The sequence below is a fragment of the Spermophilus citellus genome, assembly GCF_964194105.1.
Source record: "Spermophilus citellus genome assembly, chromosome: 10".
NCBI classification, from domain to species: Eukaryota; Metazoa; Chordata; class Mammalia; order Rodentia; family Sciuridae; genus Spermophilus; species Spermophilus citellus.
In genome coordinates this window covers 94,139,851-94,202,278 of record NC_138197.1, presented here as the reverse complement: position 1 = coordinate 94,202,278, position 62,428 = coordinate 94,139,851, and the positions used below count along the sequence as shown (strand labels likewise).

Below are 62,428 nucleotides of genomic sequence, written 5' to 3'. Positions count from 1 at the left end.
GCGGGGCGAAGGTACCGCAGACACATTTGGGGGGGCGACAGTTGGCATGCAAGGGGCTAAAGATGAGGGCTGATGACCATCTTTCCGCTTGGAAGGGAAAGACGACTGTTAGAGGCCCTGGTGGAGGCGCCTGTTGCCGGGCAACCTGCAGACGCTGGCCTGCTGTGTTGCCTCTCCAGGCACTGTGTTGCCACTCCAGCCAGTGCTGTTTGACACCGCTGCCTGAATGGGTTCTGGGGGAATCTCCCTAGTTTATGCCTTTTCCAGTCCTCCTGGTCTGGACCTGGGCTTTACTGAACTTGTTAGGTCAAGTCAGGCTGGCTGTTCCCTGTGGCCCTATCTTCTTCATGATTCCCAGATGGAACGGGATGAGGAATTTCTTATGTGTCACTGCAGGTGCTCTGAAGTATAATTTAACTGTGGGAAGAGGGCAGTGATGTTGGGGAAAGGAAGATTGCTGTACTTTGTTTCACATTAACAATGACCTCAGGTTCAATTTCAGATACCAGCGTCAGTTATCACCTGGGATCCAAGAAAGACTTAGTTCTACCCTCCTGGAGCCGAAATACTGAATTGCATTGACGAATCTCTTCCTTCTCTCCTGGAGTAGATCAGTTTTTTCTTTGCTTTCTATTGTGTTCTGATTTTGCATATGCAACTTAATAGCCACCAATAACCAAGAGAGAAATGATGATAATTGGAATTGGAAATAATCGTTGTTAAAAGTGAGGGAAGTGGGAGATGAGTTCAATTCTTTTGGGCTGCATCAAAGACACTAGTCAACAACACTATTACATGCTAGCAAAAACATAACTTGTAGCAATTTGAGTGGGAACCAAAGCCATTCAAAAGTACTCTTCCCTCTTCCTGCCAACTCCCATTCAATCCCCACCCATCTGCCTCAGTATGCATTCCAAAGATGGATTCCCAGCCATTTGTTTGAAATGCTGATTCTTGGGTCCCCAAGTTTAGGTTTTTGGTGTTCTGTAGTCCCAGCAGCAAAATTCCTCTCTGATGCAACTAGTATCTGTATGTACCAGCATAGTTTAGTACTGTGAAGAAGTCTGAAACCTTCTTACGAATTCAGGCTCTGCAATAACTGGCAAACAATTTGGCAAAGTAAGATTCACTTTTCCAGGTATCAGTTTGCTCAGTTTGAAAATCAGAAGGTTAGGCTGTTTTACCTTTGAAGCCCTGGTCAAATCTTAAGAGTCTCCAAACAGGGTGTTGGTGACCTGACCACTTTAATTTTGTAGATGCCAGTGTTCCATGTGTGAAGGCACTGCCTTTTGAACACTCTTAACTGTATCTGAATTAATTATTTTTAAGTTATGTAACTCTGAATTAACTTGTATCTGAATTGACTGAATTAACTTATTCAACAAATACTAAGTTCTTACTATTTTCTAGGCTTTCTGCTAGGTCCTGAGATAAGGTTAAATAAAACCAGTAGTAGTCCTTGCCTTTATGAGGCTTACAATTTGATATTGAGTAATAATTGATATGAATAATAGCTTCTGTTCAATGCTTTAAACACCTTATCCAGTTGCTTGAAGACAGGATTTATATGTTGGCATTATGATTGTCATAACTGGGTTCAGAGAAGTGCAACTAACCTAAGAATATCTTTAAAGTATGCACAGGTATTTGGTGGTGCACTAACTTATTTATTAACTAAGTAGATATTTGTTAGGTGCCTAAGTTATACTAAGGACAAGAGATATCAAACTTTGTGGTCGTGACAGTTTATTAGAGAAATGAAATAAGCTAATTACAATGAAGAGTAATGACTGTGGTTTCTGGGAAAGCACAGGGACTAGGAGAAACAGGATATTTGAAGGTTTAAATTTTGCCAGTTTTATTACTATGCAAATGAATTGTAGCGATTTAAGATGACCAATAGTGATTTGAACTGGCTGTGATAATTATTAAGGTACAAAGTTGAGAGGCTGGGAGAAAAATAAGAAAATATGTGGAGAAAATCGCTTAGCTGACTGCTCAGTGTAGTCTCAACTTGGATTTGTTAGCTGGTAATCATCATAGCAAATAGGATAACTTTTGTGATGCTATTAAACAAACTACCTGTGGGGGTGGGGAGCACCCACACAACACAAACAAATAACAACTTTAAAAAGTTGTTTCTTCTTGAAAGATAATTCTGAAAAGAAAGCCATTTGCAGGATTATAGGAGAAAATACTCCTATAATCAGATGATTTGTGATATTTTTAGAATATGTGCACTCTTGGTTGATCAATTTTGAATTTATTCTTTTTTTTTTCTCTAGGAATTTAACCCATGGGTGTTTTACCACTCAGTTACATCCCTAGTGCCCCCCTCCCATTTCTTTTTTATTTTGTTTTAATTTTTTAGAGCACGTCTCACTAAGTTGCTTAGGAATTCTCTAAGTTGCTGAAACTAACCTTGAACTTATGATCCTCCTGCTTCAGTCTTCTGAGCCACTGGGATTGCAGGCATGAGCCAAGATGCCCGGCTTGAATTTACTTTTTTTTTTAAATTTTTATTTGTTTTAACTAGTTATACATGACAGTAGAATGCATTTATGTACTTTGATATATCATACATAGATGGGATGTAATTTCTCATTTTTCTGAGTGTACATGTTGTAGAATCACATTGGTCATGGAGTCATATATATACATAAAGTAATAATGTCTGTTTTGTTCTACTATCCTTCCTATCCCCACATCCCTTCCCCTCCCCTCCCTTCACTTCCCTCTACCTAATCTAAGGTAACTCTATTCTATAGTGTTACCCACCCCCTTATTGTGAATTAGCATCTTCATATTAGAGAAAATATTTGGTCTTTGTTGTTTTGGGATTGGCTTATTTTGCTTAGCATGATATTCTCCAACTCCATCCATTTACTGGTAAATGCCATAATTTCATTCTTCTTTAAAGCTGAGTAATATTCCATTGAATATATATACCACATTTTCTTTATCCATTCATCTATTGTACTCTTAAGAGTAGAATTGCAGGGGGATTGTGGCTCAGTGGTAGTGTGCTCACCTAGCATGTGCAAGGTGCTGGGTTTGATCCTCAGCACTGCATAAAAATAAATAAAGGTATTGTGTCCAACTACAACTAAAAAAAAAGTAAAATTTCAAGCTTAAGGCAACAGTTTTTTAGGAGTGAAAGAAAACCACACAGATGAGTTAGAAAGGAACTGAGATTTTAGATAAGAAAAATGTAGTGGGCCTGAAATAAAATTACAATTTTAATAATAACCATAGTTTTCATCTAATGTTACTTTATTCCATCAAAATGAGAAAGATGCTAATGAGTAAGTTGTAAATTTATTTTATACATTAGGAACATTGGCTTAGAAATTAAGTTCTTACCCAAGCTTAAATTATGTGAAAGTAGCAAAAATCAGGATTTTAATACAATTTATCTAACTCAAGCTGGCACTATGCCATACTACCTTTCTTAAAAAAAAAAAACAAATAAAATAGTTTGCTATAAAAATAAATCCAAGTTTAATGATAAAAAAGTATGAATGAATTCTTAAATTAAACTGGTAATATAAAGGTGAATTATAAACTAAAATACAAACAATTTTGTTGTCAGATATATTAATCTGATTTTATTTTGTATGTATTTGAAAGTTGATTATTTTCAATGGTCTTTTGAAAACATAGTTACCACATAGTTACTAATTGGATCATTCATTCTATTTGATTCTTTGTATTAAGTAAAGAATACTGTTTGCTAAAAATATTTTCACCAGCCTACTCTGACACAAGGAAAATCCACCAAGCTTTGGGAAATGGGTAAATGACTGAATAAACATATGTCTCATTGTGTGGATAAGAGAGATATAGCAGTATGCTATTACTACTGTAAAAAAAATTATCACAGACTAGTCGCTCAAAGCAACATAAATGTATTCTTTTACACATCTTAAGGTCAGAGTACAAAATGAGCCTAAAGGATCTAAAACCACTGTGGTCAACAGAGCTGTTTCCTTTTGGAGGCTTCAGGGGACAAACCATTCTTAGTCTCTTCTGCCTTCTGGAAGCTGTCTGTGACCTCTCCCTCCATCCTAAAGCTAGTTCCAGAGCCAGCCGTAGAGCATTGTGGCTCCTCTCTGACCTATGCTTCCATCCTTACATTTCTGTTCACTGTAATCTCCCCCCCCCCCCACAAAAGGACACGAAGGGGGTCACATTGAGCTCACCAGATAGTAGAAGAAAATCTCTCCATCTCAAAATTCTTAATCAAATCTGAAAAGTCCTTCTGGCCATGTAAGGTACAGATTTAGAGTCCAGACATTTCAATGGGGATCTCTTTGGGAGCAGACTACCACGGGGTATAATGTAATTGCCCTATACAAATATGATTCTGATGAAAGAAGTAAAAGTGATTGACCATATGATTTCTTTCTATGAAGTATTATTATGTAAGTTGTATGACTTATTTAAAACTAGATAGGCATTATCATTTTACATTTGTTTTGCCTTTTTGAAAGTACCAGGATACTGCATGAAAAATACGGGAACTTGAATGGATTTGGAGGTAAAAGGAGTGGCTACTTCTCCTAGGAGCCAATCTCAGCTACTCTTGAGAAGAAAGAAGCCACTACAAGTATGTAAATAATCTAGTTTTCCTCTTTCATGATGACTCACTAAATAATTTTATGAGTCCTTTCTTCATGCTTTGATGACTAATTATATTCACAAATATTTAGATTAATGTTTCCTAGATTTGGACAATGGAACCACCAAAATTGAAGTTAATTATTACTAGAAAACTCACTGAGTTAGTTTTTTTTTAAAAAAAAATCATGCTTATCATTTTATTGTTGTTATTTAAAAATTATCCATGTGTCTATAAAAAGTCTAAAAGAAAGAAGCAATAGTAGAGAGAACATATCAATATTTCCTTCATGAGTATGTGCCCTATTACATTTTGATGGATTTATGTATAATTGGTACACTATTGCAAACTGCCAATATAATTTTATGTTACTTTTAAAATGCATTTTCTATATTATCAAAAACTCTAAAAATGTGTTTAGTGGTTATATAATATATAGTATAATTTATATTCAGAGGAAGTTTTAGAAGATCATAAACCAAACTTTTTAAAATATACACTAGGTTTATTTAAAATAGAATCTCTGTGACTACATTCTTTTGAATTTTATTTTTTTATTTATAATGTGTTTAGTGCAATGCGAGGTGCTAAAGACCCAACAATAAATGAGATGTAATAAATGATCCTGTAGTTAATCTTAAGATTTATGATTCCGAGTGTTAAATTCAACTAAAGAAATAGCTACAAAAGTATAAAGGCAGAAAGAAGAGGGGTTTGGCAAAGGTAGAGAAGGTTTCAGTGAAGAATGACATCTGTATGCGCTAGAATTAGCGTTTGATTTGCAAAAAAGGTGGAGAAGGGAAGCAGGGTCGTGATGATTGCATCCTCAAAAGGATAGAAGTACAAATATTCAACTTGCGATTTTTATATTTAAACCAAAATTAAAATTTTTTCTAGAATATTACATTTTCTATTAGCAATGCAGGAAGAGAATCCAGGCTTTTATTATTAGGACCTTTATTCTTCTCAGCCTTCACGCTATCACTGTTGTAGATTTCATCAATTAATTAAGTGAAATCTTAAAGTTACTTTGTCCCTGCATCTACATAGAATTGGATAAATGGCACATTTAATTTAAAGGTATATGAAAGTGATACACATCTCTTTGCTATTTTTATTATAGATACTGAATAACTACTGATTATCATTGACCATAATAAAAGTCTGAATAACATATAAATCAAACCGTGAACCTTAGAGGTGGGCACTATTATTTGCCTGCTGCTTTTAGATATGCAAGGTTTCTAGAGATTAAGCGACTTGCTAGTACTTTGAACTCTAGTTCTGACTAACCCTTATATGAATGGGTGAATGCTTTGGAGTTCTTAAGGTTTACTATTTTACAGTTTAAAATTTCAAGTCATTGATAATTTGGGTCGAAGCCCTTCTCACTAGTTAAAATATCAAGCATAGTATTACAGCCTTTTCCACTGATTACTTGGTTATCAGATTATGGAAACTTCAGGTTTTTTTTCCCCCCTGGTTAATTATTAGGAAGATCTCAATGTTTAAATTCTGAAAATAATAGCTTCTGTAATTACCTTTTTCTGTAAAAATAAAACCTGCCTTATGTCTTACTATATCTAGTGGTAGAGTTAGGGGACATGTTTATGCTTATCTTGAACTATTGGTTTTTTTTTTTAATTAATCCCAGATTGTTCTTACAGTTTATTAGTCAGGTGTCAATATAGTTGAAGCCTAATTACTAGGTGCTATTTCTGGAGTGTTTTAAGAAGAATAGTATTTAAAAAATGAGAACATATAAGCTCTTTAAAAAAATCTGATACTTATTAGTACAAATATCATCATTACAAACACTAACAACAGATAAATAGATAGAGATAAGAACATGAAAAGTTGTTCAGATCCCAGGTTAGGCAAGGGGATTTAAGTTAACACGATACCTTTATGCCTCTATTAAATGTTTATTTTTTTCATTTAAATGATCCTTTTAGAATTTTGCCATTTCCACATCTTAAATATTAGAATAGTATTTGAAACAATGTCATATTAAAGTTGATATTGAGTTAAATTTGTATCTCTTACTCTGATGGTAAATTATAGTCATAAAGCTCAGTCTTGAATGTAACAGCCCATGCTTCTATCAATATTATAAAAAACACCCGGTTAGATAACATTTGAGCAGTAACTTGGTTTTGGTGGAAGTGGTTTTCTCCCTTTTCTTTTCATCTGGCTATCTCCTCATTCTTCAGAACTCCCTTTAAGGGTTTGCTTTCTGGTTTGCAAAATTTTCCTTAATTCCCTAGAGTAGGATGGGTACACTTGCTACACAGTTGCTCTGTCATAGACTTATTTTTCTTGTTATTGTTTGAGTGATGTCTTCTCTGACAGACAGACAGTGCTATATATTGTTTTATCTATGCTTCATAGACAGCAAGGAAGGACTTAATAAGTATTTTTATATAGAGTTTATTGAAAGAAATTATAATTAGTTTTGCATTGATGCATTGCTTGTCATTTAAAACATAAAGGGTATATGCATACTGATTCTAATTTTTATTTTTAAATTAAAGCAAGGATGGGTTTCCAGATCATGGGCAACTCCGAATCCCTACCCACCTATGTAAGTAATATTTCTTTACATTTGAATTGGTTAATGGGCAAATATTTGTGATGCCTTGCCAAGTTAAGAATGAAAGAAAAATTATGTGTGTACCTATGTTTGGGAACTACAGAAAAACCTATTTGTATATGGAAGTTGTTGGAGACCAGCTCCAACAGGGGGTCTCAGGAGAGAGGAGTCAGTGAAAGGGGGGTGGAGAAACAACAGACACCAAAGTGAAGGTGTTGATCCCAATCTTTACTTGTGAAATTGATCATATATACTTTTCATTTTGGCAGGCTCACAGTACTTTGTGGTTACAAAACAGGAATCATTATTCAAAGAAACAAAATATTACCTAGCTACAATTAGAATAGAAGAATGTATCTTGGCTTAGGCATAAGCAAGCATTTGTACTTTCAGTTCGAGTTTTGCTTTGAGCTGTTTCTGCTTAGTTAACTTTTAATAATAGTTAGAAATGTCCCAAACTATTGGCCTATACCTTGACTATTCTTTTTTTTTTTTTTAAAGAGAGAGTGAGAGAGGAGAGAGAGTGAGAGAATTTCTAATATTTATTTTTTAGTTCTCGGCGGACACAACATCTTTGTTGGTATGTGGTGCTGAGGATCGAACCCGGGCCGCACGCATGCCAGGCGAGCGCGCTACCGCTTGAGCCACATCCCCAGCCCCGACTATTCTTTCTTGACTTATTGACTGGAACCGGTGCCATGGTTACAGCAAGTGGTTGACTTGTTATTAATTTTAATCAAACACGAGTAAGAGCACAAATCATTGTGCACAGGAACAAGAACAAGTTGCCCAGTACTAAGCACTAATCTGTCTTCTTAACATTAATTTTTCTTCTCTAGATTTTAATTTAATTTCTCAAAAACTTCCTTGACAGGAATACAGGGAGTTTTTCATTAGACATTAACAATTTACGCTCCACAGCTGAATCATTGCATTTAGAGCAAACAGATCTATTCTTTAGAAGTAGTTGCATTAATTGGGAAAGTCATGTTTTTTCCTTCATACTTAATGGTCATATGAGAAGTTGCAACTATACTTATTAAAGGAATACAAAAACAAACTAGCCCATTCCCAGAAACATACTGCGCTCCTCCAGAGGATGGACACCTTGCACCATCCACCTCAGTAGGGCCTTGCCATTGCCTGAGTCAGGGGAGGGACGCAGCAGGAAGTTTTAAAAATTATTATGCCAAAATCATCTTGTGATAGAATGGTAGGATTATGAGTAAAACTTCTTTTGTTTTATTGTCTTTAATATTATTTTCATATTTTCCTGAAAAAGGTAAAATATTTATTAAGAAAATTCATTTTTATTATGCTATTTTAAATTTTCAGTTTATTTTTAATTGAGATGTAAGATCATAAAAGTTAAATATATGACTCCATAAATAACAAATAACTCACTAAATGAATTTGTGAAAGAAATATATAACATTTTTATTTTTATAATTGGTATAGTCAAATTTAACTTAATGGTAAATATACCCATGCTCTAATCTTATTTTGAGGTATATTACAACTTAAACAAACTTATTAAAATTTGAGTTTTGGTTTAGAATACATTAATTTATGTTTTGTATTTTACATTTAAAATGAGCCAATATCTATAATTTCATGTGGTTCTACTTAGTAGATATCTGTCTGCTTATCTGGACATAAAGAATTATGTCCAGATACAAGGTATTGAGTACTAAGATACAAGGTACTGAGTATGTGGGAAGCAGTAGTCAATTATATGCTGGTAAATATTTAACAACTGGTGTTCCAAAAGTGTATTACAAGTTTACTATAATTTTTTTTTACTTTTTTATTATAAATAAATTTAAGTATATTTTAAGTTTATTATAACTTAGTGATAAGAGGTATACGTAGCAAGGAGTTTACAAATGCTAGTAAAACATATAACTCTTTATTGTAGTGTCCAGTTAGCCAATTGTTGGTCACAGAATACTTTCTTTGTTTTTTATTGAACTCTATCTGTAGCCAACCTGTCTTCACTATGATGAACCATTGTAGTTCCATGTGAACTAAAGTGATTTTTCAAGCTATTTTTCTTTACTGTAAAGTGATATGTATGAGTTATTTCCTGGTAAAATCAATAATATTGAATACAGAAATAATTTTTTGTTATTCACTATTTGACAGCTGTGGACATGATGCACTCTTAGTTTCATCTGCATTATTAACATTTTCTCCACCATACCTTCAAGTCTCAGAAATCAACAAAGTAATAAATCAAGCCCTGAGTCATAGCATTTGCCTATTTCATCATGACTGATTCAGACTGTCCACGTCAAATCAGTAAATGCAAAGTTGTAAAGTTGGGCACAATTATATCACAGTAGAGATACAAGAAGTACAGAGAGCCTCTGGAGTGTATAGTCCAGTGAAATCATTAGGAACTTATGAACTTTGAGTATTTATTACCTTTGTTCTTAATATAATTTATTTAATCACAAATTTATATAATTTTATTTTTAATATTGACTGCATTTAACCATCGGCTGAAAAATCCCTGAACAGTTAACAAAAGATAATCACAATCTGGTGGGAGCCAGAATACCATTAGCTTCAGTGCAGCTTTATATGTGATCTAACATATGTGATTTGCATTTATCAAAGTTTCATTTGAAAATGTTATAAGATGGATACTTATTTTTTTTCAGGGTCCCACCACTTGATTTGGGAAGCCTTGTGAGCTCTGATGATGAGGTAATTTTTACTTCTTATTTAACATAATAAACACTTGACCACTATATTACACATAGCATATACTAAAATACAATTAAATTTTATTTTTTAGGATGATTTTTCATATGTTCCACTTAATATGGTGCATAATTATTTTAACCGACCAAAGTCATCTGCTCTTGGTTGGCTCTCACCAGGTCAAATACCATATGCTCAGCATCATCTAAATGAACTGGTTAGTATATATTTGCTTATTACTAATTTTAAAAATTATACTATGCATTATTAGCACCATATTTGATCCGGAAATTTTTGTTTGAAAATCTCAAACAATAATGATGGTAAAATACTTTAGTTTGTTTTATATTTTTTTCACACATTGGAATGATATTTTAAAATTTTCTTTTGTAAAATTGGTAAAATATAGCTATATTCTAATACATCAGGCTACTAGAATACTATGGAGTACATAAATAACTATACTTAATCCAATGTGTCTCCTTGGGGCATGTTTACATTTTAAACAATATCTAGTGAATGCAGGTTCTGACTAGTATTATTCTATGAATAGTACTTACCTTTCTGTCTTTGCATATCTCCATCATATAGCTGGTTCTATTCATGCTCTTCTCAGTCTCATTTTTGAAAACTGCATAAGTATCCTAATTTGTATGTTGTTACAGATTTTGTCCTTAAGTTTTGCCTCAACCTTTTTTTTTTCCTGGGTTAAATTGGGATGTCCTTAATAATTTTCAAGGAATGGACTGGTTTATATTTTCCTTTTGAAATGTCTATGCCTCTCTGGATCAATATGTATGCCCCTGTACTTGCTTAAAACTTCTTTGTGGTTCCTCTTATCCACTGGTTCCTCTTATCAATTATCTCTCATTCCCATGAAAATGTAGCATGGAATCAAATAATATTAGAAGGCAGAATATCTCAATATTTCAGAAATGGCAATCAGTGCTTCTCAGCATTCGTGATCTCCAATTCCTATAACTATTTTGGAAGACATGATTGACAATGGAAAACAAAAAAAGTGTCTACCTAAAACTTGTCAGAAGAAGGAAAAGTTTCTTTTTCTTCTCTCAAATTCTTTTGAAACCGGGATTGACCTTCAGCTGTGAAATCAAGTATAAGATTATTGGTATTCAAATACTCATTCTGAGCAGTTCTGTTGACTCTTATTGGTCAGCGATGCCATACAAGCTCAAGGTTTTTAAATATCATCTCTGTTTAGACCATTTCTTAAACATAAAGGGTGAGGTAAATGGTAAACCTGTTAATATCAATAAGGAAATTTAGTTATAGTAATTTATTTTTTTCTGAGAACAACAGACTTTTTCTTTTTACCTCTAGGAACAGGACATAATACCTGAAAATTTGCCATCACCAACAGGCAAATACAAGCTAAAATATCAACCATATAAAACTGAAATGAAAGAGGGATATACACAATATAGTCAGAGAAGTTCAGAAAAGACAAAATCAAATATCACACATCAACAGCCTTCAAGAAACAAGATTGATGAAAAGGTAATAAGTGAGAGTTCTTAAGATTTAAAATTTAAAGCAAATAATTCATGGGTTATAGAAATCTCTTTCTAACAATAGCCAACATTTGTCTCAGTAGGCTAGGCCAATATTATTGTAATTATTTTACCTATATTAGCTAGCTTTTTCTACACAACATAATGGGTTATTATCCCATTTTCTGAATGCAGAAATTCTAGCCTTATCTAGACTTATCTTTTCTGTTAGAAGCTTTTTACTTGCTTTGAGAATGGAGTAAGAATATGTATGTGCATATATATATATTCTGTGGGAGTATAGTCTTTAAGTTTTAAAGTTGAAACCTCAGAATATATAGGGACCTATTTTATTCTAAAACTGCCTTTATTTCCTGACTGACTTTTGCCTCATTTTTAGATTTTTTTAACCTTACAAATTGCTGAAATTGTTATGCTTTCGTTAATATTTATTAGGTAAAAATTAGCATTTATGGATATAAGAGCAAATTAAAGGTGATAAGCTTAATGGTATTTCATAAACATTCAGGAATTCAATATTTTTGGGAAGGCTTGAAAGAAGTTTATGGTACTACAGGCCAAAAATAAAAGAATATTTGGATATGATTTTTAATTTAGTTAACCTTCTATAAGAATTATGTATTTTTGGAGAAGTTTAATGGTTTTACTTGCTTATTTTCCATAGGTTAAAAAAATGGAAATTTATAAGTAGGTGTGGCATTGCAACTATTTTTTAAAAATCCATGTATGAACTATCTAGGACTAAATAAATCATGTTTAGGTGAAAGAATAACAAAATTAATGAAATTATTTGGTTGCCTTTTATCATAAAACAAATTTCCAGACCTAAACATATGCAAACATTATCAGTTGATGTCTATAATATTATTATAGGATAGTCTCACAACCTTTACCAAGCAGCCATGTATTATTTGCAAAGTGTAATATTAAGATCACTGTAAATATGCTGGGACTGTAGGTTTCTGTAAGCACATGCTCTATTGAGTGGCAGAAAAATAGCTCAAAATATTTTTAAAGTAAAACTTTAATTTCTTGGAACACAAGTTCAGATAAGGACACTTGTTTACTTTTTGTTTAAGAGAGGAACAAATATTATTTGCAAATCTCTCTATATGACTGATAAATGTTTATCTAGAATGGATATTTTACAGAAGCCAATCTAAGTGTATTTTCTGCTTAGATAAGATGTTGTTTGACTTCTTTGATTTTTTTTAAAACATATATTAAAAGGGTGAAAGTATTTAACACATTTTTGGTGTTTTTGCAAAAGAGCTTTTATAAACAAAAGGTCTTTTAAAATGTGTAGTACTGTGATTATCAAGACTATTATATAAATGAGTTATTGATAAATTCTACTACAATTACATGAGTTAACATTATAATGTTTGGAAATAGAAGTCCTTGATTTTAGAAATGGGATCCCCTCTTTTTAGAGCAGAAAGAAACATGTAAATTGATTTTCTTTATTGAGGAAGAAAAGTTAAGGTTAGATGTATTTAGGATCCAGGGCATTAACAGAAGGTTAAAGTAGGTACTGACTTATCAGGCTGATACACAAGTTGACAAATCATCAGTTGGAACTTGATTGTAATGCCAAATTTCCTTTGTTGAGTTTTATTAATTACCACTTAGTATAAAATAGTGGTGAATTTCTAGTTACCCAATTTTTTTGCTACTGAAAATGTACTCTCATGTGTGCATGTATACATTATCCGAAATATTGAAACATCTTTAAATAAAATATGGAAATTATTAAATTTCAGCTTTAAGAAAACCATATTAATTCATTAATTGTATTTATTAATCAGGTTAGATATATCTTTTTCATCAGCTTTTTAAAAGACAAATGCCTTTTGGTTAATGTATTGTTTTTTTCTTTAATGTATTGTTCATTAATGTATTGTTTTTTTCTTTCCAAAATAATTATTGAATTTTTTGAATGTTTTAACTATATGCAAGAAACTGTTCTGGGAATAGGGGAATAAACCAAACAAAAATTTCTGCTGTTATAGAACTTATTTCCTAATGTGAAGAGATAGTAAGAAGAAAACATAATCAATCAATGCATTCCATAACCAACCAGCCCATTTTTGCATCACAGATGGTCATAATATGAAGAGAAGAGAATAGGGAGAGCCAGGCTGTAGGTATGGGGTAGTAATTTGTTTAGGGTCAGCAGGGGAGACCTTTTCCATAAGATAGCATTTTAGCTCTCACCTGAGAGATGGAAGCCAACCAGTCAGTAGAAACTCATGTTATGAGGTAGGAGTAGCTTAGATGGTTTAAGAAATCTTGAGGAGCAAAATGTGGTCAGAGGAGGAAGGAGAGCTGGGAGAGTTGGGAGGAAACTGGGCAGAGAGTTAAAGGAAGCCTGGGAGCCAGATCACAGTAGCTCCAAAGACCCTGTAAGGACTTTGCCCTTTCACCCTGAGGCAGAAAGCTGCTTAGTTCTGTTGAGAAAGGGTTTAATTGAGAATATGGCAACCTTGGAAACAGGAAGACCTTTGGGAGACTGTTACAGTAATCCAGGCAGGATATAAAGATGATGACTTGGATCTGGGCGGTGGTAGTAACAGAATTGGATAACAGGTGGTCTCATGACTTCAGATTCTGGCTAAGGTGGGGTTAAGAAGATTGGCTACAGATGGGTTGTAGGCTTGAGAGGGAAGAGCAAGAATAGCTGTGCATGAATGAATATGCAGGACACTATGCTAATTAAAATAAGCCAGGAGCAGAAAGACAAGGACTTTATGTGCTTGCTTATGTGTGGTTGCCAGGGAGATGGGGAGATGTTGGTCAAAAGGTACAAAGTTTCACTTATATGATAAATTCTGGGGAACTATTGTAATGTGGTAACTATAGTTATTAATATTGTATTTTTAAATTTTCAATTTGATTGAAATTTTCAGTGTTTTCACATTTGTGTCCATAACTATTTGTGATGATGGATGCATTAATTAATTAGTTTGATTGTGGTAATTATTACACATGTATATGTATAGCAAATCATCACATCATATACCTTGAATGTACACAATTTTATCAATTAAATGATTTAAAATTTAAAAATTCCTCTGAGCCTTTTGGTCTAAGCAGTTGACCTTCAGTAGAGTCGAGGAAAGACTATATGGAAGTGTGGTTTGGGGAGGTTAAATTTGATGTATCAAGTAGAAATATCACTCACTGCTTTCCTTTTGTAAATTGTTGAAAAAATTTTTTTAACACAATGCAGAGCTTTGCTTATGCTTAAATGTATCTACTAAATTACTTTGTTTATTTTGTCTAATGCTAAGCATCTTTTTGGTGCCCATTTAAATAAATCATTATTTAGGGAAAAGAATTATATTGGCAGTTAAATAAATAAGACTATTCAGTATTCTCATACATTGACTTCCCAGTAGTAAATGCTTTTCTGGCACCAGAGATACAGCAATAAAATTGACAAAAGTTCCTGACCTCATGGAGCTTATAATAGAAGACACAGGCAATAAATTATGAACACATATGTAATAAAATTTCATGTAGTCACCAAAGGTCATGAAGAAAGAGCAGAGTATGAAGTTGAAGTGTGATCTTTGGAAGATCTAAAGTAAGAATAATCCATAGGATAAAAATTCTTGAAGTTTGTTAAGTTTTTGACAAGTTGCTATCATAATGAAACTTTTTTTTTTAGTTAAGGCATTGTAAGTACATCTCATATTCAGAGAAAAATTTGTCGTTCCGTCTTTTTGACAATCCGAAAGAATTCTTTACCTTAGAGAATACCACCATATTTTAGTATTTTGGTTCTGAATTTAATTTATTAATTTCACAATAACTCAACATGGACAGTAATAGTTAAAATACTTCTCTTATTTAATGTTTAGTTTGTCAGGTAATTTTTTTGGGGGGGTGGCTGGGTACCAGGGATCGAACTCAGCAGCACTCTACCATTGAACCACATCTCCGGCCCCATTTTGTATTTTATTTAGAGACAGGGTCTCATTGTGTTGCTTAGAGCCCTGCTATTGCTGAGGCTGGCTTTGAACTTGTGATCCTCCTGCCTCAGCCTCCTGAGATTCTGGGATTACAGGTGTGTGCCAGTGCACTTGGCTAGTCAGGTACTCTTTATAAGAATTGGGCATGTACCATCTCATTTAATCTTTTTGGTCAAGTAGTTACTATTGTTCCTATTTTATCTGAGTAAACCAAGGCACAAAGATAAAGTAGAAGAGCTGGATTCAAAGAGAGGCAATCAGATTGTCATAGTTTGTACTATAAAACTCCTATAAAAAAGTAATCTCTGAGGTATTTATTCATTATCTAGTTGCTTATTTTGTAAAAATACAAATATTCAAAATATGTGTATAATGGTCCATTTATTGCTTCGTTATACAGTGTATACAGGGTGAAGAAAACAGTTTGGATGACCTCACAACTCTGGATAGGAAAGCCCTCTTGCAGAGTGACTATGTGCACAACTCTCAACATGTACAGCACAACGCAAGGAAATCAGATGCGGTTAGGCTTCAGCATTCTCTTGTATGATAAGTCATTAGGATCATTACCCTCCAAGAGTTTACAGACTTAGAAGAATTGCAACAATTGAATTTGGACTGAGATGAATATTCATTGATGTATAAATTGAGTTGTTATTTTTATAAATGATTAACTTATGTTTGGTATATTTTCTGTGGAAAGTGTCTTGCATTTTATTTACAAAAATTTAGTTTATATTGTTCAAAATATTAATTGGCCACTTTTTATGTTAGTGGGCTTATTTGGTATCACATCCTCCCTTCAAATAGATGCCTAGTTATTGTTTTGAAATTTATAGGCTACTATCATTACAGAGATTGTGCCAGTTGTGGAAAAAGCCAGGAATTAAAGATGTTTTCTTTAATAAAATTGAAGCAAAACGCCAGACTTTCAATATTAACTTTCGAGTATGTATTTTTAACAGTTAAATAGATTGATAGGTGGTGCTTAGACCAGTTCTGGTATACACAGGTAAGTATAATATTTCTATAGTATCCCATGGTAAGGGGACCAAACTGCTTGAAGGTGGAGTGTGCTCATCCCCTAGATCCCCAAGTGATTAGTATCTTAGACATCCTGAAAAGGTAATGCAATACGAGATGGGAAAGCTCTGGCTTAGATAACCCAAATAATAATAAAGCAACATGGATTTAGCTAGTTACATTTTACATTATCATTAAAAATATATATACACACACACAACATATATATGCAATATATATATATATCTGTGTATATACATGCATATATATATATTCACAATACATATATATACACATATGTGTATGTATGCACAATATATATACACATACAATTGTATAGATAAACTATTGTGTGTGTATATATATGTGTGTATGTGTATATACTTTTTTTAAACTTGAGTTGCAGTCATCTAGAATCAATATATTATGAATTGATAATGATGTGTAATTAATCTCTGGATCAGTCAGGTTAATAGTCTGTGGATGTCTCAAATTTATTGCAGTTCTTCCATTAAAATCACATGCATGTAGTTTTCTATGCTTATTATTATTTAAATATTTATGCTTAGTAGTATTACTTGGTTCATCATAAAAATAACAAAATTATGAGGCAAAATAGTGTCCCCAATAAGGTTTATTTTCTGAAGTTGTATTTGAGATAGATATCACCTATACTTAGGGCCCATTGGGTATTTATTATTCTTGGTATAACCCAAAGTCATCCGGGAGGTAGTATATTTCTTTTCTTTGTATTGACATTATTAGTGGTGATGTATATAAATTGACCATCAAGTAATTTGAGTTGCTTTTTTGCGGTAGTACTTGTTTATCTGTTTTGTTTCTCCATGGCAATGTGGATATGAGTAGGCTTTTCAGACATTTGAAATGATCACCAATGTGTTTTAAAGATGGAGGTACAAACTTCTTTAGCTACTTAGAGGAACAATGAGTAGTGACACTATGGTTTTTATGCCCCTCTCCTGGTGCTGTTGTCATTTTTCAGTGTTGTCAGCTCTTTTGCATTCCTGTGACTTCTGTTTCTAATCTGCTTTATGCTTTCACAGACCTTTAAATCAATGTGACTGAGGGTGGTTCCAATCTTCCCTACAAAGTAAAAACCACCATGAACTTTAGCACTGAAGGTGGCCCTTTGCATGGGCTCTAGGGTAGTCATTAATCTTCGTCTTTGTCTAGGTTTGGGGTTTTTCATCTACATTCTGGCTGGAGTGGATCTCTTCTGTATATAATTTCAATGTGTTTTACTGTCTGCTTTTTGAATCATCCTCAAGTATTATAAAATACTCTTTGCTTTAGCTGTGGGTTATATAATTTTCTTTTTTAATTGCCATTTTAAATTTACTATTAAATAAAAAATCATTATGGTGTGTTATGAACTTAGAGAATAGCATAAGAAACAGTCATGTATTAAAAGATATAAAAGCTATTTTGGGTATTTTTGGATATGTAAACTATACATCTTAAATTTCTACCAAAAAACACTAAATTCAATTATAGGCTAATGTTTATATAATAGTGGCCACTTTTTCCAGGTTTCATAGAAATTTTCACTTTTTATTTTTATGATATTCTTTTACTTGATATTTTGTGTTAGTTTTAAATTGAATACCTTCCCTAAAGTTGCAAAGCCTCTGTCTTAAACAACATTATCTTAGTTGATTTTTTTTATTAGAGTCATTAATAGAGATATGGTAACTACATTCTAAGAATAGGACATGTGTTGTTTTGACCTCTTAATTTTTAACTTCTTTTGGTTTTCCCCTAAAGAAATATTTTAGTGTTTATAGTTGTGTGATCTCTAATTGGAATTGAATGATTGCAAATCTTCCAATTTGATATGATCTAAAAAGTAGTAAAAATGGTTTTAGATGAGTTGGAAAAATAAAAAATAGTATGAAGACAGTTTAATAAAACCAGTAATTAAGGAAAATTGATTAGATATTATTAAGGTATTATATACTGTTTTAGTCAGCTTTTGCCTCACTGTGATCAAAATACCTGACATGAATAACTTAGAGGAGGAAAAGTTTATTTAGGGCTCATGGTTTCAGAGCTCCAAGGAGGAAAGCTGCTTAGCTCATGGCAGCGTTAGGAAGCAGAGAGAGGGGCAGAGGGTGGAAAAGGGGCTACAGGGAAGAAGAAGCACCCTTCCAGGGCACAGGCCCAGTAACCCACCTCCTCTACACACATACACCTGTCTGTAGCTACCACCCAGTCATTCAAACTAGGATGGACTGACTAGGTTTCAGCTCTCACAATTCAATCATGTTACCTTTGAACATTTCTCCATTAGCATAGAAACATTTGGGGGGACACCTCATATTGAAACCATAAGATAGACATAGAAAAGATTACCTTCCTTTTAAAGATGGGAATTCTTTTGTTATGTATTAGATTTTTTTAAACTGGGAATTAAACCCAGGAGTGCTTTACCACTGAGCTATATCCGTAGCACTTTTTATTTTTTATTTTGAGATAGGGTCTTGCTCAGTTGCTTAGGGTCTTGCTGAGTTGCTGAGGCTGGCCTTGAACTTGCAATCCTCCTGTTTTAGCCTCTTCAGTTGCTGAGATTACAGGCATGCACAGCCGTGTCTGTTTCAATTTTAGATTTTTGATGTAAAGTTGAATGATTCTATTTCAGTTTCAGCCTCTTCAACTGTGAATAATTTTAGACTGCACTCTTTTTGTTTCTGTATTGGTATTCTTGTAGCAGGTTAAGCTACATTTGGTAGGACATGTCTTATTGGGAGTAATAAGGAGGGAGGGGCATGTCATAGCCTTCTTACCCTTTATTCTGACTCCATAGCTTATTGGAAATGTCTGATGATTTGTATTGAAATTTAAGTGCTTTGCTTTTTAGAAAATGGTAAATTAAGATTAATTAAAGCTTAAGTACGTTAATGATGGAGAACAATCTGTATTTAAGAGCAACATTAGAAATGTTTAATTTTTTTAGGATTTTGGTATTAATTGTTCTGCTTTATGGACAATAAAAATGTTTTTATTTTTATCTTCTCAGGAAATTGTGGCTGCAGAGAAGAAGAAACAGACCGTCACAGAGCAAATGATGATCGACCACTTATCTAGGTGAGAGTTAGTAACTGGTAATAGAAATCCATTCCAAAAGTTTTCATTGAATTTCTTTTTCATGCATGATACACATGTCCCTGGCCACTCAAGGCATGGCTGACTTAGAGGTTCCCAAGCTCTCTCTTCACTGCACTCTTAGTGTCTTAGTAGTTTTTTCAGAGCACCCTTAGACCAATAGAAATACATAATAGTTCTATTTATTAAGAACTTTTATCTAAATGACTTAATAAGTATCTATTTCCTAACAACTTTGTGGCCACATGAAAAAATGATGCTGATAAATTAGAAGAAAATATAATTATTTCATTCTTAAATTGTCACAGTTGCTTACTAATGGGTTATTTGTATATTTTAAGTACTGAACAATCTCTTAAATCTTAGAATCATTTAGGATCACTTTCTATTCTACATTGATTTTCCCATATTTGCTTTCTACAACCATATTTGGTTGTAGAAAACTCTTGTAAAGATGTAACATCATTGAAGAAAGAATAACACAATCCTGTGTTGAAGCTGTCAGCTACTTTCAGCTAGTAGTTTATATGATATGCAAAAGATGGCGAATGCCTGTTTCCCTTAAAAATTAATATCCCACAGTTACCCTATGCAGTTTGAGAACTGTGAGAGTAACCTTCAAGAATTTAAAAACTCCTTAGAAAACTATATAAAATTCTATTACATGCAGTGCTAAATAGTATGACAGCTTGTAAATATGGTAAGATTTTAGAAGAGGCTGGACTAATGCAGGAACTCTTCAAGGAAAAAGTAAGACTTAAGATCAACCTGAAAAAGTTGTTTATTTAGGAAGCAGAAAGAATGATAATCCTACAAGCATATTTTTCAGTAAGTTCTTTGAGACAATTATTTTTATAGTCTATCTATCATCCCATGGACTTGACTTATGTTTTACTTCTGCTACCTTATTCTCTTCATAAGGTAAGTAGGGTAAGTAGTCACATCCGTATTGCTAGACAAATGGTGGTTTCTCAGTTCTCCTTTACTTGCCCCATCAGCAACACTGGCTCCGTTGAAGTTTACTTCTTTTTGAAACACTTTTTTCTCTTCTCTACTTGACTTTCTGCTCACCATACTTGACTATTCCCCACCCCCCCCCCTCTGCTTTCCACTCCTCATTGTTTTCTGGTTCTTCTTCCTCTCCCCAGTCTTTAAATACGGCACTGCCTAGGACGTTTTCTGTATTTGCCTCTTAGTGATTTCATCCAGTATCATGCCCTTAAAAACATTCTGTATCCTGATGCATCTCTAATTTAAGATTTCAATTTAACAATTTTATTTTCCAATCTGGGTTCTTCTGCATAACCCAGTCCTCTTTAATTTTCCTCTGTGGAAACTCCATTCTTGAAATTATTTAGGCCTAAATCCTGGTGTTTCCTTTAACTCATCTCTTTCATTCAAATTCTATATCTAGTCTGTCAGCAGACATTTTTCAGTTCCACCATTAAAATAAATTTATTCCTTCTTTGGCCACCATCCTTGTTTCAACCATCACCTTCTATCTCCTGGATTATTTCATTTATTTGTTAACTGCTCTTATTGTATCTGCATTTACCTCTTGTAGGTTTATTCTCAACCCAGCAGCTAGAATGAAATTGTTAAATAAGACAGATCAAACCATCCAGTAATTAAACCATCCCCAATAATAATAAAATTACAATGCTTATATGTTAGTATAAGTAATTTTTAGGAGCTTAAAAAAACAGCATTTGGGGCTGGGGATGTGGCTCAAGCGGTAGCGTGCTCGCCTGGCATGCGTGGGGCACTGAGTTCGATCCTCAGCACCACATAAAAATAAAATAAAGATGTTGTGTCCACCAAAAACTAAAAATAAATATTTAAAAACTCTCTCTCTCTCTCTCTCTCTCTCTCTCTCTCTTAAAAAAACAGCATTTAATTTTTGCTAATGTATCTTTAGATTTGCTGTCCAGACTTGGCTTAGATGGATGGATTTTATTTATTCCTCTGACTAGTTATATATGAACAAAATAAATGATCACATCATTCTGAGCTTAGGTTGTAAGAAACCTCATATATTTCAATTTGCCCTCTTGTGCATCTACCATATATGAGAGCAGAACAATACTTGGATAGCCAACTAGTCTCAAGTAAAAGATTCCTCTATAAATGCAGAGGGGCTATTTAGCTTGGACCATTGTAGATTGGCAGATTTTGTAGATCATTGTAGATCATCCACACTTGCATGAATTAGTTCATTTAAGATCAGCAAAGCCATCCAACTATATATAATATATAACCAAAGGAGGTCAAGTGGCTAAGCTCAAAGTCAAGGGGAGAGGAAGTACATTTCATTTATAATAAAGCCATGGCAAGGATGTGAATCAGGAGTGCTGAAAAATTGGAGCCAGTAATATAGTGTTCAATCCCACCATTGATCTGCTTACTGTTAGAATTTGGAGTCCTGCTCCTCTCATCCGTCTACTCCAGCCTTCTGGCTTGCTCTCTGCTCTGGAACATATCAGGTTCTACTCCTGTTTCAGGTACTTTGCATATATTTTCCCCTCTGCTTAGAATGCATTTTCCCCATAAATTCATATTGCTGCTTGCTCACTTTACCTTTATTTAGAAGTCACCTTATTGAGACCTACCTTGGCTACCAAATAAGAAGTTATAACTCCCTTACTCAAAACTCTATAGCCTCTTACTACTTTGTTTTTCCTTCCATGGGAATTATCAATATGTAAGTTATCTTTTACTTTACTTATTCATCATGTTAATTGTCTGTGTGCTCCATAAAGCAGGTAAGTCTCTTTGGAAGTTTTGTTCATTTTTGCTGTATTTCTATTCCCTAGTGGAGTATCTGTACACTAAGTACTTGCTGAATGGGCAAATGAACGAATGAACTGGAAAAAAGGACTAATTAAGTCAGCAGAACTGAATTTAGTGTTTAGCTATGTGACTAAAATTACTTTTTGAGCCTTCATATTTTCCTTCTGTATGTCTTGATTTTAGCTTCTTCCAAAAGAACATTTAAGATTTCTATAACTCTAACATTCTTTATGTGTCTATTTAACGTAGAACTGATATCGTGACAGTGTGAGAACAGAATAGGTGCCATTTTTTGGTAAATTCCAGCCTTCTTCACCAGGAAAATTTTTTTTAAAAAGTATCTTTATATTCAGCTTAAAATTGTTTAGCTCATAATTTGGCACACAAATAGGGAGTACCTACAATAGGGTAGAAATTCTTAAAGCTTTTCCTGAATATTTAAGCAATAGAAGAAACTGAAAAAATTCGTAAATTCTTCTATCTCTGACTTGCTGTTTATCTTTGTATTTTTTGAAGACTCATGATACCTTTTTCAAAAAGGCTTATGTATTTATTCTTTTAAACAGTTCATCATCAATTTATTCTTACTTGGGGTTTTGTCAGGGAAATAGGAAAAAACCAGAGAGGGCAATAAGGTTGTTAAGGATTATATAAATTTATATTTTGATAAATCATGCTGGGTAAAGACAGAAGTAAGGATAGATTGCCTTTCTGCTATTAAAATACTACTACCAATAATGACAAACCAAAACTATTATATGACTCCCATATTCCTTACATTATTAAATGAAACTCCTTTCACATTGTAAGATTATGGTAGATTTTTCTACTTAATGATGTTAAAGCCAGTTAATCTCTTAGATCTTCCAGTATTTCTCAAATCCATTATACTGCATCTATTTTTAATGCCACCTTGCTATCTTTTTTCCTAGCCTATTGCAGTGTTACCTAATAGCCTGTCATGACTCTGTGTTTGTTCATATTTCATATTTGGCAGAACATATAATAAAATGGGAACAGGGAGGCATAAGCTCAGTGAGTGAGCACTTCACTAACACTAGATGATAGACACTCCTCTAAATAATATGTATTAACTAATTTATTTAATCTTCATAATAGTTATTTGAGAGAGGTACTATTATTATTATTATCATTATTATTATTATTGGTACTGAGGATTGAACTAGGTATTTAACCACTGAGCTACTTCTCCAGCCCTTTTTATTTTTTATTTTGAGACAGGTCTCACTAAGTTGCTTAGAATTTTGCTAAGTTGCTGGGGCTGGCTTTGAGCCTGTGATCCTGCTGCCTCAGCCTCTCTAACTACTGGGATAATAGGAGTGTGTCACCATGCTCAGCTCATTATTGTTTCTTTTATGAGTGAAGAAACTGTACCCTAGAGTCGAAAGACTAGATAAGGCCACACGCCTAATTTCTGGAAGAGGCAAAGGCTGAACCCAGGCATTCCAGCCCCAGAGTGTGTGTTCTTATCCCTGCCCTCTGTGAAGCTGCTCAGGTGTGCAGTGCTGCTCTACTCCTGCGGCCTTGTATTTGTTCTTGCTCTTCTCTTGATATCCTGACTCCCTTCCTCTGAACAGCTACTTCTACTAACCTTTTCAGAGATAGTGCGGGCATCTCTTCTTTGAGGGCTTTGGTGGAATCTTTCTTATATATTCTTTTCCAGGATTTAAGTCATCTTCTGTTTGCCCGTTGAATTTCTATTATAGTACTCATTGCTTTATTTACTTCTTATTGCATTTTTATTCTTATTATATTCTTTACCAGTGTTTTTCTCTATCTTATCAGAAACCAGTGTAGTATCTATTTGTTTAAAGAGTAGTAAAAGAAAGACATGAAGCACTTAGCATCCTTCAAAATTTCAATTTATTTTTAGACAATAATTATGGAATAAGAGATAGAAATATTCAATTTTTATGGCCAATATTTTTAATAATTAAATTTACTCATTTCTGGAAAAATGTTATTCTAATAGTGATTTAAATTTCATTTAGTGTTTGATCTTTTCCAGCTGCTTAAAAATATATGAATGCTAGAGTAATGCATTATCACCTTAATTATTAGACTTCATATTTTCCTGTGTAGGGCTGTCATCAGTGATCCAGAGCAAAATGTAACCACTGAGAAACAAGAAACTACTCATCCTCTTCGACTTAGGAAAAGAACACTACATGAAACAAAGTAAGATTTTAATTATATGAAATGAGGTTGCACCATGTTATCAATGAATTATTAAAATATATCTCTCTGGGTAACATAAAAGGCTTTATTTGTTTTTGCTTTTTTATTATATAAAGATAAGTAAAATTTTTGGAGTCCAGATCACAGTTCTGCCACTGTAAGATGTTGGAAACCATACCTTATTATAACCCTTTTGCCCTATAATTTTTAAATTATAATTTAGGGGAAAATTTACGTAACCTTTAGGAATAATATGTGAAAATACATAACAGAGTAGCTCAGACATCTGTATCTGTGCAATATATCCGGTCCAAATATCACTGATAAAATTAATATCAGTTCTAATTATTTTTTAATTTTACTTTGTGTGTTATAAAAACCCTTAGGTTGGTGTGTTAATCAGCTTTTCTGTTATAGTAACAAAGTAATAATGAACTTAATCAGGAAAAAAAAGCATATTTTGACTCATAGTTTCAGCTGATAGTGCTTGGCTCTGTGGCAGCACAGTACTTTACAGCAGGAGTGTGGCATAGGAGACTGTACAGGTTGTGGCAACTGAGAAACAGAAAGGTGGAGTCGGGTAGTGAAAAGGGCCAGGGTCCAGTAGGGTTCTTCAAGGACACACTCCTAATGACCTAACTTCCTCTATCTAGGATATCCCTCTTAAATATTCTACCACCTCACAATAGCACCATGAGCTGGGGACTGTACCTTTAGCATATGGTCTTCTATGGTACCTTTCAGATCCAAAGTATCACAACTGAAATGGACCAATATAGTTCACTGCACTTAAATTCCTTAGCAACTTCACTGACAGTTGTCTTGTAGACTCAGTTTTAATAGACAGAAAATCTGTCAGGATCTACAATAGCTGTTTTGTATTTCAGACTGCTATCTTTGTACTTTCCTATTACTTTTATCTTTTTTTCTCGTTTTAATTTTCTGGAAGCCTTTGCTTCCATATATTTAAATATTTCAAAGTATCATATATTATTCTCTTTGAACTTAAGTAAAAAATTGCAACAAATTTAGTATGTTGAAATAACAGATTTATTCTTTTACAGTTCTGGAAGTGAATAGTCTAAAATTAAGGTGTTGGCAGGATTGGATTAAGTTTCAGGGGGCAATCCATTTCCTTGTACTGTGCAGTTTTTCAAGGTTACCTTAATACCTTGACTTATGGCCCTGTCCTCCATCTTCAAAGCCATTAATGATTGGTCAGAGTTTTCTTATGCTACCTCACTTTGACACTCTTCTTTTGTGGACACATCTCTCTCTTTGCTTCCCTCTTATAAAGATTAGCATAATTACATTGAACATGCTTGGGTGAACCTGGTAAATTCCATATCTTAAGAGCCTCACAGGCCTTATCTTTTATTGGTGGTGGGGACTACTGGGGATTAAACTCAGGGGCACTTGACCACTGAGACACATCCCCAGCCCTATTTTATATTTATTTAGAGACAAGGTTTCACTGAGTTGCTTAGCACTTCACTTTTTGCTGAGGCTGGCTTTGAACTCGAGATCTCTTGTCTCAGCCTCCTGAGCTGCTGGGATTATAAGCAACCTTTTATTATGTAAAGTATTTGCATGTTCTAAGCATTAGGATATAAATATCCTTGGGGGCTATCTACCATACATCTAAACTTACCCTTTAAATTAAACTTTTATTGAAATAAAACACACTTTACAAAGTGCACAAATTTTAATTGTACAGCACAAGGATTATGCAAACCAAAATACTCATGTGCCAAATTCCTAGACCAGAAACAAAGCATGATCAGGACCCTATAAACCCTCTCATGCTGCTCTCCAGTTACTGTTCACTTTCTTTCTCATGCCAGGTGAACCTTTGTATCCTAACATCATAGATTAGAATTGCTTGGTTATGAGCTTTATATAAGTGAAAATACAAAATTTGAACTCTGTGTCTACCTTCTTTTATTTCCCCTAATATCAGTCATTGATTGATTATTCAGCATGACGTTTTGAGTATGTGTGTGTGTATGTGTGTGTGTGTGTGTGTGTGTGTATATGTATGTATGTATATATATATATATATATATTTTTTTTTTTACCTGCCTTCTTTTATTCAGCATTGTATTATCCATATTGCTATTAATAGTTTTCCCCATTGCTGTTATACAGTATTTTGTTATACAAATATGCCACTATTTATTCATAGATGTTGATAAATATTTGGCTATGAATAGTGCAGCCATGAACTTATTTGTGCATGCCTTTTAGTGAACATATGTACTCATTGATGCCGAATAAATACTTAGAATTACTGGACCATTTAGTATGCACATGTTAGCTTTAAAAGATACTTGTAAATAGTTTTTCAAGCTAATTGATGCAATTTACATTAGATGCAATTTACATTGTTGTTACAGTACATTTTTTGGGGTACTGGGGATCTAACCCCAGGGGTGCTTAACCACTGAGCCACATCCCTAGGCCTTATACATTTTTTTCCTTCCTTCCCTCCCTCCCTCCCTCCCTCCCTCCCTCCTTCCTTCCTTCCTTCCTTCCTTCCTTCCTTCCTTTCTCTCTCTCTCTCTCTCTCTGAGGGCCGTACAAAATTACTGAGGCTGGCTTTGAACTTGCGATCCTCCTGCCTAAGCCTCCTGCTGGGATTACAGGTGTACACTACCACACCCTGCTCTAGTTGTAGCAAATTTTTTCAGTGCTTGGTATTGTCCATCTTTTTCATTTTAGTTCTTCTTATATATGTGCACTGGTGATTTTAATTTGCATTTCATGGGAGGCTAATAAAGTTGAGTATTTTTTCATACATACATTGACCATCCTGATATTCTCATATGAATTTTAACCAATTTACCAATCTTTTCATATATATGTGTGTATATGTATACATGGATATATGTGTTTATATATGTGTGCTTATATGTACATATATATGTGTGTGTGTGTGTGTGTGTGTGTATATATATATATATAAATTTGTGTCTTTAAGAAATATATGCCTACCATAAAGTCACTTTCATTCTTATAATGTCACTGTGTCATATGTGACATTGGATAAATGGTTTCTAAGCCTTTTATTCTATCTCATCTATTGTTTCCCTGTACCTATCTTAATTGGTATTCTTTATATTAAAGTAAATACCTAAATCTTGCTTAAAGCTAATCCAGTTCCATGAAAAATCTTATAGGTGCAATGATTAGATTTATTGAATTTATATATTTCATCCTTTCTTTCCTTCTTTCAGGAGAAAAGAACTCTGCATAAATTTAGAAACAGGGATTGGTATGTGAGGGCAGCCTCTTCTCTCCCCTTTTTCTTGGGAACAGCTGTCTGCAGAAGCACACATTTTGCCTTAGACATTAAATTTTTACAGGATCCACCTTTAATGGAAATAAGCGGGTTAGTCTTTTTCATTGTAGAGTTAAGGACTTAGCTTATTATTGTTGCATACCTAAGACAAGGTTTCCAACAGCTTTATAAAATTCATATTTGGTGTTCTATATGCATGGTCTTCTTTCATTATTGTTTCAGAACTTGGATAGAGAAAAGTGTTTGTGCTTCTTCTTGGGCACCTAAAACCCAACATTGCACTTTGCTTTTAATAGTTTCAGTGTATTTACTTCTTTTATCTTTTGAAGGAGACTCTAGGCTCCTTGATGCTGTTACTACAACCTATTGCCATTAAAGAGAGTTCTGTTCACTGCTGAGAAGCCCTGTAATACAATGATTAAGAGCAATCTTTTTTTCTTGCTCTGCCATTTACTAATCATATGGCCTTGGGCAATTTACTTAACCTATTTCTGACTCTGTAAATTTGTTTTTTAAATGGGGACAATAGTACTTACCACACAGAGTTATTGCAAACATTAAATAAACTAATGCACATTAAAATGACTTCCCATTGACTGGTTTCTAGGAAGTCCTCAATAAAATAAACGGTGGCTGTTATTGCTGTTATTTTCTCAGCGCTTAGAATTGTTCCTGACATGTAGTGAGCATTCAATAGATACATTAACGACAGTGGATTAAACTGAATTGGGAGGACTAAGCTTGCCTGTCTCCTCTATGTGTTCACACATTCTCATTTGATCTGTAGGCTGTTGTTTTCTATCTCCTGCTTCCTTTTTTGTAGAGACCTAGAAGTATAGAGGAACAGCTTTTCATGATCTCACACACACAATTTATGTTATTGCTATTTCATTATACCTGTAGTTTTATTGAAAAAATATTAAATTATTTGGGAAGAGTACTAATGATACATCATTGAAATCTTCAAATCTCTTAAGAAAAAGGATATTAGTTATAGTGTGCCAAAGTGTGTGCATTTGAAATTTGTTTCATATTTTTAAACAGTTTTAGGGCTGGCATACTTTATGAGATCATTTAGTTCTATCTGAAGACTATAAGGATTAAGTAACCAATAGACTTAGTTCAAGACTTGAACTTCATCCAGCACTCTTTCCCACTGTGTTATTTTGGAAAGGAATACTTTCAGCTTCCCATAACTGAAAACCTGACTGATAATGGCTAAATGAGTCAAGATTTATTTTTCTTATATATTGACTTCTTGGAGGCAGTTTTTGGTTGGTTTCGACTACTGGCTCAGTGATGTTGTGACCTTGGACTGACTTTCCTAGATCTTACTGGCCCTTCTGACATGGATGCTTGATGGCTCTCGTGGCTCCTGGCACTAATACCCTTTCATGTTCACAAGCAGGATCTCTTTTCAGGCTACTGTCTCATCCAAAAAAAAAAAAAAAAGAAACTCTCCCTAGAAGCTCATCGGCAAAACTAGGTTTCTTAGTCACCCCTACATTGCAGAGGCTAAGTCTCACCCCAGACCCACGCGGGCAGTGGAATTTGGGTTTCCTCTGTGTGTAACAGGCTTGCTGCGAAATAAATCAAAGAGAAAATGGTGAATAAACTACAGGACACAGGAAGTAATTTTAGAAAGGATGGGGAGAAAACTCAGCTCTCCGATCTTAGGGATCAAGCTTCCACCCTGGAAAGAGAGCGAAAGAGCCCGTGCATGCTTTACTTATATGGGGGAAGCATCAAAGGTTTTCCATGGAATATTCTTGGCCAAATAAGATAGGAGGTGTTCTGTCCAGTTTCCAGTAGATTACACCCCACTCTGGACCTATGAGAGTGGTCTCAGTAGCCAAACAAAGACAGAGGTCACGTGCCTTGTGCAATCCATTGAGTGGGAGGAGCCACAAAATAGTTTGCAAGGCCAAACCTAAGTCTCCCTGGCTCAAGGCTGAGTGAAGACGCGCACATCAGCTCAAATAATTCACAGGTGGCCTCCACAGCTAAGCAAGCAAATTCTCTGGTCCAAGGGAAGCGGAGGAGAGGAAAGTTAGAAATTTTCAGGTGGTCCAGTGCCAGTCAAAAATGTGTCCTCTCTATTCAGTATTCACTTCTATAGCACTTTGATACCATGGATTCTAATATAAAAGTCATTTGTGTGTTACATACTACATTGGTGATTTCTTCTGTGCTGGTACATTAGCCATCTGAAAGAATTTCCTATCTTTATCTAATATATGATGCTCCAAACCATTACCATAATCTTTCTGTATATTTATCATGTATTTTAAATATAGTACTTTAAAAAATTATTGACAAAATATATTTTTTAACAGGATAAGAACCCACTCTACATTAACTGAAAATGTGCTTTCTCATAAAGTACAATTTGATGGTAGGATCATATCGAGGTAATTGTGATTATATTAACTTTTTAATTCTATGATTATAAAGGTATATTCTCTTTTCACCTAGAAACAATAATGAGATTATACAAATTTGTACTATTTAAGTGAAAAACCATGAATTTAGAAAATACATTTTTTAGGTTATAGCTATTAATCTGCTATAGAAAATATAGGAAATATGAAGTTCTAAGAAAAATATCTTAATTAAAAGTTATTTAAAAAGTAATTTAAGGGCTGGGGTTTGGTGCAGTGGTAGAGCACTTGCCTAGCATGAATGAGGCACTGGGTTTGATTCTCAGCACTGCATATAAATAAATAAAATAAAGGTCTATTGATGACTAAAAAGTAATTTAAAATATCATTTAAAAAGAAACTTAGAAGTGAATTTATAATACATATATTATTACCAGATGGTTCTATATTACTTGTCTTAATGTAGAACCTTCTAGTAATAGAAGGTTTATGTAATTTTAATGGCTTTAGTTAACAGTAGGTTATTGACGGAGCAAATGACAAAGAAGATGATTTTTTGGATCTGTAATCTCAGTCTTATAAAATTCCATTAATACATAATTCTGCTTGATTTTTTGTGTATATTTCTGGCAAAATGTGCATTTTAAAATTATAATACTTTTCAGTGATTTTAAGCCTGTCCATGAAAATAAAAGATAATAAATGCATGTCTTTGAGTGTCATCTTGCAAATTCAGCTTTTTATAAGATGTTTTACTTTGTTAAACATCTGTGTTGAATTAGCAATCTACAGCATGACATATCCATACTCATATCTGCATAAGGAAAGTATTTTTTTCTTCAGTCACATTTAACTTGCAAGCTGTGGGGTGGAAACCTATAGCTTCCCATAACCTTCCCTTATTGCCCAAAACTCAGTTTTATATTATCCCCTCTTGAGATGCACAGTTTTAGTTTATAATTAATTTAAAAATCATTCTGTTTGAAAACCTTGCTGTCATTCTCTTCCAGAAATGGACATGAAGCCTGCCGAGAACTGATTGGGTTCTTTTTCACTCATGACCAGTCTCTCACAATGTATGAGTATCGGCAATTTGGGAAAAACAGGTATGTCATCAAACATTGTTAGAATTCTCAAGACAATTATTTCTGGGAGAAACTGCATAACTTTACTTCTTTTTTTTTTCATCTAACTTCTAGAACAAATGTGCTTCCTTTTATTCAAAAAAAAATTTATAGTCATCAGAGTGGACGAAGAAAAGGAAAACCATACCAACTTGGTGATTTTTATATTGTAAGTTACCAGTATTGTGTGCAAGTGTTTAATACCAGATGTTGGATTATGTGGAGTCCCTCTGGGAGCAGAGGAGCAGAGCTTCTAGTCTTGAGGTTTTTCTCCTTTCCTTTTTATTGAGCAGGGACATTTGCGTGAATGGATTGATGTTTCCTCAGAGGGTTCTGCTTCTCAGGCCCAAATCTCAGTGGCCTGAATCTAAGCATAGCATTTATTTACCATAATCCCAACCATTCTACAATGTAGTTTTATTCAGGAGAGCTTGTCTTTTAGTACTTTTAAAATCTATACAGGGTTATATCCTTGGATAAGTGGCACCTCAATAATATAAGCAGTAATGCTTCAGCTAGAGCCGTGTTCTCTGGTGGTGCATGGTTTCCTCTGTAGAGGTGCACTGGCCTCTGGACCTGTCATATCATTGGTAACCTGTTCTTCTTTTGAGTTTCACTTCTTGAAAACCTTCTGGCACCGGTGAAATGGAAGGGTTTCTTTCTTTTGGATCACAGATGCTATAGTTTATGTAGTACTTTGAAATGTTATTTATTATTTATTGAAGTGTTGGGGATTGAACCTAGAACCTTGCCTAATATCAAATTCACACATTATATAATGAATAAAATAAAGCGCTGTCCATAGTAATCATTCATGTGATAAATATATATGCTTATGCTAAACACTGGATATAGACCAGTGAATAACTTAGATCTGTTCCCTGCTTTTGTGTCACTTATTATCTAATGAGAAACAAAGTCAGAAGGAGGGATAATATGGGGCCAGAGAGGAGGACTGATGACCCAGGTTTTGAGGCCAAAGAATATTTCCTGGAGAAAGTGTCCTCTAACCTTAACTAGGAGTTACTTCAGCTGGGATGGGAACATACCCATATGGAAAGGCTTCTAGGTAAAGAAAGGAGACAGCTCAACCAAAGGACAAAAGCAAGAAAGAACATGGATTATTTGGAAAACTAAAAGTAGTTTAGTCTGGTTGGAATAGAGTTCAAGGTGGGGGTTGTCAAGGGAAAAGTCGAGTTTGTTGAAAGTAGTCTTATGTAAAAGAATTATGTGAAATGCATCAGGGAGTCATTCAAAGAAAAGAAGTGGGAAGAATGGGGGAAAGTGATGTTGTCATGTTTATAATTTAGAGAAATCTCTCTGATTACAGTGTGTGGAATGGGTTGAAGACTGTGTACATGAGGACTGAATTGGATTGAATTCTATAATCTAGGAGAGAAGTTGTGGCAACCTGAATTAAGCAAAAGGTTGTATCCACAAAGCTACTTAGAAAAATAAAAACGTATTCAGGAGGTAAAGGTGTTTAATGCCCTGCCTGCTCTGAATTGCCATCTCCAAAAATTTGTTGTAGTTTATGATTTATTCTCACCACCCCCATTCCACAATACTTTAACCCAGGTGTGGAAATCTGCTACCTTTTATGATTTCCATGAGAGAAAGGAAGGAGGGAGAGAGGGAAGGAAGGAGAGAAAAAGAAAAAGAAAGTCAGGCATACATGTATAAACCACATTTATGATTCCTTGTCTGTATGGCAAACATTTCAAAGAAGACATTTAGGGAGGTTTATATTGTAACAATATAAACAATTTAGAATTATTACTGGAAATTTCTATTCCTAAAATTATCCCTTGGGTACTTTTCTGTAGTAAAGTCCTTCCTCTCCATTTTCTGTCTCTTCCGCCTCTTCCCACTCCCCTAATTTTCTATTTATTTATCTAGAAATATTCAGCCCTATTATTTTTTTATTAGGGTTGGGGAGTATATTTTCTTCTTCTTTCCAGATATTTCTATAGAACATATCTTTTCATTTTTATATGTCCCATCAGATCTTTTTTCCTAAAGCACTTCTTAAAAGAAATTTGAGTGCCAATTAAGATAATACTCATAAGAAAGTGCACATGTACTCATAGAAACATCTTTGTAAAAGTGCATTCATGTATATATTCACTCATACATGTGTAAATATAGCATTATAACAGTGACAGACTGCAGAGACCCTTATGCATGCATGTATAATCACACATACATACACTCACATATATAATTCTGCTACACATATCACATAGTCTCTTCAGTTGCTTAATGTGATATTATTTGTAGGAGACTCTGCAACTTCTCACCTTAATATTATCTTCCTTCAATTACAAATCCAGTCTAAACTGCTGTATCTTATTAGACATCCTTCCTGGATTATTATGACCCAAGTCACTATAATATTTCATTTCATCTCTCATAATTCTGCCTCCCACGTCTGCATTGCAGGCTCTTTGGATCTTCCTAAAGGAAGATACATCCTCTTTTCTCATCTATTGGATTTTATTTTCTGCTCCCAGAATATCACTCATTTTTAAGTTTTTCTTAACTTTTGAGTGTTGTTCTATCATGAAGACCCAGAAGGCTAAAGGGTAAAAGGGGTAAAATCTGACCATGTTATCTACAATAGCCCTTCTATTCTTCTTCATTATTTGTTCAGCTTACTTTTTTCTCAGAGTTTCTGTTATCTGACATTATATTATGTATATATATATATATGTTAATCTATTAATGTTCTCTGTCATGAGACTATAACTCTTTGAAAGTAATCACTTATCTATCTAGGCTACTACAATGCATCTAGTGTCCTGACAAGTGACAGATTTTTAAGAAGCACTTGCATAAATATTTTTGAATGAATGGACTTATGTTTAAATTTTAAAATCTTTAAATTCAATTAATGCTTGAACCATTCTTATTCTTAAAGGAATACACACACAAAACATACTTGGTGCTGAGTATCAAACCCAGGGCCTCACATATGCCAGACAGGTCCTCTATCACTAAGCTATACCTTCAATGCCTGAGGAATAACTTTAATATTTTAACTTTTGTGCTAAGAGCACTAAAACAAAGAAGAGATCATGGATATCTAAATTCTTAGTCAGTGAAGACTGCATGAAGGAATGTACAAATGTGAAAGGGCCGTGTTGGGCGTAAGCTTATTTCTAGCATGCTGACAGTTCTGGAAGTGCAGCATATTGTTAATGAGTTTCCTAAAAGTTCTCACCAGATTTCACTGAGGCTGAATAAATGTATAACTTTACATTTGAAATATAAGTAAAATTTGCCAAGTTTTATAGTCAAACATGTTTAAATCTTTAGTAAAAGAATTATTATTAGATCTTTAAATTTTCCATCTTGCCTTTGAAAAATAAACAAAATCTCATTTTTTTTTCTGGAAAATGAAAAATGTCATGCTTACCTTTCTTAGATAATATCCACATCTATGGAACTTTAGGTTCATGGCCTTAAAAGAGTAAGTAAAGTCTTGTGTTTTGGGAGATGGAAGTCTAATTTTAGTTCCTGGAATAAGTAACCAAGAAAATTGTGAAATTTTCACTCTAATTATTTTCCCACAATCTATTAAGTTCTCATTTTGATGAGTTATTGTGCTCATTTCTCTGGAAATGTGAAAATGGACTTAAAGTAATTTTTGTCGTAGAAAAACTTGATAGAGATAATCTAACCTTTCATTTCATTTTAAATTTGTTTGATATTTAATTATAGACATAAGGCTACCTGTGATTGGGGAGAAAGCTTTGTACATTTTAAAATTGTATATTGATTACTTTTCAGCTGTTCAGTGGTATTAATATATGTTCATGAATATAAACAAAATGATAAAATAACTTATCATTTCTGTTTGGCACATTGTAAGTTAGTAGTAGGCCTCAAAACTTTGGGACCAGATTCTCCACTCCAATGGTTCTGCTTTGATTTATCTACTTAACTTTGGATGTTAATTGACATCTTCTGGGCTGCTGCTGCTTTTTTCCTTTTTTTTTTTGCCATAAAAAGTGAAAATATTTGGGCAGTTACTGAAGTAAACATGAAGCTACCTAAAGGTGACAAAGAAGCTCTGCTTGCCCCTAAATTCACCCAACTCATTAGCTTGGCAGATCTGGAACCCATCTGCAGCCTTATCTGAGAATCTCCATATCACTGCTTCCTACTTTCTTAGTTGAAAAATATTTTAAGGATTACTTTCATGACTGGTGTTGGGGAAATAGCATTTGAAACCTAGAAAGTCTCCCATAAAAGTACTAAGGAAAATACTTTTATTATTGGAAAAGTATTAAGCCAGAATGTAATGCACATCATAGGCAATTTGGTAATAGAGTAGTGCAAAGACAGAAATCTCACCCTTTTATGTAGCCAAAAAGACATAACCCATTGCATACAAGGAACTTGCCTTCCAGAAAGAGGACTTGACAGCACCATTTGTCACACATATTTCATCCTAGAGTCACCTTGTAATTAGGATGACTGTCTGTATTAGCTAATTGACTTTATCCAGAGAAAACAGACTTTTCATCTTTGTGACAAGAGGTAGTTTTGCACTTAGAGCAAGGTGCCTAAGGAAATCATTCTCCTGTCTTCTCACAGAAAGTGGGAGATAAGAGTGCTGTTGTCCTTGATGTTTACATTTCAAAAAGTGGTTCCCAGGTTTTACAGAAAGATTTTCCTAGGACAGAGAACTGGCAGTAGGCCTGTCTAATTTTCAAAAAATATATATATACATCTCAAAGAAAGGAGGAAATATTTCCATTGCAATTAAAAATGTTCTAAAATAACTGTTCTAAGAAAAAAGAAAGGAGAAAATTTCTTCCCTTATATTCAATAGGAAGGATTATTTTAAATTTGTGTTTGTCTTTATATTGGACATATGTATATATGAACAGAAATTTTAAATAATAATTTTCTTAAGTGGCTTAAGAATTTTGTTAGTGAATCTTGATGCTCTAATTAGGTAAAGATTAGATTTTATATTTATGAGATATCTGTCATTAAAAGACCAGGTGATAGAGAGATACATCAGTTAGAGTTTATCAATTCATATTATATCTTTCTGTGGACCAATAGATCTATTTCTCTATTTAGGGATGTCATAATTTTGACAAATGGAACTAATTTTTCCCTTTTTTTTTTTTTTTTGGTGTGGTGTTGAGGATTGAAACCAGGGCCTTATGCATTGTAAGGCAAGCACTCTACCAACTGAGCTATATTCCTAGCCCTTCCCTGTGATTCTTATTAAAAATTCTAGGTTTTTTACATTAGTGACTTTTTTTTTGTTTCCATGGACTGTTAGAAAGAAAATTGTGCTAATTAATTGGGGATATTTGTTTGTTTTTTTCTATCATATTAGCTGACACCTGTGTAGTTTCTAAATATTCTACAAATATACATTACCATTATTAAAATATACCATGTCACATATGATCAAATCAAATATTTTAAATTTGCATTAGTTGGATTTTATATCTTGTACACTTTCTAGCTTTAAATATTTTACCTCTTCATTTCTTCAGGGTGCAACCTTGACATTTTTGACCTCTGATCACCCAAGCCTTCCAGAAAGCATGAAAGAAAACTCAATACTTAGACTTCGAATCACCAATATTGATCAAATAGCTTTGGATTCTCTGAAGTAAGTCAAATAGACATTTGCTATTTTGAAAGTAAGTCAAAACACATTTTTTTTATTATTTTAAAATAAGATTCTATCACAACACATTTAGAATTTAGTTTTTTTTTAAACATAGCTATATAACATATCTATCTGTGTTATCTGGCTCTCAAGTACATTCTATATGTGGGGACAGTTATCATCAATGATAAATTTAAAATATCCCATTTTATGTTAAAGGTAACTTATCAATTTGCCTTTCCCCTAACACTTTCATTTTACCAAATACTACCAAAGTATTAAGTTTTAAAATATAGAATGTCAGTATATCATAATAGTTTTTCTCACATTGTTAGTGTGGTGCTTTTTTTTTTAGCATAAAACATATCTCAGGTTCCCTATTCTTATAGTTTTCATTGATCAATTATATGCATGGTAAAAAAATAGTGCTGTGAATCAAAAACTGATTTTAAATGATTTTGAGTTTTTTAAATTATAGGAGTACACACACATTATATATTCAAACACAGACATAGTGTTTTCTTGTTACTAAATATGAATCAAAATGACAATAATTTATGTGTAGTGTACATTCACGAAGGGCCATATCCCACAAATTGCCAGTAAGGAAATCCTCATTATTTGTTTCCTGTATTTCTAAAATTGAATTTATTTTGAGGGCCTTCTTTAAAACAGCAAGCAGTTTTAACAGTTTAAGTTAGAACTTTTGAGTTTAATAGTTTTAATTAAGTCTTTAAAGAACATTTAGCTAACCATAAAGATGAATATATTCACAGGTAGCTCTTGGAAGGTTTTAAAGATTTTATCTCAACTTTCCTAGGCATTAAAGCAGAAGGAAAATTGGGAATTGGTTGAACTCTATACTCTTGCAACTTTTTTGAGGGTTTCTTTGGGTCTGGAGCAGCAAAGAACTTAGAGTTTCTGTCCTTGAGATTGTGAAATCCAGTATATTTTTATCATTGTGAACATGTCAATTGCAGAACTACTTCAGTGGAATATGAAAATGATATAAACAATCAAGAAGCCAATGATAGGCTGGTCTTCAAGACCATTCAAGGTATGCATTTGCACTCTATCTCAAATACTAGTTTTAATTTTCATCCATATTTGCTGCAATCAGTCAAAAGCATTATTTTTGAGATATTTGTTAATTTTATAGCACCTGGTGTATGTTTCCTATTTGATTTTTTAAAGCTTACATATTTATTTATTAAAATATTTTTAGTATTTCTTCTGCACTAATGGTCCTGAGTAAATGTGGATCACAAACTTAATAGCTTTAGAAAGTGTGAGATAATATGAGTTTTATTCATAAACTAAATAAAATATAAAATTTATTTCAATAATACTTGTCTTATGCATTAAATGATGTCTAAAAAGATTTTTGGTAGTCTAGTGTAAAAGAAAAATTGTTGGACTAGATGGCTTCAGTTCATGTTTAGACTCTGCCACTTAATAGACACATGACTTTGTGTAAATCCCTTGCACCTCTTTCTTCATCTCTAAAATGAGGATAATAATGCCTGTCTTTTAACTTTTCAGGCTTGTTGTAGGTAATGAATGAAACACACACACACACATACACACACACACACTTTGGAAACTAAAACATTTTACAGATTTTGTTTTAGGAGTCCCGTCTTACAACTGTTGCAGCATACTAGATTGTAATAGACAATTCCTTTGTTGGATCTCGTAGTCTGGAGAGGAGAAAAGCATTAAACAAGTAATCACAGAAATCAAAAATACTTTATGATTTTTGATGAATGCTAAGATATTACTTAAAGATAACAGATTCACAGTAAGAAGGCTAGAAACATATTTGATGGCTGTCTGAGATTAATATTTGAAATCAAACATTCTTGATGCTATTGTTAGTAGTTTTTTTCTATTTTTACAGTTTTTACCACTATTGGATCTAATGACATTTGTTCTTTCCTCCAATGAGTTAAATAAAATAACTGATTTAGTAAAGTTACCAATATTTTGCTAACTAAATCTGTTCCTAACTGTATTAAGTAAAATAATTGATCTATAAGAAGACTCTAGGAACCTGAGCATATAACCTATGAATTTCCAAAAAGAAGGGTTACTTTACATATACAATTATAGGACAGCACTCAACAACCTCAATGCTGTTTAACATCTGAGTTTCAATTTGATGACTCAAACTGTTTATAAATTTTGAACTTTTTTTTTTTAACTTGAAACATTTAGGCTATTTTCTTGCTAATAGAAGGAAACGTGATTTTAAAATATAACACTTTAAATTTTCACCACACAGTGGCGCTGTAGTTCTGGTATATTTATATGTGGTTGCACATATAATCCTCTTTATTAAAAACATTCTGTTTTCCAGAGGGTTTTGTTAGTCATACTCTTGATTTGGTTCAATATTAACACTATTCCCATTACATAAAATTTTATTTTCTTACAAGAGAAACAACTGCAGTTTGATACCTTTGTGCACAGTAACAATTGGTTTCCATCTCATTTATTATTAAACAGATGTGCTAAAAGAAAAACTACGTAAAAGAGGTGTTCGTATTTTTACTGGATTGGGAAAACACTTTCAACAATTGGACAAGGAAGGAAATGGGCTTTTAGATAAGGCAGATTTGAAGCAAGCTCTGAAAGTTTTTCATTTAGAAGTGTCGGAAGAGGTATGTACCAAGGAAAGTTTTCTCTCTGCACGGGAGTATTCTTGGGTGGCATTATTCACTTTTCTTCTAAAATTTTAGTAGCTCAAGTAGACTTCTTCTTCTTGCCCTATTGTCTGTGTAAAGCCACTAGGCAGCAAGTCCTATTGATTTTTGAAAGTTTAATGTTCATTTCTCCATAATACACTTGTTAAGAACTTAGTACCCAGGCATTGTGCTAAGCTCTGAGGAGATATACTGTTTACTCTCATCATCTTCATAATTGAGGAAAATGATTGTGAAATTATATATGTGTTAAGTAGACAGTATTTTGGTACACAGGGGATGGTAGCTAATATTATGCGAGGTTATTGGGAAGGAAAAGGAAGATCATGGGAAGATTTCTGGGAGAGGATACATCCAGGCTGAGTTTTGAAGGATGAGGAAGAATTAACTAGGAACTAAGGGAAGAGGAGGAGAGTGGATCAGACAGAAGATATTTCATGAAAAGGAGAGCACATATGAAGGCGTGGAGGGGGAAGGAATAGCCCATTCCCCAAAGTGTACACATGGTCATCTTCTTCTAGGTCTTTAAATGCTACATCGTCTTCCTATTTAGGCCAGAGCTTTCTCTATATACAGCCTTGCTCTGACACTTCTGTCTAAAAGAACACCACCTTCTGATCTCTGAGCCTTTCTGTGTCAACTTCCCATTTTTATTTTTTCATGTCAAATTGTAAATATTGTCTGGCTCTTCCTGCAAGTAGAACTTAGGTCCCATCAGGGTAGGGACCAGGGTACTTCTGGTCCCATTATTTTTCTAGCACCTTGAACAGGACCTGGCATACAGCTAGTGCTAAATAAACAGTGCATTAGTTTCAACAGATGCATGTGTGGAAACAAGGAAAACAGAAGAAGAGTGAGAAATGAGTCTGGTACACGAAAGTCTTTAATGCTAATTTCTATTATATTCTAATAGCATATAAATTTGACTCACATCAAGACTTCAGCTAAAGGGTTCTTTCGCATTGCTCTCTTTTGCTCCAAATGGTCTTGTTAAAGGTGTAGCCTATTTTGTGGAAGAAACCCTGGAAATTGTATTTGTAAGATTCAGGTTCAAGTTTTAGTGCTATGGCTTTAATTGTGTGTTCTTGGACAAGGCTTTTAACTTTTCTGGTTGACAAGCTCTGTGTGACCAATTGATTGCCCTAATAAGATTGCATGGAATGGGGCTGGGGATGTGGCTCAGGCGGTAGCGCGCTCGCCTGGCATGCGTGCGGCCCGGGTTCGATCCTCAGCACCACATACCAACAAAGATGTTGTGTCCGCCGAGAACTAAGAAATAAATATTAAAAATTCTCTCTCTCTCTCTCTCTCTCTCTCTCTCTCTCCTCTCTCTCACTCTCTCTTTAAAAAAAAAAAAAAAAAAAAAAAAGATTGCATGGAAGTTCAAATGAAAAAAATTGCATGGGAATATGCCTTGTCAACTACAAAATCCTGTGCCCAAATGATATTGCTTATCACCTTTGTAACATACCTGCTCTTTGTTGTTTTTTTAAATGATGTTTAAGCTTGTGGCCCACCTAGTGGTACATATCCGGGATCATTCACCCTCACTTATTTCTTTTGTAGATTAAAAATAAAGCAGCAATAAGAAATTAGAAAGTCTTGATGTTTGTTTTTGATAATAACACAAGTAATCAATAAATGATAGAGAGCTTGACCCCAGATAATTTGGCACCATCTAGTGATTTTCTTGTATTACTGCAGTTCCTCCCCTTTTGATTGATTGTTAAATGTTTGATTATATTTATGAGTAAAACTAAAGAGGATAACATATAAGAATGTAAGTCTTCCCCTACTTCATGTATTTTAAATAATATTCCTGTTATGTTTCCTGTCACATCACTGGAACCTGCTCATGGAATGATAAGCATGTGCAAGAGGCTTGAGAATAAGACATAAGAATCATCCCCACCCCCCAGGCCTAATTGTGGAACTAGAAAGTGTTTGTGGAAGACATTGTCATTCTGCCTGATTTGAAATAAACAAACAAAAAAATTGTCTGTACCATAAAGAGCCTAATTTATATAGAAATATTATCAATGAATTTACTCCAGCTTTTTTCAAATGAGTAACTTTCCCTTCTGTACCATATCTAGAGGGCATAAATTTGTTGCCACTTATGTAAAATTACTCAATTCTTGAAAATAACTTCTTTTAAGCTTTAAGAGATATCCTTTAATTCTAGTATTCTATTGAGTTGACTGAGCAAATCTGTCTTCTTCTGTTCATATTACTCATGATTTTAAACTTCAAACTCATTTTCAATTTGATTGCACACCAACACATAAAATCTCTGTAATGTATGGGGCATTAGGATAGACAAAAGTATGGATGGGCTGTTGAGAATTGAGGGGAAGAAGGGCAGTTGGAGATATAGTTTTTCTAATTAAAGTTTTGTTTGGAAAAAAAATAGGAGGAAGTGGAAGAGAATATTTTTTGAGTATTTATTTGCTAGGTACTTCACTAGGTGTTTTATTTAGTCTTGTTTAAAGCTAACAAGTTGATTAAAACATTGATAGTATACTTATCTGAGTTTAAGAAAATTCATGCTGCAATTTTTTTGTTATCAAGAATGCTGTGAAAAGAGCCATTCTCTTAAATAGTGCATTTGCCAAAGAAGTAACTGGTAATGGTAATGTACAAACCAACCTAAGGGATTTGTTTACTCAAATCACACCTTTCAGTGTGAATTATGCAATAACATTAGACTCATCACATCTTTACTTTGAAAGAAGAAGACCAGCGGGAATATAATTAGTGATTGGATGCTGTTGGAGGTGTTTAAGAATCTAAAGTGACTTTCAATTGTCACAGATATAGCATATTATAAAAATAATAAAATGTTCAAACCCAGTACATGGTAGCTCACTCTATCTAACCATGAATTGAATTTTAAGGGATTTTTTTTTTTTTTTTTTACCAGAACATAGGCTTAGTTGCAGGGGTCAGGGACTATATAGAGAAAAAGGGGAGATGTTGGTAAATGGTACAAAATTTCAGTAAGGCAGGAGGTTCTAGTGATCTATTGCACAGTATGGTAACTGTAGTTAATAATGGTGTATTGTATATTTCAAAATATCCAAAGATGGGATTTTAAACATTTTTCACCATGGAGAAATGATAAATATGTGAGGTGATAGGTATGTTAATATCTTCATTTGATGATAGCCTGATTTGATTGTTCTACACTGAATATTATTGTAGAAACCATATTGTATTACACAAATATACACAATTATTTGTCAATCAAAAATAAAATAACTCAAACACGATATACTTGTGAGTTATTGCCCCCTAAATTGTTCTTAATTTTATAGAACTATTCACTTCAGGTTTCCTTTAAATGATTTTCATAATGGCTTGTTTGGATTTATATGTAACTTTTTGAATGTTCTTATTAAGTTATCTACCTTTTCTAGGGCTGTAGGAGATGTAACAAAATATGACTATGACTATTTTTTTATGACTATGTCTAACTTAGAGGTGTAACAATGAACCCTGTGAATATTTCTAGGATTTTGAGTCTTTGTGGCTGATTCTGCGTGGCAGTGGTGATGGCGAGGGCAAGGACAAGGACAAGGACAAGGTGGATTATGGAGAATTCAAACGTGCCATTATTGGTGAAATGAATGAATACAGGAAATCATTTGTTCGAAAGGTAACTGCTAAGTGATCTTTTAAATTATTACTTTTAATATATAGTTAGGTTCATTATTTACAAACTTCAACAAATTGCCATTTAAAATGTGTCACATCATTGTATCTATAAAACATTGTTGGGTTTAGTAAAACAAAAATAAAACACAAATGTATATAGATTTACCCAGAATAAAGTAAAAATAGCTTCAGCATAAGTTTCAGAAAAAATAGTATAAGAGGGAAGGAATTTGAAATCAAATTTTGTTTATAAATTACTAACTCTATAAATTGCTGCTTCCATAAGTTGATAGCTATTTGACTTTATGTGTTATGAGATATCACTGAGCCTGGGTTTCCTGTCCCATGGAGTTAATACAGGATTGAATGAGATAAAAATATGAAATTCTCAGCATTGTGACTGTCCCATTGTCAATGCTCAATGCATGTTATTTTATGATGATAACTAAAAATGTTTCTCTGGCCTTTGTAATATGCATGCTGAATGATAAAATGAGGATTATAATGATCATACTAAATTAGAATTAATTAATTAATTAAAATAGGAGCCCCGTGTTTATAGAGTATAACTTTGAGCAATATAATTTTCTTTTTCTTTTGTATTTGGGCCCCCAAAATATATATGTTTTAAAGTTAGCATTGAAACAAAGCTTTTCTGTATAAAGTGAGATATATGATTATTTCAGGTATAAATCTCAAATAGAAATTAAACCCCGCCTTTACTGATTCAAGAGACACAATAAAAATGTTAACTAAAACAAATTCACCACATAATATTTATAAATTGCTTCTTATTTGTACTCTACATGTCTTGGGGATAGGTTTGAGTGTCAGGAGTAGAGACTGGTGATTCTCCTGTTCGTATATGTTGGTATTGGGAATAGAGGGAAAAATAGGAGTTATGGAGTATTTGATTTGTTTGCAAGGGCTGTCATTATCAAAATACACAGACTATATTACTGGAACAACAGAATTTATTTTCTTATGGCTTGGAGGCTGGAAGTCCAAGAAGAAGGGGTCAGCAGGCTTTGTTTCTTCTGAGTTCTATTCCTGGCTTGCAGCTGCTGCACTTTTGTGTTCTCACATTGTTGTCTATTCTGTTTGTGTCCCCCTGCTTTCTTAATAGGAAAACTAGTCCTAATGGATTAGGGCCTACCCTAATGATTCTGTTTTAGCTCAGTTGCATCCTTAAAGGCCCTGTCTCCAAATACAGTCACATTCTGAGGCACTGGGGGTTAGGGTTCAACATAAGAATTTGGGGAGGTGTGATTTAATTTTCAACAGGTACCAGATTTCTGTGAACTCATGAACTCAAGAGTGTGAATAAATAAAACAGATTCTAGTTTTGACTCTTCTGCCAATATGGTATGTTGCTTTGGGAAGCTTGTGTGTTTTTATGCACCTCATCATATTCCCAGTGGAGTTTTTATATATATATATATATATATATTTTATGATAACGAGAGTCATATTGAACTAGAAGAACAGTAAAATAACTAACATTTCAAAAGGTAGTGTTAAATTTCAAGAAATAGGTTAATAACACTCATTTAAAGTTTTTTCACCTTTTCATTGATTTTAGTGAAGGGATATTTGCAGGTTCACTTTTTGCATAAAATAGTACTCCTGGTGATTTGTTTTGGTCATTTAGCAGTTTTCTATGGGTCTTAGAGCTGGAAATTACCCAAGAGATCTTTTATCCAGCTCTTCAGTTTGCAGAGAAGGAAAGCCAGGGCAACAGAGATTAGCTTACTTTCAAGGTTAGGATGTTAGAAGGTGGTAGAACTAAATATTTGAGTATGGGTTTCCTAACATCTTGCTTCATTATCTTTTCCCCTGTATTTATGATGTTTCTTTAGTATGTCAATTTAGTACATTTTAAATTGTCCTGTTTATAGCTCAGAAAGAATCTACTGCAAAATAGATAATTAGGTTTTTATGTGTAATGATTTCATAGAAAAAAATAACATTTCCCTATTTAGGCTTTTATGAAACTGGATTTCAACAAAACTGGCATTGTGACTCTCACAGACATAAGAAAATGTTATTGTGCCAAGAAGCATCCTCAAGTAATTTCAGGTAATTGTTATGAGTCAAAGTGCATTCGATTTCTAAAATGTTGGTTAATAAAAGCATCATCTTTAAGTTTAAAGCCTTGACTGAGGAAGGAAAAAATAATTTTTGTTTGAACCAGAAACTTGAGAGCTATTTACCATTTTCATTTAAAAGTTCTTAGGTTTACTGTTTATACATGTTTCCCACTCCCTCCCAACCTGATACCCAGGCTGGCCTTGAACTTGTCATCCTCCTGCCTCAGCCGCCTGAGTAGTTGGGATTACAGAAGTGAAAGGATGCCCAGATTTGATATTTATAATTGATATAGAACTCTTATTTTATTTTATTTTTGCTTAGGAGAGGATGAGGAATTTGAGTTTAAAAGAGCAGATTTAGAAAATAGGTAATTATATCTGCCAGTTCTCAGGGTTAGTTTTAATTTATCTCCTTATGTGTTTATTCATTCTAGAAGGATAAAGCAAATTTCCCAAAATAATTCTAGGAATTCAGTTCCTATTGTATTTCTCCTGACTTTTTTTTTACACAATTGATTTATGAATGAACTCTTAATTATAAATAAAGCATTTGACTGCCACTAATCTCCTCTTTCCATTACATTTTTCTTCAGAGAAGTAAAAGTTACTCTCATTTTACACACACACACACACACACACACACACACACACACACATATATATTTACATATATATTTCTGTCCTTAATCTATGTATTTTTCATAGCTGTACATCTACTATAAATATCAAATACCTTTTGAAGATTATTTTTCCTGATTTGAAAGATATATTAAACATATTGCTATATACTTTACGTTTTATAATCAACAGTGTGTTTTGGATCTATTTCCATGTTAATGCATATTGAGTCACTTTGTTTTTACCTTGTACATATTATTATTTTAACAAATCAATATTATACAATTTTCATAGCCTATTGGTGGGCTTTTAATTTCTAATTATTGATATACAACCAATAAAGCAACATATATGCTTATTTATGAGTATAGGCTCATTTTCTTCTGATTCCTTAGATATCAACACCTAGAATTAGTTGGATATCTAGATTTCAAATTTTAATTATACTTCCAGATTATATTGTATAATGATAATACTAGATTATACCACCACTACTTGGAAAATTCTATTCCTTCACAATTTTGCCAACATTTTAACTTTTTGCCCATTTGGTAAGTTAAACATTTTTTTTATTTCCATCTCCTTGATTACTAGAGAATATTTATTGACCATTTTTTTACTATTTTATGACTATTGGCCATCTTTTATGAAGTTTCTGAATTTATCATTTAAATTATATAGTACTATTATTTTAAATTTTTGCTTTTTAATATTAAAAAGATACACTAATTATTTTGTTTTCTTATTAACTTCTGCACATGGTTTGTTTATTAATTTTAATTGGGGAGTAAAAACAGAAAAAAATAGAATTAGTATTGAAGATTAGTGCTAATTATTACTGGTTTCCAAATTTCCAGTAATCTGTTTTAGGTTAAAATAGTTTTATTTGAAGCTGAGTGTGGTGGCACATGCCTATAATCCAGCAGCTTGGGGGCGGGACGTGCTGAGTTAGGAAAATCTCAAGTTCAATGCCAGCCTCAGCAATTTAGTGAGGCTATAATAAGCAACATAATGAGACCCTGTCTCAAAATAAAATATAAAAAGGGCTGAGGATGTGGCTCAGTGGTTAAGCATCCACCCTTAGGTTCAAATCCTGGTGCCAATAAAATAAAATAAAATAATAGTTTCATTGGATTATTAGTGACTTTAAATGAATTACAGTTACTCCAAGAGAATTTCTAATAATATTTCATAGTATACTTTTTACCCTTTAAACATGTCATTCTCTATGCTTTATGTTTAACTAGGCACACTGAATATCAGAACATAACAGTTTACTCATTTCAAAATTAGGTGACTTCATTATTGTTTATTTTTTCTTTTTGTCTTCTAATAATGTTAAATGCTTAACATTATTAGACAGAAGACATTATTAGTTCTATTTTGTGTCATTGAATTGTGGAAGAGGGTTTTTTCTCTTGTTGTTGGGAAGCATTTGTTAGTTTCAAAATTTCTATACTTGGTCTTTGCATTTACATTAAAGAGGACTAGCTAGCAAGCTAAACACTTACGGAAGAGAAACACAAGTTTTTAGAAAAGAAAAACTCTGTTATCTATTATTGCAAACTATTCACATGCCCATCTCTAGGGCAAAAGTTGTTTATCATTTACAATTAATTTCATTTTAAGGCTTTTATACAACATACAATTTTATTTGACTAATACGAAATATTATGTTTTTTTAACTTTAAGTAATCAATTACAAGCATTAAAGTTTAACAGAAATGGGATATCCCAAGTGTTTTTCTGTGTAATGGTATTAGATGTATTGGTTGTGGTCAATATTTTCTAATCTTATGAGGAGTTAAAGATAGTAAAATTAAGTTACATATGATAGCAGATAGGCATTTCCTATGTAGAAGATTTTAAGGAGGTATAAAATCTTTGGATATTTAAAGCATAAATTTAAGTAGGAAAAGTTTTCCTTAGAAAAAAATATTGAACTAGAACTTATCTGTTCAAATGTATGAATGGTGAACAGGGAGAGAATTTTCTCCTGCCAAAATATATATATATATATTTATTTATTTATTTGGTGCTGGGGATTGAACCCAGGGCCTTGTACATGTGAGGTGAGCACTCTACCAACTGAACATATATCCCTAGCCCCCAAATTTATGTTTTTATATAGATTATATTCTGATTAATTTTTAGCCTTGACTAAGAATCGCTTTGTTCTCTATTACTCATGTATGATTTTGAATGACAGAAACCTTCTTGATACCCTAAAAGATTGCATTCATTTAGTTGAAAGGCACTTTACAAGCATTATGTTCTGAATACATTAGAGAATCTCTAGTTTGTGAAAAAGATCCAGCTTTTACCCTAATTTTGTTTACCTTACTAGATAAATGATCAGGGGATATTCCCATTTAATTCTGTTATTTACAATACAACCTGACTCTAAAATATTTTAGAAAGCCACAAAGATTCTTTTAGCCTTTTTCTGCTTTTTCATATGTACCCATTTATTTCCATTTATAATTTGACCGCCTTATATAGCTTCCTTTCCTCTTTAATTCTTGCTTCTTTATTTAAAATAACTTTATTTTTCTGTCATGTTCTCTGCTAAAATTCTGGAAATAGATAATGCAAGAGAAAGAGGGGTGAGGAGGGAGTGGCAAGGTAACGAGATGGAATTAATTATAGCTCATGTTTAAATAAATTGGAGCACAGTTTTACGTACTATTTTGTATTGTTGAAAAGATTTTATAAAATGAATAAGCATTCCTTCATAATCATTATTTTACCAATTTTTAACAGAGACTGTTTCATAGTTGGTATTATTTTACAGGCCATTCCACAGAGGAAGAAATCAAATCATCTTTTCTGGAAACATTAAAGGCCATCTGCAGCAAGTCTGATGAAGTATCATATGGTGAATTTGAAGATTACTACGAAGGTCTAAGCATAGGGATAGCAGATGATTCAGATTTTGTTAACATCTTACGTATTCCATGGGGAATTTAGTTTTAATAATATATAGTGTCTTCAGCACTAAACATTTTATAGTAGAAAGGGATTGAATATAAAATTTGATGAAACAGTAGAGTATATTTTTCTAGGAATTCCTTTACTTTTTCTAAAAAAAAAAATTGAGTCTGAAAAGAGAAATATTGAGAAAACTGGATGTAGGTGAGTGTGTGTGTGTTTGGTGCTGTGTACGTGCTCTCCTGTCTCAAGGTTTGTAAAGCAAGTCCTCAGTTTATTGTCTATCTTTGAGGTCATTTTTTATGAGTCTCAATAGATTAACTGTATGATAGCATCTGTCCAGTGACCAAGCTTCCTGTCCTTCACATACTTTTTCAATCCTCTGCCAGCATTCTCAATTGTAGAAACTGGAATTGTCTCTCAGCCTATAGGATTAAAACAGTTCAACTTGTTTTGAACATGGGAAAATGTTAAAGGATATTTGAGAGAACTTTTCTAAGAAATATGATAATAGATATTTTCTGTAACATTCATATTTAGGTGATTGAAGTTTATCCCTAAAGTGTGTATTTAAACAAATTTGTCTTGTAAATTCTTGTCTTCTAAATTATGTACTGTTGTTTGTTCAAAAGAGCACAGTGTAATTATTCTGGTGACACATTTGTTTTTTTTAATCTTTTTTTTTAACTACCATCCTTATTACCTTCACAGAATTATTATTTATCTAGAAATAATACAATACAGAAGAAAAAAACGTTCTCTTTGATTATTAAAGATTTCAAGAGTCCACTATTTCATACATGGGTCTAAGGGAAAATTTAGTAATTCTCATTCAAAATGTCATAGTGTATTTTGTGTCACAAATGAATGTATGGTATTATAAACATTTCTTTAGTAAATCAAAAGATTAAAATAAATATTATTTAATAGCTAGATATATTGTAATCATTCTTTCTGAATTCTGTATTCCTCACTTGTCTCTGGAAAGATAGAGAGAAAGTAGAGAGAAATTTAAAGAGTTGTTTACAAGTTCATTATTTTAATTTATACGTTAAGATAACACAAATTAGAAAAAAATGTGTCAAGCAAAATAACAGTGGTTCAATACTGCCAACTGTATAGTTGGCAGAATATGACTTTTGGCATATAGTTTCATTCACTTATACTTGGCAACATTATCGAAAGATTGATATGTGTGAATTCAATAAATCCAGTCATACAGTCCAAGATTTCAGGAAGTAGTAAAACTTTCTACTGAAATACCAGAAAGAAAACATGTGAAAAATCTAAAGTGCTTTTTTCACTGGCTACATATCTTATTTTTTTCAATTAAGTAATTTAAATTAAAACAGTATGTTAGAAGACATTTTGGCAGAAATAAATCTATAACTTAATTTGTTAGTCATTTTTTGAAAATAAAGAATCATTTGACTATAGACATCTTAAAACCTAATTCTTTTGTTTAAATGACTAATACAAATGATGCTCAATATGTGCTTAGTGTTTTTTACTGTTAAAATTTTATTTAGTTCTCCTTAAAAAATCTATTAGTGGAGTCTCATATTTTCCTATGAATATAATCAGAAAATACATAGGCTATCATATTGTGAATAAAGATGAGATACTTCTGGAATTTAACATGTTGATGTGAATATTAATATAAACCTCTTAACATAAATATTAACATGTGGTTATTTGTGGTTATCTTTACTTATGAGGCATAGCTTTTTTTCCTATTCTTAATAGTCTTCAAGATTCTGAAACACCTTTTGAATAATTTAAAGACAGATTATGTTAGACTATTGCTATAATAATTTAATAGTTAAATGTATTTTTATGGATCCTGTAGATATTTGAATTTACTGACTTGTGGTGTAGAATTGTTTTCTAGTTAATCATACTGTTGATTTTGTATATAGATTTTACTATACCTCTTTTTATAAAGTTTCAAGGAGTTTTCAGGAAAAACATATTTTATTAGAAAGGGACATTATATAAGAACATAAGTTATATTTTAATGGAAATAATATACATTGGCATGATGGAGCAATTATAGTAGAATTAAAAATGTGTGTTCCTTTTTTAAGGTTTATACAGTATGAATATAACAGCTTAATGAACCAGTGACTGCATAGTCACTTAGAATAATGTATAATTTTGATGCAGCTATAAATGATATCTTATTTAACCCATTACTTTTGACTTCTAATCAAAGTTATTATCAGTTATAATAAGAGAATTGTATGCAATACTACAAATTATTTAACATGTTTTTGTGAGATTATAGTTTATAGTGCTTGAAGAAATAAAAAATACGTAGTGTAATGAATTGTACTTACTACTGGGTTGACCAGGAAAGACAAACATCTACAGTGAAAGTGCTTAAAAAGTAGATGGGCTGACCATATATATATCTCACAAGCCAAGCAAGAGAAGAACGAAGAGAATCCAAAGAGAATCTAGAGTATTGATGGGAATGTATTATTGTCTGATAATGAGAAGAACCACATGTAATATCCCTTCATTTTTATTTTAACGTTACACAAACTTTAAGGAAAACTTGTTTATTGGATTGCTTCACTTAATTTAATAAAGAATAAATGCCCATATTGGAACAATTATTCATTTGGCCATTATTTAATAATTTAAAATTGGTGGGTAGCACCATCCATGCAATTTGCCAAAGGCTCCGAGATATTCTAGATCTTTCTCACACTCCCAGTCAGCCTCAAGTCTATCATTGGTCACTTCTGAATCTGTATTTACTATTCTCAATGCTTACACCTTAGGTTAAGCTCTTACCATTCCTTATGTAGTGTTGGCCTCTGCCGCAGTCTGGCTGGGCACAATTCAGGAGCCACTTGTCAAAAGAAACTAACTTTATTTTTAGAACTACAAATGCCAAACAAAACAGCTCCTCAGGAAAAAACCCTCAGAGCCCAACTGCCACCACTGGCTTCCCACAAGCCTCTCACCCCCACACAACCCTCACCACCTCCCACAATCCTCCTGTTCTTGAGGCTGATTGGCTGGGTCGCGTGGGCGGAGCCAAAGAAGTCCCCCAATGAGCAGCTCCAGAGCCAATCAGCTAGATGTTGCTGGGGCCGCTGTGAGCCAATCATCAGCTGGCAGTCTGAAGGGCAGGGAAACAGCCCAATGAACATCACCGCAGAGGAGCCAATCAGCTAGATGTTGCTGGGGCCGCTGTGAGCCAATCATCAGCTGGCAGTCTGAAGGGCAGGGAAACAGCCCAATGAACATCACCGCAGAGGAGCCAATCAGCTAGATGTTGCTGGGGCTGCTGTGAGCCAATCATCAGCCGGCAGCTGGAAGTTTGCTGGCAGCTGGAAGTTTGCTGGGGCCCCTTTGGCTGTGGCTCTCAACAGGCCTCCATCACCCTGTGCTGCCTCCTCTACCCTATTTCAACCCATTCTACATGTTGCTTTCAACTGACCTTTTTAAAATGTACATTATTTGTTGAATAACATTCTTCCCTGATAACCCATATCTTGCAGAAAAAGTCAGACTTCTGACCTTAACACACAAAACCTAACTGATCTGTTCTCCCCAATCTTGTCTTCCTATACTCAGCTCATTCCTCACATTTTTCTAGCCAATCTCAGCTACTTATAACTTTTAAAATGGATTGTGAGGTTTCAAATTGTAGTACTTTCATACAAGCTCTACTACTTTCATTTAAAGTGACTATCTCTATACATGTAAATTAATTTTTTTCTGGTCTTCTAACACTACCTCTAGAATACTACTACTTGTCTTTGGGGATCCCAGAGGTACACTGGGTAAACTGGCATTTATCACTTTACACTATAATCATTGCTTTGCTAATGCTTATATTTCTCCCATTCAATTGCAAACTCTTTTAAGGTAGTAACTATCTTATTTACCTAGTGATCCTGGTGTCTAATTACAGTGTCTGACTTGGGATAGGTATTAAATCAGTATTTGCAGGCTATATGTGATTATTGAGCAGCCATTGTTATGGTTCTTGAATATGAACACTTTTGGATTAAAACACTTTAGCACAAACTATGTAAATAGTATAAATGTGCTACTTAGTGCAAGATTCAACTAAAGGGACAATAAGGAATCCATTTTCATTAGGAGGAATGTTTTAGTGATCTGTTCACAGAATGGTTAAGTACCATAAATTATAATGTATTGTGTATTTTAAAAATAATTTAAAATTAGATTTATTATTATTTTTCACCATAAAAGTATTAAGTGTTATGGTTTAGATATGAGGTGTCCCTCTAAAACTCATATGTGAGACAATCCAAGAATGTTCAGGGGGTGAATTGGTTATGTTATGAGAGTGTAACCTAATCAGTGGATTAATACACTGATATAGATTAACTGAGTGGTAACTGGAAGCAGGTAGGGTGTGGTTAGAGGAGATAGGTCACTGCCATGCCTTTGGGGTTTGTTATTTTGTTCCTGTTGAGCAGAGTTCCCTCTCTATTTCCTGGTGGTCATATCCTGAGATACTTTGCTCCACCATGCTCTTATGCCATGATGTTCTGCCTCACCTGGAGCCCAAAGCTGTGTAGTCAGCTTAACATGGACTGAACCCCTGAAACCTTGAACCAAAATAGTAATTTCCTCTTCGAATTATTCTTGTCTAGTCTTTTGGTCACAGAAACAGAAAGCCTACTAAAACATTAAATACATGAAGTGATGGATTTGTTAACCTGAATTGATCTTTCTACATTGTAAACATGCATCAAAACATATCATATCCCATAAATATGTAGAATTATTATTTGTCAACTAAAAGCAAAACAAAAAGAATATACAGACTGAATTTTTGCTAGCATGATTGGCCACAAAGACTCACTGCTCAGGTACTACCATATTCAATTCAACTATTTGGAACTCAGGTAACATCTGATGCCTAGCTAACTAGACTGCTAAGCTTAGTAAGTTTTGTCCATGAAAACAGTTTTGGTAGAGCCTTAAATGGTCTTGCATCCACCTGTGGATTAGAACAACTTCTGGTTGCCTGACAAACAATAAGGCAGCCAGATCCTTCCCCTAGAATGTTGCTGCTGCCTCCTGCTGTGAGCTTTTCATACACAGCAGGGCTTGGAGCTCTAAAAAGGAAAAGCTGCTGCCTTCTTGCTGAGAAATGTTTGCTTAATACACAGACACACAGAATTTGGTTCAAAATGTATGTCATTATAACCTGGCAATGAGGGAAGTGTAGCTAATTCTCACCTATGTCAAGGATTTTTGGGGCAATCATGGTTAACTACTAAAAGGAACCTTTTAGTTGTGTGTTACTAAATCAGCTTAAGTCAGTTCACAGCAGCAGTTCTGTTAGACATGGCAGTCAGCAAATGGCACGGCTCACTGTCTGACATAGGGGGTTACAGATTCAAACACCTCCGGGGCATACTTGATATAACATGGGCACCAAGTAGGCATAAAGCAGTGCAGGAGGCCTGCCTGTGTTGTCCCACGGGAATAATAATCCACCACTCTGAAACATGATTTAAGAAGGTATTATTGGGATGGAAATTAGAATATTTCATATAAAAATTGGAACAATGAAAGATTTTGGAGATTGTATAAGTTGTGAAAATGTAGTAATGGATATACATCTTTAGATTTTTCTTTTTAATCTTTTATAAACTGATTTGTATAGTTTTTGGATATCGAAGTAAGGCAGAGTTATTTGGAAGGACTTGAATAAAAAATTTACCTGTCTAGTGACAAATCTAATGCAGGAGAAACAATCAAGCTTCCTGTTGCGTTTATTTTTTTTCAAGTTAGAATGGGACTTCTGAGACATGGGTAATTGAGTTTTGATATAAAATGAAAGGATTTTTACCTTTGCAGCTGTATGCTGAATTTCCTGGGATTTTATGATGATAAAGCCGATATGAAAAACTTAACTGGATGTCAAGGAAATCATTATGTGTCACTTATGAAATGTTGTACATTTATTCAATAGTTGAAGAGTCTTTTACAGAAGATTTTTAGAAAACATATATTGCCCAGGAAAAGTTATTTTGAGGAAGCAGTCAGATGACCATTCCATCTGGAAAATGTATGTGCTTGTATTTATATCTTAATTGAAATGTTGTTGTAACAGAATCAGATTTCAAACTTGAGCCCTCCTATAAATTAGCTGTTTGAATCTGGGAGGCTGCTTATCAATAAGTCTCTATTTTTGCAACTATACTTGATGTGATTATTGAATAGATATGAGCATCCCTATAGGTGTAGATTGAGGTATAGATATAATGTTTACTACAGTCATGTATGAAAAGTTCACTCAGTATATATTTCTTGCCTAAGACAAAAAAAAATCAATTAAAAGTTTTTTCCCTGATTATTCCACACGGCAATTATTAAAGCTATTAAGAGACACTTTTAAAATGTGTACAAATAATCTTTATGCCACTACTTCCTTCTTCATCTAATTAATCTCCATTATTATCAAACTTCTTCCTTCAGCACAACCCAGAAGGAAATAAAGATCTTTCATTAAGGCTATCAACTCTTCCTTCCAAGCATGCAGTGAAGGGGCAGGTTAAAGTAAGATCAATATAAAAATTTGTTTTTATTCAAGTTAACTGGGAGATGATAGATGTGTAAGGCTAATTTTGGAGTCAACATTCCTAGTATCTCTGGCATACACATTAAGAGCACTTTTTATAACCCTGGACCCTGCAACAGATTACATTTTCCCAAAATAGCTGCATCTGAATTTCTCATTCTATATATTATTCTTGCATAGTAAACTCCACATCAGGAGGTGTCCCCTTTACTTGGATCTGGGTGACTTGTTCCTTGCTTGCAGCTAATAGTTGATGGCTCAAGTGTTACTGCAAGGAAAATCCGTTTTGCCTTATTTTCTGGGATCCTTAAGCCACCAGGTAAGAAGTCAGACTATCTGGGACTGTCAAACTGGAGAGGCCACATGCAGGTTCTCTGGTTCATAGCCAGAGCAGAGCTCCTGGCTGAGAGCAGGCAACAATTGTCTACCACATGAATGAGACACCTTGGGTTGATTGCAGTCCTAGTCACCTTCTCACTAGTAGAAGGATCCCAAGTGACAGCCACCCAGTCCGGACTTTCATATTCTTGATTGATTCCTTTGTGAACAAAATAAAATGATTGCTTTAAACTGAGTTGTGGCATTATTATAAATTTTTACAGCAATAGTAAGTAGAACGAGTCTTTTATTAGAATTTGAATAAAAGCAAAATTACTAAAAACATTTTTCAAATATTTAGGGGATTCAATTAATTTGACCCACAGTTTACAAAAAATACTGCTAAGACACTAAAGAAAAATATAAACATGATATTATTATCATGTAGTGTGATCTGATGTAGAAAGTGATCTGATAAAGTGTGTGTCACAGAGTCCAAAAGGTAATGCTTTCTTAAAAATATTAACTCAAAATGTAAAGTGAAGGCCTTGCTGACTACATATCTGAATGTGCAGCAGTTTCTCATTAATTGCATTAGTTCTTGCAATTAGAGTGTTTATTTATAACTTTCCTAGATTATCATGTAATTTTCTTGGTAAAAAAATTTGCCAATTTCCTCTAATAATTGTACTGATGACTTATAAATATGGCAAGATAATTTACAGAGAAATAAAGAAGACTGAAGTCTGAGTCCTGAATACATTTAGAAGGATTTTAAGTCTGAAGTGGCCAACAAAAAGACTGAAACAGGTTGCCCAGGGAGATAGAAGTCAGAAGAATGCAGTGTCATGGAAATCAACAAATCAGTCTATAGTCAGGAATGAGAAGTGATAAACTATGTTGAATAAAAGGAAGGCTATTGGATTTGACAATAGGAAATAGTGAACAAAAGCCAGGTTGACATGGACTGAAGAGGATGAGTTTAGTGTTAAAAGATCTATTTGAGGACTTTTAAAAAATTTATTCTAATTAGTTATACATGACAGCACAATTCATTTCATTTTATTGCACAAATGGAGCACAACTTTTCATTTCTCTGGTTGTACACGATGTAGAGATGCACCATTTAAATGTGCAATCATACATGTACCAAGGGTAATGATGTCCTTTTCATTTCACCATTTTTCCTATCCCCATGCCCACTCTTTATCCCTCCTTCCCCTTTGCCCAATCCAAAGTTCCTCCATATTTCCCATGCCCTCCCACCCAATTATGGATTAGCATTCACTTATCAGAGAGAACATTCAGCCCTTGGTTTTTTTTGAGATTGGCTTACTTTGCTTAGTATGATATTCTCCAACTCCATTAATTTACCTGCAAATGACATAATTTTATTCTCTTTTAATGATGAGTAATATTTTGAAGAGAAGCAGAGATACAGGACAATAACTAAATGTTAGTATAGGGTCCTGTAAGCTTATTTTTTTCTTTTTATCATAGATTGAGAATGTTTGTGTAACGACAGCAGTGATAAATCACAGAAACCAGCGTGACTTGGGGACTTAAAGGCACTTTCTCAAATGCTCAGACCTATGTGAGATTTCCAGGTCCCTATAGGACAGATCATTGGCAGAGGAAAGCCCAGTCCCCAAACAACTAAGATTGAATGTCCTGTCAGCAGAGCTGGAACTAAAGTAAAGCACACAGACAACAACTCCAGACATAAAATTTAAAGCAACATAAAAACAAAACAAAACAACAAGACACTCAATAATCATACAAGCTATTTTAATATAACAATTTAAAAATAAAATTAATTTTGAAATAAAATTAAAGTTAAAATAAGCTGAATATAAAAATTATAAATATTGAGATACTGTATATTAAAATTAATAATACAGATCTCCTTTCTCCTTACATTTTAAATATTTTATTGTTCATGGACATTTTTGTATTAAGTTTTATTTTTAAAAATATCATATTAAAGTAAAGTTGTCTTGACCATTGAGTTTTTTTGTGTCCTGGTAGTTTTGCATCTGAGGAAGCTACCTCTAACACCGGCCCCAGCCCTGTGCTTCCTCCCAGCCCAGTGAATGAGAAATAAAGGAGTGTGACTCTTTGCAAATATAAGAAGAGTGTACCGTATACTTCAGAATTTTTATTTTTATGTTTTTGGAGCTTAATATCAAGATTTTTTAAATGAGTTTATTTTTTCAAGAAGTTTCAAGTTCACAGCAAAATTGAGAGAAAAGTACTGAGATCATTCATATGCCTCTTGTCTCCACACATGCAATGCTCTCCCACTGTCAACAGCCCTCACCAGTAATATGTTTGTTACAGTTGGTGAACTTACATTGACACACAACTGTCCAAAGTCTGTATTTTATATCAATATTCCATCTTGGCGGTATGCATCCTATGATTTGAACAAAAGTACAATGACATGCTAGGAGCCACAAGCAAATATACGATGTATGGCACCTTTGGTTGTAAAGTGACGCCAGCTAGCCACTGAGATGATTATGTTAAGATTTACATTCATATGGAAATTGGACTCCCGCTGTTCACCTTGGCCTGCTACGGGATTCATGTTACGGGACTCATGGAGAGTTCCCATTGGTTGGGGAAGGATAGTAGGAGGGAATTCCGGGGGAGGTCCGGGGGACCCCCGGTTCCGGGGACTCGCGGTTCCGGTCAGACGCCCGCGTGGGAGGACCGGTTTTGGCTTGCTGGCGCTGAGTGTTGGCGGCTTTTTCAAAATAAAGTTTTGTTCCTGCTTGAGTGGCTCGTGATTCTGTGCCCAGCCAAGACTGCGGCAATGACATATATCCACCACTGTAGTATCCTAAGAGTATCTTCACTACCCTGAAGATCTCCTGTGTTTGAACTTTATGTCCCCCTTCCTCACGCTCCTGTGCCCTGAATCCTGGAAGTCACTGGTCTTTTTACTATCACTATAGTTTACCCATTTCCAGAATGTCATGAAGTTGGAATCACATAGTATGTAGCTTTTTGCACTGGCTTCTTTCACTTAATAATACACAGTTGAGTTTCCTCCATGTTCTTTTCATGGCTTAATACCTAATTTCTTTTTATTGCTGAATACTATTTCATGTCTGGATGTACCACAGACTGTTTATCATTCACCTACTGCAGAATAACTTGGTTCCTTCCAAGTTTTAACAATTATAAAATAAAACTGCTATAAACATCTGTGGGCAGGTCTTTGTGTGAAACTGTGCTTTCAACTTCTTTGGTAAAGACCAAGAATGTGAATTTTATAAGAAACTGTCAAATTGTCTTCCAAGGTAACTGTACCATTTCACATTCCCACCATTAACGAATAGGATTTCCTGTTGCTACCCATCCCCTCTAGCATCTGGGTTGCCAATGTTCCTAATTTTGAACATTCTAATAGGTTTGCAGTGGTCTGTTATTGTTTCATTTCTCTGATGGCATATGTTGTGGAACACAGTTTTATTTGCTTGTCTGTTACCTATGTATTTTATTTGGTAAATCCTTTAATTTAGTGCCTCAAATGGCAATGCCAATTTTGAATTCCCATTCAAAGTTTTGTGGTTAGGAAGTTTTAAGGGCACAGCACATGTTCCGTTACTTCATAAGCAAAATTTTCTGTCTCCTTCAGTGACTTGTCTACCACAGAAGCTCAAAGGATGTCAAGTGTATCATTGTAAATGCTTGATTGGTCACAATAAAAAATCTTGGCTCTCTGTTATCAATAAGTGATTTGCCTTAAAAACCAATGGGATGTGGGCTGGGGATGTGGCTCAAGTGGTAGCATGCTCGCCTGGCATGCGTGCGGCTCGAGTTTGATCCTCAGCACCACATTCTCTCTCTCTCTCTCTCTCTCTCTCTCTCTCTCTCTCTCTCTCTCTCTCTCTCAAAACAAAAACAAAAACAACAAAAAAACCAATGGGATGAAATGGGAAAAAAAAGTTCTTGGACTATTGTAGGTACTCAGAAAGACCCTAATTACTGTTAGGGGTTGGATTTTGACTACTGCCTCTCCCTTCAGTTTTATGTTGACATTCTAACCCCTAGGACCTCAGAATGTCACTTTATTGGGATACAGGGTCTTTACAGAGGTAATCAAACAAAGATTAAGATGGACCCTAATCCAGTGTGATTGAGGTCTGCATAAAAGGGAATACTTGGACATAGATACATGCAGAGGGAAGATTGAGGAGATACCAGGAAAACAAACATGAAGGCAGCCAAGGAGGGAGGCCTGGAACAGATTCTTCCCTTGCAGCTCTAGAAGCACCAACCTCATCTTCATTACTGACTTCTAGCCTCCAGAACGGAGATGATGGATTTCTGCTGTTGAAACCACCCGGCATGTGGTAGTTTGTTAAGGTAGCCCTAGAGAATATGTTGTTTATATCCCTCTGGCTGCTGTTTCTTTCTGTTCGTTCATTTCACACAAAACAATAGTACTTATTACTGAGGTGAGGAATTTTTCATATTAACTACAGAGAACTGATCACCAGAGAAAATTGGTCTTTTCATTTTCAGTGCAAACATGGTCATTTAAACCTTGAAGAGTCTTCCTCTCCAAGCCCGTTTCCTTATTCCTTCAATCCATCTCCAATTCCCTGTCATTTTCTTCCTGCATAAGATTTAGCTGACATAGGAATAAATTCCTATGAAAGAAAGAGGCATAATTTGTTAGTAAATGTGTTTTTTTTTGTAGCTATTTCCTTGAGCAACTTTTAACAGAGTGCACTACTGTGCAATACAATTTCTATCTTGTCGTTATTTGTTTTTAGAAGAGGAGAAATGGGTTGCCCAGGGCATTATAAAATGTGGGTAGGGAGGGAAATGTTGGAAAAGTTTTTGGAAGAATTTGATATCCAGGCTTCAGTTCTTCTAATAAATGCATACCTTAACAATTTAAAATTTTTAATTCTGTATGGAGTTCATATTTTTAAATAGGCAACATTAAATCATTTCCATTCAGCATCATAGTTAAAATTTTAGTTGAGAGATGAAATTGCATGTATTTACTGTGTACAACATGATGTTTTGGAGCTCATCTATATCTTATGGAATGACTAAATTTTTCTAATTACCAGATGCATTACCTCATAATTATATTTTTTGTAATGACAGTACTTATACTCTTGGTATCTTCTATATAAATTTTTGTATCTTTTAATCAGTCTTTCCCAAATAGCTCCCCCAGTCAAACACCTCAAACTCTGGTAATCACCATTCTACTCTCTACTTCTCTGAGACCAAATGTTTTGTATTCCACAAGATTGAGATAATGCAATATTTGTCTTTCTATACCTGGCTTATTTCACTTAACATAATTTCCTCCTAGCTCATCAGTGTCACAAATGATAGGATATCTGTTTTTTTTTTTTATGGATGACTAGTATTCCATTGTGCAAATGTACAATATTTTTCTATCCATTAATCCATTGTTGAAAATTTAAGTTGATTCAATATCATGGCTATTATGAATAGTGCTGAAATGAACATGTGAGTACAGATAACTCTTCAATATACCAATTTCATTTATTTTGGATATATATCAAACAGTGGGGCTTCTGAGTCATACAGCAGTTTACCCACCAATAATGTGCAAGGGCTCCCTTTCTACACAACACTTTTAATCTTTTGTCTATAATAACAGCCATTCTCACAAGTGTGAGGTGATATTCCATTGTGGTTTTGATTTGTATTTCTCTGATGATTTGATATCTTGAATATTTTTTTGTATACCAATTGGCCATTTGCATGTCTTTTTTTTTTGAGAAATGTCTATTCAGGCCCTTTCCCAATTTTTTAAAAAACATTTATTTTTTAGTTTTAAGTGGACACAACATCTTTATTTTACATTTATGTGGTGCTGATGATTAAACTCAGTGCCTCAAGCATGCTAGGCAAGCACTCTACCACTGAGCCATAACCCCAGACCACCCTTTCCCAATTTTTAATTGAGTTATTTTCTTGCTATTTTTTTCTTTTTTTTATTGGTTGTTTACAACATTACAAAGCTCTTGACATATCATATTTCATACATTAGATTGAAGTGGGTTATGAACTCCCAATTTTACCCCAAATGCAGATTGCAGAATCACGTCGGTTACACATCCACAATTTTACATAATGCCCTATTAGTAATTGTTGTATTCTGCTACCTTTCCTATCCCCTACTATCCCCCCAACCCCTTCCCTCACATCTTCTCTCTCTACCCCATCTACTGTAATTCATTTCTCTCCTTGTTTATTTTCCCATTCCCCTCACAACCTCTTATATGTAATTTTGTATACCAATGAGGGTCTCCCATTATTTCCATGCAATTTCCCTTTTCTCTCCCTTTCCCTCCCATCTCATGTCTCTGTTTAAAGTTAATTTTTTCTTCCTGCTCTTCCTCCCTACTCTGTTTATAGTTGCTCTCATTATATCAAAGAAGACATTTGGTATTTGTTTTCTAGGGATTGGCTAGCTTCACTAAGCATAAGCTGCTCTAGTGCCA

General features: G+C 33.8%; 1 protein-coding gene across 1 annotated transcript; it reads left to right on the top strand.

Moving 5' to 3' along the window:
- Positions 1-4,492: 4,492 nt before the first annotated feature.
- Positions 4,493-49,057, top strand: CAPS2 (calcyphosine 2; the record flags this gene model as incomplete). Its single annotated transcript, XM_081311274.1, is given in 19 exon segments — positions 4,493-4,609; positions 7,156-7,205; positions 9,881-9,926; positions 10,018-10,140; positions 11,265-11,441; positions 14,990-15,030; positions 15,032-15,044; positions 15,833-15,955; positions 19,493-19,560; positions 24,472-24,567; positions 30,205-30,279; positions 31,260-31,355; positions 31,449-31,542; positions 36,899-37,017; positions 37,998-38,074; positions 39,526-39,680; positions 43,237-43,380; positions 45,362-45,458; positions 48,882-49,057. Coding segments are annotated over 19 exon segments (1,851 nt in total). The 5' UTR covers positions 4,493-4,528.
- Between the last annotated feature and the right edge of the window lie 13,371 nt (positions 49,058-62,428).